Genomic DNA, 62,612 nt, shown 5'->3' on the forward strand with positions numbered 1-62,612 from the left:
GAACAGACAGCAGATATTTATATCACAGCCACGGGAATACATTTAGAGCATGAGCCTGGCTTGTCGACTCCCTAGAGGGGCTAGACGTGTGAGCTGTAAGCTCTTGAGCAGTGCACAGCAAAATAGTTCTTGAGAACAACCTAAAAGAATGAAACAGTGTAGACAGCTGACTGAGCATGCCCGTGCAAGTTAATATAGATTATAAAAGTATTCCGATAATTATCCTAATTTCTAAAGTGTAGTCTTGCCCACAATGATCAAAAATAAGCCACTTCCCACCATCAATGTTGAGACTATCAGTAAACCACAGCTATAAACCCTATAGACCTATATTGCTATTCATATAAAGTCAATTAATTGGACATGATTTGGAAAGGCACACACCTGTCTATATAAAGGTCTCACAGTTGACAGTGCATGTCAGAGCAAAATCCAAGCCATGAGGTCGAAGGAATTGTCCGTAGAGCTCAGAGATTTGTTTCGAGGCACAGATCTGAGTACAAAAACATGTATGCAGCATTGAAGTTCCCCAAGAACACAGTGGCCTCCATCATCCTTAAATGGAAGAAGTTTGGAACCACCAAGACTCTTCCTAGAGCTGGAGGTGACCAAGAACCCAATGGTCACTCTGACAGAGCTCTAGAGTTCCTCTGGGGAGATGGGAGAACCTTCTAGAAGGACAACCATCTCTGCAGCACTCCACCAATCAGGAATTTATGGTAGAGTGGCCAGACAGAAGCCACTCCTCAGTAAAAGGCACATGACAGCCCACTTTGAGTTTTCCAAAAGGCACCGAAAGACTCTCAGACCATGAGAAACGAGATTCTCTGGTCTGATGAAACCAAGATTGAAGTCTTTGGCCTGAATGCCAAGTGTCACGTCTGAAGCATGGTGGTAGCAGCATTATGCCGTAGTGATGTTGTTCAGCGGCAAGGACTGGGAGACTAGTCAGGTTCGAGGGAAAGATGAGCAGAGCAAAGTACAGAGAGATCCTTGATGAAAACTTGCTCCAGAGCGCTCAGGAGCTCAGAATGGGGCGAAGGTTCACCTTCCAACAGGACAACGACCCTAAGCACACAGCCAAGACAATGCAGGAGTGGCTTCGGGACAAGTCTCTAAATGTCCTTGAGTGGGCCAGCCAGAGCCCGGATTTGAACCCGATCGAACATCTCTAGAGAGACCTGAAAAAAACTTTGCAGCGACGCTCCCCATCCAACCTGACAGAGCTTGAGAGGATCTGCAGTGAAGAATGGGAGAAACGGCCTCCCGGGTGGCGCAGTGGTTAAGGGCGCTGTACTGCAGCGCCAGCTGTGCCATCAGAGTCCCTGGGTTTGCGCCCAGGCTCTGTCGTAACCGGCCGCGACCGGGAGGTCCGTGGGGCGACGCACAATTGGCCTAGCGTCGCCCGGGTTAGGGAGGGCTTGGTCGGTAGCGGTGTCCTTGTCTCATCGCGCACCAGCGACTCCTGTGGCGGGCTGGGCGCAGTGTGGGCCCAAGGTGGCCAGGTGCACGGTGTTTCCTCCGGCGCATTGGTGCGGCTGGCTTCCGGGTTGGATGCGCGCTGTGTTAAGAAGCAGTGCGGCTTGGTTGGGTTGTGTATCGGAGGACGCACGACTTTCAACCTTCGTCTCTCCCGAGCCCGTACGGGAGTTGTAGCGATGAGACAAGATAGTAGCTACTACAACAATTGGATACCACGAAATTGGGGAGAAAAAGGGGTAAAAAAATTGTTTTTAAATAAATAAAAAAGAATGGGAGAAACTCCCCAAATACAGATGTGCCAAGCTTGTAGCGTCATACACAAGGCTTGATGATGTAATCGCTGCTAAAGGTGTTTCAACAAAGTACTCAACAAAGTACTCAACAAAGTACTGAGTAAAGGTTTGACTACTTATCTAAATGTGATACTTCAGTTTTTTTTAATAAATTAGCAAACATTTATAAAAACCTGTTTTTGCTTTGTCAATATGGGGAATTGTGTGTAACGTAACAAAATGTGGAAAAAGTCAAGGGGTCTGAATACTTTCCGAAGGCACTGTACATGTACGTAAGGGTAAAAGTGTCTAGGTAATCAGGATATATAATAACCAGAGTAGCAGCAGCATGTGTAAAGAGTGTGAAAGTGTGTCAATATGCATGTGTGTGTGTCTGTATTGCTGTGTCAGTATGGTATGTGTGTGTGAGTAGAGTCCAGTGAGTGTGCATTCAGCCAGTGCAAGAGAGTCCATGCAACAACAAAAAAAGCGGGTCAAATGGAAACAGTCCGGAAAGCCATTTGATTAATTGTTCAGCAGTCTTATGGCTTGGGGGTAGAAGCTGTTCAGGAGCCTTTTGGTCCCCGACTTGGCACTCCAGTACCACTTGCCTGCGGTAGCAGAGAGAACAGTCTATTTGTATTTGCATTTATTATGGATCCCCATTAGCTGCTGCCAAAGCAGAGGGTAGTGCGGGCCGTACGTAGCTCCTTGTGGTTGGCCAAGCAGTTGCCATACCATGCGGTGATGCAGCCAGTCAAGAGGCTCTCAATGGTGCAGGTGTATAACTTTTTGAAGATTTGAGGGCCCATGCCAAATCTTTTCAGTCTCCTGAGGGGGAAGAGGCGTTGTCGTGCCCTCTTCACGACTGTGTTGGTGTGTTTGGGCCATGATGTGTCCTTAGTGATGTGGACACCGAGGAACTTCAACCTCTCGACCGGCTCCACTACAGCCCAGTCGATGTGAATGGGGGTGTGCTCAGCCCTCCATTTCCTGTAGTCCATAATCAGCTCTTTTGTCTTGCTGACATTGAGGGAGAGGTTGTTGCACTGGCATCACACACGCCAGGTCTCTGACCTCCTCCCTGTAGGCTGTCTCATCATCGTCGGTGATCAGGCCTACCACAGTTGTGTCATCGGCAAACGTAATGATTGTTGTTGGAGTCATGCACGGCAATGCAGTCGTGGGTGTACAGGGAGTACAGGAGGGGACAAAGCATGCACTCCTGAGGGGGCCCCCGTGTTGGCAGATGTGTTGTTCCCTACCCTCACCACTTACGGTCGGCCCATCAGGAAGTCCAGGATCCAGGTGGAGAGGGAAGTGTTTAATCCCAGGGTGCTTAGCTTAGTGATGAGGGCACTGTGGTGTTGAACGCTGAGCTGTAGTCAAGCTGTAGACAGCATTCTCAGGTTCCTTTTGTCCAGGTGGGAAAGGGCAGTGTGGAGTAGATGTCTTCACGGATCCACCTGTACCCGAATACACGAGACCCGTTCCGGGACCCGAGCGTGTCCGGATCCAGAATCCTAAACAACGTCACGGGTCTGGGTTGGGGATGATATGATTGTCACAGATCTCAGGTATGTGTCATTTTAACTGACTTGTCCGAAAGGGCCGTACACATTCAAAGGCAACTGCTGCAGTTGAGAATATATAGATATATATTTGAACATTTATGCTGGTGCTAATGCTTTTCACAAGAATGAGAGTAGCTTGTTGTTGGCCAATCATAAGTCATCAAAGCGGCAATACGCTACAGTCATAGAGACTCCATGTGTGGCAAAAGTTAGAATACCAGCAGCATACCACCCTGCATCCCACTGCTGGCTTGCTACTGATGCTTAGCAGGGTAAGCCCTGGTTGGTCCTGGGATGGGAGACCAGATGCTGCTGGAAGTAGTGTTGGAGGGCCAGTAGGAGGCACTCTTTCCTTTAGTCTAAAAAAGATCGCAATGCCCCAGGACAGTGATTGGGGACATTGCCCTGTGGGGCTGTCTTTCAGCTGGGACGTTAAACGGGTGTCCTGACTCTCTTTGGTAACTAAATGATCCCAAGGCATTTATTGTAGGGGTGTTAACCTTGGTGTCCTGGCTAAATTCCCAGTCTGGCCCTCATACCATCATGGCCACCTAATCATCCCCAGCTTCCAATTGGTTTACTCACCTCCTCTCCCCTGTAACTATTCCCCAGGTTGTTGATGTAAATGAGAATGTGTTCTCAGTCAACGTACATGTTAAAATAAAAAAGGAGATATCTAATAGATGGAATGAGAAGGGTAGGCTAAAACGACCAAGAGCTAATAGGTAGGCTGTTACTTAATACTCTGAATGGAGTTGTTATCTGTAACTGTAGAATGAGGAAGTGCATGCACTGTGGCCTAACTAGCTTCTCCCGGTTTGATGCAGTCAAGACAGGTACTACCTAATCATATTTGATGATGAATAACCTAGATATTGCAGCTATTAGTCCACTCTAGTGTGAGTTGGCTTGGTTGGTTGCTGTCCCTGCTCACAGTATGGCCCCTCCCCCACCTGCTAGAGCTGCACCTCTCTCCTCAACCTGGTCTCAGAGCATTTTGTATTATTCTTTCCTTAATTCATGACACTGCATTTAGCATGATATCTTACATTTTGTATGGTATGTATTAATTTGTGTATCTCTAGCACCCATTTTGTATGATATGTTACAAATTACAATTCATATTATATGTTACTAATTTTCAAAAAGTACAAAATTAGTAAGTAGTTGAAAAGTTACTAGTGAGCTAAAATGATAAAGTTGTCCATGATGAGATTCGAACTTGCAACCTTTAGGTGGCTAGACGTTCGCATTATACGCCCACCAATCACCCTTCTTTCGTTTTTGCCTTAAGTAACCATCTGTCTCATGTAACCACACCAGACGTAACATAGCACACTAATTTGAGTGTCCCGGATTTACATGTACTATGTTATGTCTGCTCTCCCTCATCTTGCGCTTTATCAGCTCCAGTTAATAAAGTAGCTTACTTTAACCCTCCAGTTAATAAAGTAACTTACTTTAACCCTTCAGTTAATAAAGTAGCTTACTTTAACCCTCCAGTTAATTAACCCTCCAGTTTATTAACCCTCCAGTTAATAAAGTAGCTTACTTTAACCCTTCAGTTAATAAAGTAGCTTACTTTAACCCTCCAGTTAATAAAGTAGCTTACTTTAACCCTCCAGTTAATTAACCCTCCAGTTTATTAACCCTCCAGTTAATTAACCCTCCAGTTAATAAAGTAGCTTACTTTAACCCTCCAGTTTAGTAACCCTCCAGTTAAGTAACACTCCAGTTAATAAAGTAGCTTACTTTAACCCTCCAGTTAATAAAGTGGCTTACTTTAACCCTCAAGTTAATAAAGTAGCTTACTTTAACCCTCCAGTTAATAAAGTAGCTTACTTTAACCCTCCAGTTAATTAACCCTCCAGTTTATTAACCCTCCAGTTAATTAACCCTCCAGTTAATAAAGTAGCTTACTTTAACCCTCCAGTTAATAAAGTAGCTTACTTTAACCCTCCAGTTAATAAAGTAGCTTACTTTAACCCTCCAGTTAATAAAGTAGCTTAGTTTAACCCTCCAGTTAATAAAGTAGCTTACTTTAACCCTCCAGTTAATAAAGTAGCTTACTTTAACCCTCCAGTTAATAAAGTAGCTTAGTTTAACCCTCCAGTTAATAAAGTAGCTTACTTTAACCCTCCAGTTAATTAACCCTCCAGTTTATTAACCCTCCAGTTAATAAAGTAGCTTACTTTAACCCTACAGTTAATTAAGCCTCCAGTTTATTAACCCTCCAGTTAATAAAGTAGCTTACTTTAACCCTCCAGTTAATTAACCCTCCAGTTAATAAAGTAGCTTACTTTAACCCTCCAGTTAATAAAGTAGCTTACTTTAACCCTCCAGTTAATTAACCCTCCAGTTTATTAACCCTCCAGTTAATAAAGTAGCTTACTTTAACCCTACAGGTAAATAAGCCTCCAGTTTATTAACCCTCCAGTTAATAAAGTAGCTTACTTTAACCCTCCAGTTAATTAACCCTCCAGTTAATAAAGTAGCTTACTTTAACCCTCCAGTTAATAAAGTAGCTTACTTTAACCCTCCAGTTAATAAAGTAGCTTACTTTAACCCTCCAGTTAATAAAGTAGCTTACTTTAACCCTCCAGTTAATAAAGTAGCTTACTTTAACCCTCCAGTTAATTAACCCTCCAGTTAATTAACCCTCCAGTTAATTAACCCTCCAGTTAATAAAGTAGCTTAGCTAACCCTCCTTTAACCCTCCAGTTAACCCTCCAAAAAGTAGCTTACTTTAACCCTCCAGTTAATTAACCCTCAGTTTATTAACCCTCCAGTTAATAACCCTTCAGTTAATAAAGTAGCTTACTTTAACCCTCCAGTTAATTAACCCTCCAGTTAATTAACCCTCCAGTTAATAAAGTAGCTTACTTTAACCCTCCAGTTAATAAAGTAGCTTACTTTAACCCTCCAGTTAATACAGTAGCTTACTTTAACCCTCCAGTTTATTAACCCTCCAGTTTATTAACCCTCCAGTTAATAAAGTAGCTTACTTGAACCCTCCAGTTAATAAAGTTGCTTACTTTAACCCTCCAGTTAATAACCCTCCAGTTTATTAACCCTCCAGTTAATAAAGTCCAGTTACTTTAACCCTCCAGTTAATTAACCCTCCAGTTTATTAACCCTCCAGTTAATAAAGTAGCTTACTTTAACCCTCCAGTTAATAAAGTAGCTTACTTTAACCCTCCAGTTAATAAAGTAGCTTACTTTAACCCTCCAGTTAAATAACCCTCCAGTTTATTAACCCTCCAGTTAATAAAGTGGCTTACTTTAACCCACCAGTTAATAAAGTAGCTTACTTTAACCCTCCAGTTAATAAAGTAGCTTACTTTAACCCTCCAGTTAAATAACCCTCCAGTTTATTAACCCTCCAGTTAATAAAGTAGCTTACTTTAACTCTCCAGTTAATAAAGTAGCGTACTTTAACCCTCCAGTTAATAAAGTAGCTTACTTTAACCCTTCAGTTAATTAACCCTACAGTTAATTAACCCTCCAGTTAATAAAGTAGCTTACTTTAACCCTTCAGTTAATTAACCCTCCAGTTAATAAAGTAGCTTACTTTAACCCTCCAGTTAATAAAGTAGCTTACTTTAACCCTCCAGTTAATTAACCCTCAAGTTTATTAACCCTCCAGTTAATTAACCCTTCAGTTAATAAAATAGCTTACTATAACCCTCCAGTTAATTAACCCTCCAGGTTATTAACCCTCTAGATAATTAACCCTCCAGTTAATAAAGTTGCTTACTTTAACCCTCCAGTTAAAAAAGTAGCTTACTTTAACCCTCCAGTTAATTAACCCTCCGGTTTATTAACCCTCCAGTTAATTAACCCTTCAGTTAATAAAGTAGCTTACTTTAACCCTCCAGTTAATTAACCCTCTAGTTTATTAACCCTCCAGTTAATTAACCCTTCAGTTAATAAAGTAGCTTACTATAACCCTCCAGTTAATTAACCCTCCAGTTTATTAACCCTCCAGTTAATAAAGTAGCTTACTTTAACCCTTCAGTTAATTAACCCTCCAGTTTATTAACCCTCCAGTTAAATAACCCTCCAGTTAATTAACCCTCCAGTTAATAAAGTAGCTTACTTTAACCCTCCAATTAATTAACCCTCCAGTTAATAAAGTAGCTTACTTTAACCCTCCAGTTAATAAAGTAGCTTACTTTAATCCTCCAGTTAATAAAGTAGCTTACTTTAACCCTCCAGTTAATTAACCCTCCAGTTTATTAACCCTCCAGTTAATAAAGTAGCTTCCTTTAACCCTTCTGTTAATTAACCCTCCAGTTTATTAACCCTCCAGTTTATTAACCCTCCAGTTTATTAACCCTCCAGTTTATTAACCCTCCAGTTAATTAACCCTCCAGTTTATTAACCCTCCAGTTTATTAACCCTCCAGTTTATTAACCCTCCAGTTTATTAACCCTCCAGTTAATTAACCCTCCAGTTAATTAACCCTCCAGTTTATTAACCCTCCAGTTAATAAAGTAGCATAAATCAACATTTATGCATATTGAGTTTGGGTGAGAAAGTCCCAGGTACATTTCGTTCCAACTTTTTGGACCCGTGAAGACCTCTAGTGTGGAGTGCAGTAGAGATTGCGTCATCTGTGGATTTGTTGGGGCACTCGTCCTATTGTTTTATTCAGCTTGGGGCCCAGCAGGGGATAAAGATGGGAGCAGAGGTGAGAACAGGGGTTGTGGAGACAGGGGGGCTTATATTAGCCCCAGCTGAAGGTAAGGCCACTGGCACACGCTACCTGCAACCAATGCATACTGACTGCTGGAGGACAAGAGAAGCCTGACGCGACAGTGGCAGATTAAGATATACTGTATCACCCGCCTCTTCCTCCCATTTACTCTCTCCTTCTCCCTCCCCCTCTTTTCTGGTTCTCCCTTTTTCTCCCCCTCCTAACCCTATCACCTCCCTCCCCGGCTTGGGTTACCAGCAAGGCAGGCATGCCAAACAAGTCCTATTAATACAGTGTGGACGGACAGAGGGGCCAGGTGGCATCTCCATGACCGGCAGTGAGTGGCTGGTTTTGACTAGATGGTATACAGCCTACAATTCTGTATGTCAGAATTGACTTTTCAGGTAAGGAGAGGAGAACGGGTAAGGAGAACTTACACAGCAGGATAGGAAAATTAGGTTAAGGTTAGGAAAAGGGTAAGGGTTAGGTACAATAACAAAAAAACTGACATGAACTGTATGTCATCGAGACATGACCGGAGTGGCTGGGCCAGGGCGTGGCTGGCAGCAGGGCCCACTAAGGGGGCAGATGGTAACAGGGGGGCCAGATATGTGTCACAGAGGACACGCACAGCTCAGGCCAGACGGACTGTCACTGGGATGTGACATTTATGAGAGAGAGTTGTAAATGGGTATAGGCCTAGACTCACATGAAGCGGGGAGACACAAACACAAGTCCACAGCCCAATATCAACTCCATCTCAATGTGTTGTCCAAACTAACAGATTCATTCAAATTAGAAAGCTAAATATCAATCATGTAAAGCTCAGTTCACATTGATTAATTTTCAACTGATAAAATTGTTCAAAATCAAACTCAATCTATCAATTCAAAAACTTTCAGATCATGTGATGAATGTTTTATATTATCTACACATAGAAAGACTGATGGACACACATGCACACACTGTACACACACACACCAATGCACAGAGTACAGTAGAACCAGTGTCTGTTTCCTACCCCTACTACAGTGTTCCTCTCAATGATGTCTTTGACTTGAGCCTCGGCGCCATCACCCCTGCTCTCAGGGTTTTTTCCTTGGAGCTACAGGCTCCAACACACCGCTCCAGGTTCCCAATGTCCTGTCACTCAAAGAGGTATTTCTCTCCCACGTCCTCTCTCTTTTTCGTCCCTTCTTAAACGCTGTCCCTTTTTCTCACCTTCCTTCCTCTGCTGTCCCATTTGTTCCCCCTCTACCAGTGATTTGCATAAACACCAGGCCCTCACTAGCATAAAGTTCTGATCCTTCTCCTCCGTATTGAAAAGAGGGGGTACAATGAGGAAAAAGAAAACATAAACTGTGGCCAAAAGTATGTGGACACTGCTCGTCGAAAATCTCATTCCAAAATCATGGGCATTAATAGTGAGTTGGTCCCCATTGCTGCTATAACATCCTTCACTCTTCTGGGAAGACTTTCCACTAGATGTTGGAACATTGCTATGGGGACTTGCTTCCATTCAGCCACAAGAGCATTAGTGACGTTGGGCGATTAGGGCTGGCTCGCAGTCGGCATTAAAATTCCCCCCAAAGGGGTTTGATGGAGTTGAGGTCAGGACTCTGTGCTGGCCAGTCAAGTTCTTCCACACCGATCTCGACAAAACATTTCTGCATGGACCTCGCTTTGGGCTTCCGAGCCATTGGACTCTGGCACAGTGGAAACACGTTCTCTGGAATGATGGATCACTCTTCACTATCCGGCAGTCCGATGGATGAATCTGGGTTTGACGGATGCCAGGAGAACGCTACCTGCAACCAATGCATAGTGCCAACTGCAAAGTTTGGTGTAGGAGGAATAATGATCTGGGGCTGTTTTTCATGGTTTGGGCTAGGCCCCTTAGTTCCAGTGAAGGGAAATCTTAACGTTACAGCATACAATGACATTCTAGACGATTCTGTGCTTCTAACTTTGTGGCAACAGTTTGTGGAAGGCCCTATCCTGTTTCAGCATGACAATGCCCCCATGCACAAAGCGAGGTCCATACAGAAATGGTTTATCAAGATCGGTGTGGAAGAACTTGACTGGCCTGCACAGAGACCTGACCTCAACCCCATCGAACCCTTTGGGATGAATTGGAATGCTGACTGTGAGCCAGGCCTAATAACCCAACCTCACTAGTGCTCTTGTGGCTAAATGGAAGCAAGTCCCAGCAGCAATGTTCCAACATATAGTGGAAAGCCTTCCCAGAAGAGAGGAGACTGTTATAGCAGCAAAGAGAGAACAACTCCAAATGAATGCCCATGATTTTGGGATTAGATGTTTGATGAGCAGGTGTCCACATACTTTTGGTCATGTAGTGTAACTTAGTTAAAGGAACACGAAGATATTTAGCTAAACAACTTATGGTGCTCTTAGTTATTGTGTATGGTTCAAATCTTACATTTCTGACCAACTATCATTTGTGTGGGGGTTTAAAAACACTGATGCCAAGAAAGGTCATTTAAAAATAAAACCACAGCCTTGCAGGTCACTACAACTGGACATGTGATTGGAACAATTATTTCTCTTTTTATTAAGTGGCCCCTTTTTATAGGTCTATTGAATACAAAGTGTGTATTCAGTTGGAGCCAGCAGAAATGGGGCATTTATGCTGCAGGGGGCATGTAAAATCAGAAACTTGTGTTTCTCTTTTAATTGTTCTAAATACTGGGGACTAGAGTGGGCATTTAAGGGAGAACGGAGGCGCAAACATCGGAAACAGACCTGGGGCTATGTTTCGCCATGCTGTTTGCTACATATCCAATGAGAAAATGTTGCATTTTGATGTCTTCACACAGAGGCTTTAGCTGCATCAAGTGGTCTCAGAGGGCCAAGGGAAGCTATGCGGGGTAGCTTTGGCATGTGGGAAAATGACCTCTCTGTAGGCCAATCAAAGGTTGATTGAGATGAGGACCATATACAATATTTTTCCTGCCTTGAAGGGTACATTCAACCCCCCTGATTCATTGTTTTACTTAAAATCAACCTCTTAGCCTTAGGACAAATTTAAATTCAAATGCAGCATATTGTATCATTATTCGCAATTTCTCAACAACAAAACAATTAAACTAATATTGGTGATATTAAAATTGACAGTAGGATTTCAAAATCGACCCAGCAATAACCTTTATTTGTTTTATCCTTTCTGCCCATCTCATCCATCAACCTTCTCCTCCTTCTGTATCACTCCATCCATCCACAGGCTGGCAAGGGACTGTGCCTGTGCCATTTAACCCTGCTCTGCAAGACCAAATAGATCACCACACCAGAGAAAGCAGGAAGCATAATATTTACATCAACAATGACCCTCTGTGCCCAACAAGGTAACCATGTCGGCATTAGACTACCCAAAAACCAATCACCCATTTGAAAAATAATGTTCAAGATGAAAAGGTTGTAGTCTTTGGAAGAACTCGCTTCAGCTCCATTTGAAATCCTTCAAGAAAAACATTGGGGGAAAAGCTGAGCTGTCAAGTCTGCAAGTAATTATACAGAGGGTCCGAGAGAAAAAAAGGCCCCTCCGCTTTATATGCAAGGAAAGAGGCCTGAACAAAAACACCACTGTTTTTATGACGTCCCCTTGTAGGTTTCTCCGCCCCTCGACATATAAGCCTACATATACTTGACCCCCAACAGAGAGAGGAGCTCTCGTACCCTGAGGAGGAGCCCTCATACCCTGCTTATGGTGGCAGGAACCGAATCTCCAAGATATGGTGATAAGCAATCAGGTCCTTGACAAAGCCACTTCTGTATTGGTGGGGAAAAGAAAGGAAACATCCTCCTTCTCTCTATCTTCAGAGCGCTGCAATTCCAAACAGCAGGGAGTGTGTTTAATCAGAGGGAGAGCAGCGAGAGGAAAAGAAAACACAACCTTTCCTAAACCTGAAAAAAATGGGGGGATGGCGGCACCACTTTAGATGTTATGAATAGGACATTGATCCACCAAATGGGGCTGAGAGGAGGGGATCGAATGTACACAAACGGCCTAGGAGTGTTTTCATAAATTATTACTCTACAAATCATAATAATGCCAGGCAGAGTTGATTTAAGAGTAGGGTGTGTTTCTTCTTTCTCCTCAGCATGTTCCCTATGTGCCTGGTTAGACATGTTTCAGAGGCTTCTGTATAGCGTGGCTTTCGTCTTGGCCCTGATGCTGGCTGGGGCTGAATTGGCTAGCTGACTTGGCTGGTTCTCTCACCCAGTGTGTGCCGCAGCCATAATGCTCTCTATGGCTCATTGACTCCTGGGGAGTGAGGGCTGACACACACACACACACACACACGCCAGTGAGCGCTTGCGCATCTCAAAGGCCATGTTTCTGTCAGCACCACTGGTATATTAAAGTAGACCCAGCAGAACAGGCATGGTAGTGAGACCGTGCCCCTCTGGTCATCCAACTCCCAGGACACAACTAATCTTAGATGTTTCTTGGAGCTCCGTTTGATGTGCCATCATCACCTGAGTGATTTTGACCGTACCTCCACCTACCCCAAGAGAGCATTGGCACCCATGGGCTGTGTAACTAAAAGCATAGGCCAACAATTACTTCTGATGTTGCTGTAGGTTTGGGAGTGTTTTTAACCCACTGCATCCTCTTCATCTTTAAGTACATACAAACTGTCAAGTGTGTCAAGCCCCTAACGTCATCGTCTCAGCTCGGTGTGGTCTACCTCACCCAGAGAGTAAATGGTATCACAGTTTCTGATAATATCTTCGTTGTTGCTGGGTGGCTCCATTGGTCCTGCCTCTCTGCAGACTCCATGGCAGCGCTATCTTATCTGGCTGGCCTTCCTCTATGGATCCTCATTGAGTTCCATCGTCTCCTCCTCAGGAACAAACTAGAGCTCAGGCATAGAGCTGATCCCTTTGTGTAGACCTTATCGGCTTGTTCCATCTGAAGGCGCTATCTGCTCAGAGTTTGCACGAAGGCCTGTGTACACAAACATAACTGCAATGGGCTTGTACTGTCTAGACATGCAATGGGCTTGCATTGTGGTAGGTCGAAAACTTAAGTAGGCATTTGAGCATCTTCATTCTTAAAACCTTTTTACACTGCTCTGTGTAGGGTGCTGTCTTTCGGATGGGACGTTAAACGGGTGTCCTGACTCTCTGAGGTCATTAAAGATCCCATGGCACTTATCGTAAGAGTAGGGGTGTTAACCCCGGTGTCCTGGCTAAATTCCCAAGCTGTCCCTCATACCATCATGGCCACCTAATCATCCCCAGCTTACAATTAGCTCATTCATCCCCCTCCTCTCCCCTGTAACTATTCCCCAGGTCGTTGCTGTAAATGAGAATGTGTTCTCAGTCAACTTACCTGATAAAAAAAATATATATAAATAAATAACTTGAATGTAAGCACAATGAGTGGATAAAACATGCTTGATAGACTGACCGACCCTTTGACAGGGTGTCAGCCTGGAGAGAACTACTGTATCAAGACAAAAACACACTGCTCTTTGCTGCCAACCGTTGGCACGAAAAAAGAAGACAAAAAGAGGACAAAACTTTGGGACCGAGTTATATGGATGTGGTGAGAGTTCAGACGCACTCTCCAGCGGGCTTAACATACAAACCCTCAGTGTATCTAACTCATATGATTGGCAGTCTGCTTCTCAACTTAAAGGGGAACTTATTAGGGGACTAATTGACTTTGACAAATCTTGGATGATAGGTTGATAGGTTAGATGGAGCGTCTCACAAGTTTGAAAAGGAACGTAGCCAGCGGTTGGGTATACATAGGCACTGAGCCTTTTGCACAGGAGGAAGTCTTCAGAGAAAAGGGGGGTGACAGGTGAAAACTGCCTTTGTACAACATTACATTAGGTTATTTTATCATCTTAAACTAGAATGTGTATTTACAGGAAAATATATCAAAATATGGAGAATATCAGAAGTTAAATCATCTGAAAAGGAGCACATTCTGAATGTTGCTGATACTGATATTGTGGGTGTGCAGTTATGCCTTTAATGTGGACAGGGTGAGAGGGTATGCATTTTACCTTCGTAGGATGCCAACAAAGAAAACTAAACCGCTCCATTCATTCAGCAAGCCTAAAATATCCAGTATTTATTTTGAATTAATTGCAATTATGACCCCAAGGAAAACAGGGTTAAGTTTACCTCAGCTTCAAAACCTTGGGTAGGATAAGCATTTTCTTCAGCCCTCTGCAAAACAGCCTCAGGGAACCCCAAGGAACTGAAGAGGGGCTTGTCTGACTGGGTTTACAATGATGACCTCCAATGCTGTGCTTTGCGTGAGTGAGTGTCCAGTTTATAAAGGCAGCATTATATGGTCTGACCTTTGCTGAATGTGTCAGAAAGGACATCGTCACACACCATACATGACTGTAGAGCAACCTAAATGAGAGGTTTCACACCCGCACTGGCTAATGTAATGGATGCAAATATATTCACACCAGACTAAAAACTCTCCACGCACAAAAAGTCCCAAAGACAAGAGTACAAAGCCTAGTGTTCCGTCTTTATCACTCAAAGACAAGCACTTCAGATACTTTAGAGGAAATGTTAATGGTTAGACTTCCCAAATCCTAACTAATTCCCCAAACCCTACCTCAACAACACTCCTCAGCCATTCATTACTCAATATATATTCTCAATAAATATAATGTAGTCATCAACCCCAAATAATTACTCTAAACCCATTACTCGGAAGTGATATTTCAGATTCCATCCTGTATCTTCATAAATGAACAATAAGTCCAAATATTGCACTTTCAATACAAGGTAAATGGATACTCTTAGCAAAAAGGGTTCCAAAAGGGTTCTTTGGCTGTCCCCGTAGGAGAACCCTTTTTGGTTCCAGGTAGAATCCTTTTGGGTTCCATGTAGAACCAAAAATAGTTATTCAGAAGGTTCTCCTATGGGGACAGCTGAAGTTTCCTTTTAGGTTCTAAATTGATTTTTTTTTTTCAAGGGGGTAGATTCAGTGCAATCCACAGCACTTTAGATGCTGACTGAATCACGCTCAAAACATGTTTTATTTTATTACAGACTATACTGTAAACATAATTACTCAACAGCATTCATGGATTCTAAACAAATGTGGTTGCTCACCCTCTAGCATAAACAAATCTTAAAATAACATAACTTTGCAATTGGACAAACTTTTGAAAGTCATAGTAAAAGGAATTTGGATGTCCTGATTCAAATATAAGCCTGCACTCATTAATTTAAAGTCAAGAGGACAGGATCACAGAGGGAATGACAACTAAAACGAGAGGCAGAGTACATCCCTGTGGACCAGAGCAGGAGTCTCGGTCTTGCATCTGTGTATGATGGAAATACATAAATACCCACACCCATTCCACATTTAGCCAGAAGTGCACAATTTACACAGCAACAACCACGTTTAAATTATTGCTACTGATTTTCGTACTGGGGCTCAAAAGGAACCGGGCATGCCCTGCAAACACAAACTTCCAAATTAACACCTAAAATTACAAATGCTCAAGCTGCTGCCTTTGATTACGTGTTAGACGAGTAGCTGTCTTTTCTACTTGCAATATGAAGATGGCCGTTTTGTGTCTACTGAACATGACCAGAATAGTTGAAATATGAAGCATAATAGCCAGCGATAGCATTAGCACCAGACACTTAGTCTGCAAAGCCTCAAACAGCCAGAGCATGGAATGGCGACATCAGCAAAACGGCATCAACCAAAGCCACTCAACCCATCTGTCACGTTCTGACCTTAGTTCTTTTATTATGTCTTTGTTTTAGTATGGTCAGGGCGTGAGTTGGGTGGGTTGTCTATGTTCCTTTTTCTATGTTTGGGGATTTCTGTGTTTGGCCTGGTATGGTTCTCAATCAGAGGCAGCTGTTTATCGTTGTCCCTGATTGAGAACCATATTTAGGTAGCCTGGTTTCACTTTTGAGTGGTGTGTGATTATTTCCCGTGTTAGTGTTTGTTACCACACGGGACTGTTTCGTTTGTTGTCTTGTATTTTTGTAGTGTTCAGTTTATCTTATTAAAATGGACACTTACAATGCTGCAAAATGGTCCGACCTCTCTTACTCCTCATCAGAGGAAGACGACGAACGTTACATCATCTTAACTTAGTTTTTTTTTTATCTCACAAAGCTAACTCTGACTGATGCTTCTCAATTGCACAACATTGAACGAAACCACTATTTCTAAAGGGCATCTGGTTTGGATTAATTGTATTTGACCATAAAATGTCAGTTATTGTGGGTTGAAAACTAAATCAAAACACATGCCAATACAGAAAGGATGAAACGTTCAACATGGATAGATAATGTAGGAACCACCAAATTATTTGGAACAATTGCATATTTGTTCCCCTTTATTAAAGCATTTTGCACCAGAGAAAAATCATTTATCTGACAATTAAATCCATTTGAAACCCATTAACACAATGTGAAGAAATCAAAGGGGGTGAATACTTATGATAGGCTCTGTCATTAATATTGACAATGTACGAAATATAAACATGCTCGATTGAATACTATGGAAAGACAAATTTATTGTGCCCTGTAAATGGAAATGTTAGAAAAGGAAGGAAGCAAATGTTAGAAAAAGGAGGCAACCTCCTTCCTTTTCTAACATTTCCATTTACAGGGCACAATACATTTGTCTTTCCATAGTATTCAATCGAGCATATTTATATTTCGTACATTGTCAATATCACGATCTTGTCACAATCTTGGAAATGAGCGGACCAAGGCACAGCGTGAGTGTAGTTCCACATATTTAAGTCAAAATAACAAAACATACAAAGGTCATATAGTACCCAAACACACTAACAACCAATCCATATCCCACAAAACACAGGTGGGGAAATAGCTACCTAAATATGATCCCCAATCAGAGGCAACGATAAACAGCTGCCTCTAATTGGGAACCACATTAGCACCAACATAGAAATAGATATACTAGATCACCCCCTAGTCACGCCCTGACCTACTACACCATAGAGAACCAAGGGCTCTCTATGGTCAGGGCGTGACAGCAACTGCACTGGGTGTGGGCCACACCATTGAAAAGGCCTGAAAACCTACAGAAAGGTAAACTGTAGTACGTAGTAATGACAGAAAATGAACCAAGTTAAGACCTAGATGTGATAAAGCCTGAAAATGATTTGCAAAGCATGATCTTTTAGCCATATACAATCCCATCAAAACATGTTTTAAAACGTTTTGCAACAGAAAACAAAAATAAGCCTTTCTTATTGAACAGATAGGCATACACAACTTCCCGGCTTGTTTTTCTGTCAGGTCAGGTGTTCTCTGCTGGGAATGATCTAATTGTAGTTAGTGTTGTTGTGGATGTAACAGTCAGAGAGGAGAGTTGCTGCTCTCCACACGATCTTCCCACCCTATTTCAAACACCTGATTGCATGGGCCTTTTCTCAATTAGACTTGCTCAACTCCTGTGTCCTCTCTCTTCCTCATCCTCTCTGGCCTCTTTTTGAAAAAGGTCAAAGGTAATTGAGGAGAGGCGGCAAGGAGTGTGAAAGTAGACAAAAATGCGCTTGTATGAAATGACTACTCCAATCACGTGTTACAGGGTGGAATCCCAAAATAATTCTAAAGTGATTAAAAACTAAATGTGCAAGACATTTTATAGAGAAAGGGATAAGTAACATAGTTTTTAGCCAATGTTTGCAATGATGATGAAAAAAATAACATTAAATTGCTAATTAGATTGCGAGGCTGTCTTGCTTGTGTTTGAAATGCTGCCTAGATAGCTGCATGTAACTCCCCACTTGAGTATTGCACTGGGGCAAAAAACTATCTGCGAGTTTGTACAAACATGATGACCATGTCTTTTGTGTACAACATGAAGTTTATAGGCTGCACCAGACAAAGTGTTCATTGCTGATCAAGGAGGGGGAAGCTGCAGTGTAACACTGAGCAGCAGGTACGTAGGCAGCAGCTACGTGAAAAAAACCCTGCAAATGTCTTTAGCCATGGCAAATCGGGTTTACAGAAAATCCGGAACCACAGCCAATCCGTACATAATAATGGGTTGCCTCCAACCTGCACCAATGACTATAGACCTAGACATTGAAAAATGAGTGCCTCTAGCCTATTAGACTAAATTGACTAACTCCTTTAGCAGTAAAAACATGGTTTCCCTTCCAATCATAATACAGAGTAATTGGAATGGCTCTGCGTCCGCTATAATGAGCGAGCTATCTCGTGATCATCTACCACTTTAAACAAACACCGGGTGGGAGAGTTTCTCTGCCTCACTTGTGGTTAAAAGCCAAACACTGTTTAGCTGAGGGTCTCCGACAAAGATCTTTGGTGAGGCACACTCGCTAAACACACATGGAAGGCTCACTCCTGGACAATGATGGTAGGCGGAAACCACATTGCCTGCAGAGTACCCGGCAAGCATGCCCCACGGTCAGCTAAGCAGAACAGGTGAACATTTAGGATAGATCTCGGGTGTAATTTGGCTTCTTCCCCTTCTTTCCTACTCCATCTACACACATCTGAAAACACAGGTAAAAGCAATATGGCAGACACCCTACAGGAATTTACGTTCACTTGTCCAGTTCTTTCACACCAGTCTAAATAAAGGAAACAAGATGAAGGGATGAAGGTAGGGAGCCACTTAGACTATTCAGATGCACCTGTTAAGTTCCTCCATTGAATTCCTCAGTGCTTGGGGAGCGGGCACCGCCAAGGCAAAACTGTGTGGCAGGAAGCGGAGGCAGTAAAAGCAGTCCTTGTGAAAGAACTAGCCCTAGGCTATAGGATTTGGTAAGGTGAAGGGCTAAATAACCGTAGACATGGCTTCCACTCTACACTGCACGCACAGCTTACCTCGAAGAACCACCTAGGCTCTTTAGATTGGTCAGTGTTAAAAGAAAATATCCACCGGACCACCGTCAAATCAAGCTCACAGCTCTTTCCAAAACCTGATATGATCTTAGAAATAGGCCCACAAGTAAATTATAGTCAGCTTGAAGCAATTCCTCGATTATGGCTTCTGAAACCATAATGCTAGGCATAGAATCCAAATATGGTCATAAGCAAAGAGATTGATTTAATATTGCTGTCTGCATAATGAAACAGAAAATCTATCATTTTAACATTCATTTACTGAACAACTCCTAAAAGCTACTCCTGGTGCAGCTGAAACTGCAACGCCCATGCCCCTCCCATCTGAGGATCTGTCTTTTTCAGCCATCTATTTCCTGTGTTTGAGGGGTGGAAAATCCACTTGTCACTTAAATCTCACTGGATTGACTGCTTCAATTTGACTCTTTTATACTCTTGCTTTTGCCTGTCGTTTTTTCCAGTTAACGTTACGACCACGGAAATGTTTGCAATGAACTGTCATGAACCCGGTAATTGCTGAATTGGCTCAATGGAATACATCGTCTTTCCTGTTGCATTTCTAAGAACGGTAAAGCTTCATAAGGGATAATAAGAGGGATACTCTTGACATTTATATCACAAGAAAGAGAAGAAATATAACTTCATTTGGATGTTCAAATGTGTTGATTTTTAAATCGAGGGTATCTGCTATTGACACACTTGTTGAATTATGCAAGAGAAACGTGACAACAGTAAAAAATGAAGCAGTATAGACAGAGCAGGTGAGTGCTGGTAGAGTAGACCGAGCAGGTGAGTGCAGGTAGGGTAGACCGAGCAGGTGAGTGCAGGTAGGGTAGACCGAGCAGGTGAGTGCAGGTAGGGTAGACCGAGCAGGTGAGTGCAGGTAGGGTAGACCGAGCAGGTGAGTGCAGGTAGGGTAGACCGAGCAGGTGAGTGCAGGTAGGGTAGACCGAGCAGGTGAGTGCAGGTAGGGTAGACAGAGCAGGTGAGTGCAGGTAGGGTAGACCGAGCAGGTGAGTGCAGGTAGGGTAGACCGAGCAGGTGAGTGCAGGTAGGGTAGACCGAGCAGGTGAGTGCAGGTAGGGTAGACAGAGCAGGTGAGTGCAGGTAGGGTAGACCGTGCAGGTAGGGTAGACCGAGCAGGTGAGTGCTGGTAGGGTAGACAGAGCAGGTGAGTGCTGGTAGGGTAGACAGAGCAGGTGAGTGCTGGTAGGGTAGACAGAGCAGGTGAGTGCTGGCAGGGTAGACAGAGCAGGTGAGTGCAGGCAGGGTAGACAGAGCAGGTGAATTCTGGTAGGGTAGACAGAGCAGGTGAGTTCTGGTAGGGTAGACAGAGCAGGTCAGTGCTGGCAGGGTAGACAGAGCAAGTGAGTGCTGGTAGGGTAGACAGAACAGGTGTTTGGTGGTTGCAGCCCTGTTCCACCCTTTTATGTTAATGTGTTAATATATGCAAATACACCCGGTGTAATTTTGTACAATAGCTCAGTCAATATCTGATGAATTACAACATTCTAAAAGTTTGGAGTATCTACGTCCAGTTTCTAACTGCTGCATTTATTTTAGTTGTTTTTAAAGCCTTAACAATTTCAATGTCCGTTGCTAGTTAGTTTGTCAATGGTATCAAGAGATTTAAACAAAGAGAAGTATATCAACTCTGCCTTGTAAAACCAGCATGTTATGGTATTCCAACTGGCTTCCATGAAATGTCCTTCAATACAGGTTTCCACAGGAATGCTTTATCTGAAACTTGCTTGAATCACTGGAAAATATGTTTATTCAGACAAGACAATGGTATGTTTTGGAGAGGCTTTACCTCTTGAATATATCTCAATAAACAACAATGGCCCAGGAAAATATGTAACAAGATGAACACAAACACATGTTTTATTATTAAGACATTTCACTGTGTCCCAACTGCAGTTGGATTTAGTGTACAGAATAGCTTTGTAACTGTTGGTACATAATGAACAAAAAGTCTTGAAATCAAAGTGAACATATTTACATAATGTAGTAAGGCTTGTGTGAGTCTTCAGTGTTGACTTTAAGTTCTCCTTACACCATCACCTGCAACAGAATGTGAGTCCAAAATTTAGCTTCAGACATTGCTCCTCTCTCTCTCACTCTCTCTCCTGGCAGGCAAACAGGGCAGATCCCACCTTGTGATACAGGGAGGATACCTCAGCAGAACTGGAGTGTCCTAAAGCTCTGTAGAACACCCAGAGCATGCAGGCAACATGATTCCCAAATTACACTCAGAAGCCTTTGATCTTGAGAGAGCGCTGCCATTTGAAGATGAGTCTGGAGTTTGGATCCTTGCATAGGCAAATATTTATGTACCTCTGAAAAAAAACAGGTTCTGACAAATCACACTCAAGTTTTGGTTGGTCATCCATTTGGGAACAGATGACTGCAATATCTCTGTGAGCTGCCTGTGGATATAATATTGCATCTTCCAATTCCACATGAAAACATGACTATACAAATATGCTAGATGATTGCATTGTCTTAGATGGGCACTGATGGCACTGCCTATCTTATTAAAACAAAGTGAAAAGGGCAACTATCTGAACTGGATACAGATAGTTAGCAATGTATGTGGCAAACATCAATCATTGCTTTGAATCTGTTCATACGGCGCCCTCCTGTGGCTAGCACAGAAATACAAGGTTACCATCCGGCCTTTTTATGTGAGTAAAGTACATGTTGGATTAAAAAAAAGTCACGACAGGCCTGATGGAAACAGAAAATGTGTCCGTAAACGTTTCAAATGTCGACAAAACAAAATACACGAGACAAGGTGGGCTCCCCGTGTTGGTAAAATTAATTATGTGAGAATTTTTCAAATGGTGGTGGAAATGCCTTTATGCGCAATGGACTTCTGTGGGCAAATGTTCACCTTTGACGGCCACTGGCACGCTGGATAAGTGTGCTCTTCACAGATTAATCCCAGTTTCAACTGTACCGGACAGATGGCAGACAGTGTAGTGTGTATGGCGTCATGTGGGCAAGCGGTTTGCTGATGTTAACGTTGTGAACAGAGTGCCCCATGGTGGCGGTGGGGTTATGGTATGGGCAGACATAAGCTATGGACAATGAAACCAATTGCATTTTATCGATGGCAATTTGAATACACAGAGATACCATGACGAGATCCTGAGGCCCATTGTCATGCCACTCATCTGTTGCCATCACCTCATGTTTCAGCATGATAATGCACGCAAAGATCTGTACACAATTCCTGGAAATTGAAAATGTCCCAGCTCTTCCATGGCCTGCATACTCAGACATGTCACCCATTGAGCATGTTTGGGATGCTCTGGATCAACGTGTACGACAGCGCGTTCCAGTTCCAGCCAATATCCATCAACTTCACACGGCCATTGAAGACGAGTGGGACAACATTACACAGGCCACAATCAACATCCTGATCACCTCTATGTGAAGGAAATGTGTTGCGCTGCATGAGGCATATCGTGCTCACACCAGATACTGACTGGTTTTCTGATCCAAGCCCCTACCCTTTTAAGGTATCTGTGACCAACAGACGCATATCTGTATTCCCAGTCATGTGAAATCCATAGATTAGGGCCTAATGAATTTATTTCAATTGACGGACTTCCATATATGAACTGTAAACGCAGTAAAATATTTGAAATTGTTGCTTGTTGCGTTGAGTGTATTTGGGATTTGATTAAATCATGGTGAATCAAATCATGTAAATCAAAATAATCTTTTGTGAAACACAAACAGTAATTTTCATAGACTTCCTTTGGGATTATGTGGCTGCAAAACTTGTTTTGTAGATACTTCAAATTGATTTGGACATTTCATTTATGGGACATTGAAACTCAATAGATGCTAGTCAGCCTGCAAAGTAACTTCTAAGGTAAGATAAATATGACTAAACTAGAAAAGGTACATTTCCCAAAGAAAATCTGTGTGCTTGCCTGTCTAAAAATATTTGTTAAAATGTAGAATTCAAGCTAAATAGAAAGTGAAATGGTTCGTCATAGTAAGAATAGGTCTGATTACTTAAGTATATACACTCGGTGGCCAGTTTATTAGGTACAACAGACTAGTACTAAGTTGTACCCCCCTTTGCCTCCAGAACAGTCGGAAATTCTTTGGGGCATGGAAACCTACACCATTACACCACCGCCACCAGCCTGTACCGCTGAACCAGGCAGGACGGGGCCATGGACTCATGCTGCTTCTGCCAAATCCTGACTCTGCCATCAGCATGACATAAGCCTGTAATGCTGGAACCGGGACGCAACAGGAACCGGGATTCGTCGGACCAGGTACATTTTTCCACTCCAAAATTGTCCAATGTTGGTGATCGCGTGCCAACTGAAGCTGCTTCTTGTTTTTAGATGAGGAGTAGAACCCGGTGTGGTCGTCTGCTGCAATAGCCATCCGTGACAAGGACTGGCGAGTTGTGTGTTCCAAAATGCCGTTCTGCACACCACTGTTGTACTGTGCCGTTATTTGCCTGTTTGTGGTCCGCCTGTAGGCTTGCACGATTCTTGCCATTCTCCTTCGACCTCTCATCAATGAGCTGTTTTTGCCCACCACACTCAAAGTTGCATAGGTCACTAATTCTTCCAATTCTAACATTCAATCGAAGAGTAACAGAATGCCTCATGATGCCGGTCTGCCTGCTTTATATAGCAAGCCACGGCCACGTGACACAGTCTGTAGGGGCGAACCATTTTTGTGAACGGGGTGGTGTACCTAATAAACAGCCACTGAGTGTATTTCAGGAGCAAAGTTTTAGGCAATTAACTGTGCCTAAAACTCTGCTGAGACAGGCTTTCAAACTGTGGTCCCTGTGTCTGTTATTCTAAAACCATTATAACATCTCTTGGCACTGGTGGGCCTTCTCCAGGTTGGACCACTTCCTTCTTGATCCCGCCATCACCCAAGAGGTCCTGCATCTGCTGGCCCAGGCGGTGGAAAGGGCTCTGACAAGGATATAGAAAAGTTAACATTGATAACACTTACCTAATTTTTTTCAAACCTTTTTAAATGTGTTTGCAGTCTTGCCAAAACACCGTTTTATATCTTAGTTAGATAGCTAGTAAGTTGAAACGAAATTCTGCAAGGTGGGACGCGAAGCAAAAATACTTTTGCGTGACAGGATCAAACTCGCGAGGCCTGAAGCAGTGTCTTGGCTAGTTAGCTAGCTATCTAGCAAATGAGCAAATTATGCACAAAAATGTGTATACATTGTAACCAGTGAGCAATACATTTTGGTTTATGAAACAACCCTATTAATATGGTATAAAGTTGAGCAAATAATAGTTGTGTTAAAATGTTGACATCACATGTAACGTTAGGATAACTAGGGAACGTTAACTCGCTGCTGGCAATAGACAGCCTCCCATCCACCTCTTTACCTGAGTACCTGCCATTAGCCGCTCGTGGGGATCCAAAAACTGCTGAATTCTGGTCGACAGTCCGTTTCCTGACATAATGTTGTCGAAAGATGATTGCAAATTTCATCTCCACAAATTTCGACCTCGCCGCACGAGCATGCTTTTGCGGCACAGTCGATAGCGCGCCGGACCTCGGGCTCGAAGGTCGAGGGTTCGAGACCTGCTCCCTGCTGTTTCATTACACTGGTCTCAGAAGTGATCGGACCTTGCATCCACGACAGTGCGTGTGCTTGACCGGTAAGCGCGTTCCTGTTGTAAGACGTAGAGTCGCAAGCTGCTCTTTGAAAGGAGGGAGTAGTGTAACCTGCTCCCTGCTCTTTCATTACAATAATAAAAAATTCTATGAATAATGTGTGTTGCTAGTTAGCTTGCGTTATAACAGATTTCCCGCGGCGAACGTAGCCAAGGGTGCGTTCAGTTCAATCGAACGTTTGCTACTTTGCGTTACGACTTTTACACGTTTCCCCAAAACGTGCAGGTCGTTACAATACTTTGAGGTACGTCCTCTACGTTTGGCGGGTGTGTCCTTTTAGCAATGAGTGACGTTTTAAAGGGAAGCGGAGCATTTTAGAACCCACAACCCAACCAAAGTGGTCCTTCAGAACAGCACCGTTTGTACTATTTCCCCTTTTGCACAATTCTTATTTTTCATGTTTGTCATTGGCATAACAGTCTATGGACATAGATACGCCTACTGTACACATTTACTTTGTAAGTCTGTTGGAGTACTTTGACATTTTTATATTGATACAAATATAAACAAAACATGTGCACAAGAACATCAATAGCATAATACATTTTCAAAAATATGTTTTTCTGAAAAATAAATGCTATTAGCTTCCGTTGTAGTTTTAAGAACTGATCCAGCATTTAGCCAATACCACTGAACACATTTTTTAAATGTTTAAACTACAAAAGGCAATAGTCCATGCTTGTAATTTGACAAATGTACAACACACTCAAACATATTTAAAATTATACTGTGGCATGGGACTATTTTATACAATTTCACAGTTTAAGATAAAGTTAAATCCTCAGCGTATACCAAACACAAACCAAGAATTTCACACATACATGTCACGGTCGTTCGTATAATTAACGGACCAAGGCGCAGCGTGCATAGAGTTCCACATGTTTAATTAAAGAAACTCACCAAAACAATTTAGAACCAAAACAAAACGTGAAGTCAAATGCAGTGCACACTGGCAACTACACACAAACAAGATCCCACAAAAGCCCAGTGGAAAAAGGCTGCCTAAATATGATCCCCAATCAGAGACAATGATAAACAGCTGCCTCTGATTGGGAACCATACCCGGCCAACATAGATATATAATAACCTAGATAACCCACTCTAGTTATACCCTGACCTAACCAACATAGAGAATAAAAGGCTATCTATGGTCAGGGCGTGATAGTACCCCTCCCCAAAGGACCCTCCCCAAACCTGACTCAATAGGGGAGGGTCCGGGTGGGCATCTAACGTCAGGGGCGGCTCCGGTGCAGGGCGAAGTACCCACTCCGCTCGCGGAAACGTCCGCTTCGGTGGCAGCTCTGGTGTGGGGATCGTCGCCAGAGGAACCGGACCGTAGGTCGTCGCCGGAGGAACCGGACCGTGGGTCGTCGCCGGGGTCTCCGGACCGTGGATCATCATTGGAGGCTCCGGACCGGGAACCCTCGCTGGAGGCTCCAGACCGGGAAACCTCGCAGGAGGCTCCGTACTGGGAACCCTCGCTGGAGGCTCTGGACCGGGAACCCTTGCAGGAGGCTCCGGACCGCGAACCCTTGCTGGAGGCTCCGGACCGGGAACCCTCACTGGAGGCTCCGGACTGGGAACCCTCACTGGAGGCTTCTGCCTTGGCACGGGACTGGACACTGTGCCTTGACTGGATATCGGCTCAGAGGAAGGCTCCAGCCTTGGAAATGGAGGTTCCGGACCGTGGACTGTCTCAGGAGGTTCCGGACCGTGGACTGTCTCAGGAGGTTCCGGACCGTGGACTGTCTCAGGAGGTTCTGGACCGTGGACCATCTCAGGAGGTTCTGGACCGTGGACTGTCGCCGGAAGCTCTGGACTGGGGAGGTGCACTGGAGGCTTGATGCGTGGGGCCGGCACAGGTGGCACCGGACTGGGGACACGCACTTCAGGGTGAGTGCAGGGAGCAGGCACAGGACGTACCTGACTGGGAAGGCGCACTTGAGGGAGACTGTGAGGAGCAGGCACAGGACGTACTGGGCTGTGGAGGCGCACTGGAGACCTGGTGTGTAGAGCTGGCACAAATAGTGCCGGAACGATGACACACTCCACACGGTGAGTGCGGGGAGCTAGCACAGGACGTACAGGGCTGTGGAGGCACACTGGAGACCTGGTGCATTTGTCCGGCCCGCATGGTACCGGACAAATGACACGCTCCTCAGGACGAGTAAGAGGAGCTGGCACAGGTGGCATCGGACGGCTAACACGCTCCTCAGGGTGAATGCCGTGCATACTACACCAAACCAACAGCTCTCTCGCTTCACTCTCCTCCAATTTGTCCAATAACTCCTCTACAGTCTCTGACTCACACCTCAACTTCGCCGACCACCCCGTGTTCCCCCCCAAAAAACATTTTTTGAGGCTGTTTCTTGGGCTTGCGTTGTGCCCGCGAACTCCGGCGTTGTCGCTGTCCCTCCTTCACCACTTGCGTCTGCTTCCATGGAAGGCTTTCGTCTCCTGCCATTGTCTTCTCCCAAGTCCAGGATGTCTTTACCTCCTGGATATCTTCCCAGACCCAGGATACCCTCTCCTCCTGTGCACGCTGCTTGGTCCGTGAGTGGTGGGCTCTTCTGTCACGATTGTTTGTATAGAATTAACGGACCAAGGCGTAGCGTGCATAGAGTTCCACATGTTTAATTAAAGAAACTCACCAAAACAATACAGAACCAAACGAATGCTTAGTGGCATTGTAGACTCTGGGGCATTTCAGAACAGGTGTATATATACTGAGATCAGGTGACAGATCATGTGACAGATCATGTGACACTTAGATTGCACATGGGTGGACTTTATTTATCTAATTATGTGACTTCTGAAGGGAATTGGTTGCACCAGATCTTATTTAGGGGCTTCATAGCAAAGGGGGTGAATACATACAGTTGAAGTCGGAAGCTTACATACAACTTAGCCAAATACATTTAAACTCAGTTTTTCACAATTCCTGACATTTAATCCTAGTAAAAATGCTTAGGTCAGTTAGGACCACCACTTTATTTTAAGAATGTGAAATGTCAGAATAATAGTAGAGAGAATTATTTATTTCAGCTTTTATTTTTTTCAACACATTCCCAGTGGGTCAGAAGTTTACATAAACTCAATTAGTATTTGGTAGCATTGTCTTTAACTTGTTTAACTCGTGTCAAACGTTTTGGGTAACCTTCCACAAGCTTCCCACAATAAGGTGGGTGAATTTTGGCCCATTCCTCCTGACAGAGCTGGTGTAACTGAGTCAGGTTTGTAGGCCTCCTTGCTCGCACACGCCTTTTCAGTTCTGCCCACACATTTTCTATAGGATTGAGGTCAGTGCTTTGTGATGGCCACTCCAATACCTTGAATTTCTTGTCCTTAAGCCATTTTGCCACAACTTTGGAAGTATGCTTGGTGTCATTGTCCATTTGGAAGACCCATTTGCGACCAAGCTTTAACTTCCTGGTGGCGTGAGATGTTGCTTCAATATATCCTTCCATAGGATGCCATCTATTTTGTGAAGTGTTCTTTGGCTTGCAAGCCTCCCCCTTTTCCCTCCATACATAATAACGGTCATTATGGCTAAACAGTTCTATTTTTTCCCCCCATCAGACTAGAGGACATTTCTCCAAAAGTACGATCTTCGTCCCCATGTGCAGTTACAAACCGTAGTCTGGCTTTTTTATGGCGGTTTTGGAGCAGTGGCTCCTTTCTTGCTGAGTGGCCTTTCAGGTTATGTCGATATAAGACTCGTTTTACTGTGGATATAGATACTTTTGTACCTGTTTCCTCCAGCATCTTCACAAGGTCCTTTGCTATTGTTATTATTCTGGGAATGATTTGCACTTTTCGCACCAAAGTACATTCATCTCTAGGAGACAGAACACGTCTCCTTCCTGAGCGGTATGGCGGTTGCATGGTCCCATGGTGTTAATACTTGCGTACTATTGTTTGTACAGATGAACGTGGTACCTTCAGGCATTTGGAAATTGCTCCCAAGGATGAACCAGACTTGTGGAGGTATACAATTTTATTTCTGAGGTCTTGGCTGATTTCTTTTGATTTTCCCATGATGTCAAGCAGAGGTACTGAGTTTGAAGGTAGGCCTTGAAATACATTCACAGGTACACCTCCAATTGACTCAAATGATGTAAATTAGCCTATCAGAAGCCATGATGTCCTTTTCAGGAATTTTCCAAGCTGTTTAAAGGCACTTCTGACCCACTCGAATTGTGATACTGTGAATTATAAGTGAATGAATCTGTCTGTAAACAATTGTTGGAAAAAATTGTGTCATGCACAAAGTAGATGTCCTAACTGACTTGCCAAAACTATAGTTTAACAAAACATTTGTGGAGTGGTTGAAAAACGAGTTGTGACTCCAACATCATACATAGGTGTATGTAAACTTCAGACTTCAACTGCACGCACCACTTTCCTGTTTTTAATCAGTTTTATTTTTCAAACAAGTTCTTTTTTTCCATTTCACTTGACCAATTTGGACTATTTTGTGTATGTCCATTACATGAAATCAAAATCAAAATTCCATTTCAATTCCAGGTTGTAATGCAACAAAATAGGAAAACGCCAAGGAGGATGAATACTTTTGCAAGGCACTGTATGTTATCATTTGTGCAGAAAACACTCCTCAGAAAGAAGGAGTGACTTGACTGACAACCTGGCTTGTATAAACTGATATCCAGGATAAAAACGAGAAGTTTGTAAAAAAAAAAAAAAAGATAAAGTTGTCTCATGACACTGACATATCTTATTTCACCTGCTCTCTGCAAATTACACGTGAGATTGTTAATATTGTTGCATGATATTATAATAGTTATTGACAACAGGCATATCAAACAGACTGGTGTAAAAATCTATTTGCGATATTGGCAGTCACAGTAAGAAATGGTTTTGTTATTGTAGCTAAACAACTTAAAACCAAGTACATTCATTTCAGACAGACTGGGTATCTGGGATGAACAGAGTCTATCCCAGCGGATTTGAATTCACTAAAACAGACATTAATTAGTTTAAGTGCATTTTCCTTATATGAGCAGGTTTATGGTACATTCATTACCTATAAAACAAGATGTACAGTAGAAAGACCATTTAAAAGTGAACCGTAATGTTTCTCTATGATTTTAAAACAACATGTTCCATAAATGGTTTGCCAGCCCTCTCTGCAACTAACATTTCAATTACAGGAAATTGGACAAATGCATTCCAATTAACATTACCGAAAATTGCCCCTAATTAAAAAAATTCAATCTCAATAAATGTACTGAATTGTCTAGTTGGAATAGAATGAACCCCTCCTAAAAAACACTCAACACAAACAAAAGTACATTTTCAGAAAACATATGTTTTGATAAACTAGAAGTTAACATAATACATCAACTTGTCATTAGGAAACGAGTGCATTCAGTCCACTGCGTAGTCAATGAGCATTCCATTCTGGGGCACTTGCTGATAAGAGGGGGATGGTGAGAGCCTTAGAATGTAGACATGCTGCCAAATGAGGTCAGCTCTATTTATTTACCTCAAATCTAATTTGGGGTAAGGTCACAGAACCAACCTCAAACAGCAGCAAACAATTGACAACATCCAGAGAATTTGTATAAATGCATATCTACCGTACTATGCATGGTTTACATTTCAGAAAATGTTCCCATTGTGGCTCATTTACAGAACTGTATATTAACTGTCAAGTCAATGTGTGTTCTTTTCCAGTTTTGATAAAATATCTACAAGTTAAAGGGTATTTTGACCATAAAAGGGCAAATGAACCCAAGCTGTATGCCTCCTTGACCCTCAAGTACTTTCGGTGAGCTACATGCAGACAATTGCATTTAAAGGGCTGTTTCCACTCCTAGGATGCTATGTTCAACCACCACATTGTCTGAAGGATCGCCAATAAGACAAATAAGGCCTGGGTTCTATGCTTAGCAAGTGCACTGCAACCTAAAGATAGCTCTGGACCACAAAACCAATTAACAGATCAGCTGGGTTGCAGGTACTGAAGTCAGAGTGTGTCATTTGGAGGACGCAAAACAGACCTTAGCACTTCATATATTCTGTGCGCCACTTATTGCACCAATTACACAACTACTGCATTGCCTGCATTAAATATCCACACCGTCATATCCAAGCCTTGCTTGAGGCGATAAGGTTGGAAATAAACTGTTTTGAGGTTTTCCAAATTTTGGTCTCTTACATTACTGCCGCTTATTCGCATTGTCAAAATGGGGCCCTGAGTGTTGTTCACCATTGGTCAAATAGCACCATTCTGGCCACTCTCTCTGTTTGGCTATTGATATGAACAACAGAGTAAAACTAGTTGAATAACAAAGTTATTGTACTGAAATCTTGAGTTCTTGTAAGACGCTGAAAGATCAGAAACAATCGGTTCAGGTGGAGTAGAAAAATTGAGAACCCAGAAAAGTGGTGTCAGGTTATTTCTCTGGAACACCAGTATGAAGAAGACTGTTTGAGTGAGTGTGCACATTTATATAGTGTATTCTTGTACGCTATGCTATCACTGAGCAGTGGTGGCAGCAGTGCCATTTTGTCCATTGTGTCCCTCCCTGTGGCAATGCATCAGGACCTGAAGACATGCACCGCCCGTACCACGTACTGCCTACAGATGGGGCACTCGCTCATGCGTTTGCCGCACTTGCTGCAGGTGACCATGTGGCCGCACTCCAGCAGAACACAGTCAATGGGAGAGTCCATGCAGATCCGACAGAGGTTCTCCTCCTGGCTCTTGGGAGCCGCAGGGTCTATGGTACAACGACAGGGGAAAGAGGAGAGAAGAGAGGTCTCTAATTAAGTGTATTCTAAAAAACTACTTGGGTCATCTTTCATTGTTTCATATTTGTCAGGTTGCCCATAAAAGGATACATTTAAGCAGTGGGAACAAATATTTCCATTTGGATTAGTGGATCTTCAAGTACTTCTCAAAATGCTTTTGATCATGCTTCTCTTGTCTTTAGAACTTGACACAATACCCTTACCTTTACTTGTATTTGAAACTGGAAAAATGAAAAAAATAATTGAACTAATATATATGTTTTTTTTACGGGCTAAAATTCCACACCAGTCATCCCCAGATATAATATATGCCATTTAGCAGACATTTGGAGTAGTCTACAGTGAGTGCGTACATTTTCAAATGTGACCCCAGCGGAAAACGCACTCACTTCCCTGGGATTGCTAGCGCCACGCTATTACCAACGTAGCCTAACAGGACCACACACTGGAAATGCTCACCTTGGTTCTGGAGGTCCTTCTGGTTGTTGTAGAGGCGGGTGACCCTCTCCATCAGCTCCCACTTCTCGCAGCAGCCCTTGTAGTTGACAAAGTTGCGGGCCAAGATCTCCTTCAGCTGGCGCACGCTCAGGCCCTCGATGTCCTCAACGCAGCTCAGGTCAGACAGAGAGGCCCTTCGGCCGGGGATCAGGGTCTCCTCGTTGTCTGACTGCAGCAACAGGACAATCATGGAGGTGGGTAAAAATAATAATGTATATTTTGTCTGGTCTGTTTTTTTGGTTTGGCCAGTATGTATTTTGTCTTGTCTTTGTCAACAAGTGGTTTGCTAAACAAAAAACAACAACCTTTATGAATTTTATTTTGTCTGGTCTACGTGTATTTTGTCTGGTCTTTGAGTCCGTCTCTGCTGCTGTCTGACATTGATTATCCCCTTGGTGGTGATAGGTATCCATTTATCTAACAGCTACTGATTAATCAATCCCAAAACCTTGAACTTAGCAGTTACCTCTTCACCTTCGTCCTCCTCTTCTTCATCATCCTCCTCCTCATCATCAGATATCTGCTCTGACTCTGGCTCTGCCTCAGGGGCTGATTGTTCTGGCCTCAATGTGTCGGGGCTGGTAGGGCCCTGTGTCTGGGGAGGGGATGGTGTGCCTGGGGAAGGGACGTTGTTGTGAGCCCTGGGCTGGGAGGACACGGTCTCACTGCTGGTGCTGGGGGTCTGCTGGCCCAAGACCAGCTCAACCAGCTCCTCCTTTTCCCGGCACGTCTGGGTGGGCACCTCATGCAGGTGGAGGTAGTCGCGCAGCTCCCGCACCTAGTTTTTGGGGTTATTGTTGAATTCCATCTAACACTATTTAGATATTCCCTATTCGTCTGTGTAATTACAAAAAAAACTAAAACTCCATTACTATGCACCTATAATGCAGTTACTAAAACATCATGTCATCTTGACATCTTAATACAATGTCTAATGTAATTAGTGTTATTACACAGATATACAAATAACAGAATGAAAAGTGTTATTGCTTTAGCTTTCACTTGACTTAGCTACAATATACACTACTCAAAAAAAATAAAGGGAACACTAAAATAACACATCCTAGATCTGAATGAATGAAATATTCTTATTAAATATTTTTTTCTTTACATAGTTGAATGTGCTGACAACAAAAATCACACAAATTATCAATGGAAATCTAATTTATCAACCCATGGAGGTCTGGATTTGGAGTCACACTCAAAATTAAAGTGGAAAACCACACTACAGGCTGATCCAACTTTGATGTAATGTCCTTAAAACAAGTCAAAATGAGGCTCAGTAGTGTGTGTGGCCTCCACGTGCCTGTATAACCTCCCTACAACGCCTGGGCATGCTCCTGATGAGGTGGCGGATGGTCTCCTGAGGGATCTCCTCCCAGACCTGGACTAAAGCATCTGCCAACTCCTGGACAGTCTGGCTTAACGTGGCGTTGTTGGATGGAGCGAGACATGATGTCCCAAATGTGCTCAATTGGATTCAGGTCTGGGGAACGGGCGGGCCAGTCCATAGCATCAATGCCTTCCTCTTGCAGGAACTGCTGACACACTCCAGCCACATGAGGTCTAGCATTGTCTTGCATTAGGAGGAACCCAGGGCCAACCGCGCCAGCATATGGTCTCACAAGGGATCTGAGGATCTCATCTCAGTACCTAATGGCAGTCAGGCTACCTCTGGCGAGCACATGGAGGGCTGTGCGGCCCCCCCAAAGAAATGCCACCCCACACCATGACTGACCCACCGCCAAACCGGTCATGCTGGAGGATGTTGCAGGCAGCAGAACGTTCTCCACGGCGTTTCCAGACTCTGTCACATGCTCAGTGTGAACCTGCTTTCATCTGTGAAGAGCACAGGGCGCCAGTGGCGAATTTGCCAATCTTGGTGTTCTCTGGCAAATGCCAAACGTCCTGCACGGTGTGGGGCTGTAAGCACAACCCCCACCTGTGGAAGTCGGGCCCTCATACCACCCTCATGGAGTCTGTTTCTGACCGTTTGAGCAGACACATGCACATTTGTGGCCTGCTGGAGGTCATTTTGCAGGGCTCTGGCAGTGCTCCTCCTGCTCCTCCTTGCACAAAGGCGGAGGCAGCGGTCCTGCTGCTGGGTTGTTGCCCTCCTACGGCCTCCTCCACGTCTCCTGATGTACTGGCCTGTCTCCTGGTAGCGCCTCCATGCTCTGGACACTACACTGACAGACACAGCAAGACCTTCTTGGCACAGCTCGCAATGATGTGCCATCCTGGATGAGCTGCACTACCTGAGCCACTTGTGTGGGTTGTAGACTCCGTCTCATGCTACCACTAGAGTGAAAGCACCACCATCATTCAAAAGTGACCAAAACATCAGCCAGGAAGCATAGAAACTGAGAAGTGGTCTGTGGTCACCACCTGCAGACCCACTCCTTTATTGGGGGTGTCTTGCTAATTGCCTATAATTTCCACCTGTTGCCTATTCCATTTGCACAACAGCATGTGAAATGTATTGTCAATCAGTGTTGCTTCCTAAGTGGACAGTTTGATTTCACAGAAGTGTGATTGACTTGGAGTTACATTGTGTTGTTTAAGTGTTCCCTTGATTTGTTTGAGCAGTGTATATAGTTAGACATGTAACTTAACCGAATGCATTTGTCCTTGTTTATTTGCCATCAACTGTTTAAAAAAAAAGAGCAGTGGGCCTCCCGGGTGGCGCAGTGGTTAAGGGCGCTGTACTGCAGCGCCAGCAGAGATTCTGGGGTCACGCCCAGGCTCTGTCGTAACCGGGAGGTCCGTGGGGCGACGCACAATTGGCCTAGTGTCGTCCGGGTTAGGGAGGGCTTGGCCGGTAGGGAAATCCTTGTCTCATCGCGCACCAGCGACTCCTGTGGCGGGCCGGGCGCAGTGCGCGCTAACCAAGGTTGCCAGTTGCAAGGTGTTTCCTCCGACACATTGGTGCGGCTGGCTTCCGGGAGACAAGATAGTAGCCAGTAAACAATTGGATACCATGAAATTGGGGAGAAAAAGGGGTAAAATTTAAATTAAAATAAATTTAAAAAGAGCAGCGGCACACCTTGAGTCGCATCAACTGGGCGCGGTCGAATAGGGTTCCGTGAAAGTGCTGACATGTGTGGCAGAGGCGCGGGCGCGGCGGCTCCAGCTGCACAGAGCAGTGGCCGCAGAAGTTCTTCTTGCAGTCCACGCAGACATGCTGGGTTAATGAGAGAGGACAGGACACAGTGAGGGTGAAACTCTTACCAAGGAATGAACAGTCACAGTAAGGGGTGTGAAAGAATAACAGTGCGTGTGGAATGTGCAGGCTACCTGAGCTCTAGACTAGAACCTTATTGATGGGTAGTGGAGTAGTTGAATCAAGTATGATAGCCATACTGTACAAAAACTTCAACTTTTCTCACAGAAATAACTAACCTCTGGCCAACAGCTGTTGGCACATTTATAGAAAAGATGATAAGATCTTACTTCCATGCACGTTCAGTAATAACTAATATAAAATGCAATTTGCTGTTTACTTTGCAGGTGAGATTGTGTGTGGCAACTGGCAGGCAAACATGTCAGGAGGGCAAGGCCTGTTGGAGAAATAACTGACCTACATTTGCAAGTGATTTAAACAGCCTTCTAAAAAATAGTCACTATTCTAGAGGTGTAGCCTACTGTTTAGGATTTTCCAGAACATGAGCATCTCTGTGTTGTAAGACTGACTAGTACAGGGTCAGTTACTGTCAGCTACTAATGAATTACTTACCGACATAGTGAATCTAAGAATTGTAGTGAATCACAGAAGTCTAAATTCTAGTAACTCTGTTGACAATCAAATCTGTTACTTTGGAGTCTGTAGCAGCTCATCTGTATCAAATCCTCTTGGATCTATGCTGTTCCAGACTTTCAAGTCACACTCTGTTACCCAAATTTCAGATGAGAGTTGACCAGCCAGCCCTCCTTTACAATATTTATCAAGGTATTATATTACCAAGTGCCTCTTACCTTCCTCGCGATGGTGTCGAATTGGCCTCCGCAGGCCTTGCACATATGTTCGGGAGAGGTCAGGGATTGGCTGTAGCCCGAGTTTGTGTAGGCCTGGCGCCAGGAGCTGACGTTTTCTTCCACTGTGGCGGTGGGTTCTAAACAAAACCAGCTACAACAGGATGTCCACATGCTCCTGCCTGTTCACACAAAATACATAGGAAATTACATCACTTTCTCATGGAAAGACTTGCACATGGAATTAGAATCTTAATTCTAGTTCTATGGACTTACATCACAAAGGTGCATAGAAAAACAGAGTTGCCTAGTAAGGAAATGTAATTGCAGAATAGTGAAGCATGGCTTTCAGATTAATTGTATAGATATTAGTGATGGGTGGGGGTGGGGGGGGGAATCGAAACAGTTACATATCGGGATATTATTTGACAATATATTGTATCGTATTGACAATATCGCAATATTATTTTGTTCACTAGTACCGGACTAGTACCGGACCCAAAACTTTTCCTTCATAGCTTGTTCTCTGTTTTCAGCACCTTTATTTCCCTGAACTGATCAAAGCTAATTTTCTCATAGCTCTCCCTCGTCCCTCGGCAGCAGACATATGGTGACATATGGTGAGCAATATGTTTGGATCATCGAAAAACAACAAAATCACAGTATCGAATCATAATACATATAGAATAGCGAGAATCGCAAAACATATCGTATCGGCACCTAAGTATTGTGATAATATAGTATTGCGAGTTCCCTGGCAATTCCAAGCCCTTGTACATACAGTTGAAGTCGGAAGTTTACATACACCTTAGCCAAGTAAATTTAAACTCAGTTTTTCACAATTCTTGACATTTAATCCATGTAAAAATTCCCTGTTTTAGGTCAGTTAGGATCACCACTTTATTTTAAGAATGTGAAATGTCAGAATAATAGCAGTGATTTATTACAGCTTTTATTTCTTTCATCACATTCCCAGAGGCTCAGAAGTTAACATACACTCAATTAGTATTTGGTAGCATTGCCTTTAAATTGTTTAACTTGGGTCAAACGTTTTGGGTAGCCTTCCACAATAAGTTGGGTGAATTTTGGCCCATTCCTCCTAACAGAGCTGGTGTAATTGAGTCAGGTTTGTAGGACTCCTTGCTCACACACGCTTTTTCAGTACTGCCCAAAACTTTTCTATAAGATTGAGGTCAGGGCTTTGTGATGGCTACTCCAATACCTTGACTTTGTTGTCCTTGAGCCATTTTGCCACAACTTTGCTTGCAAGTAAGATTGGGGTCATTGTCCATTTGGAAGACCCATTTGCGACCGAGCTTTAACTTCCAGACTGATGTCTTGAGATGTTGCTTCAATATATTCACATAATTTTCCTTCCTCATGTAACCATCTATTTTGTGAAGTGCACCAGTCCCTCCTGCAGCAAAGCACCCCCACAACATGATGCTGCCACCCCCGTGCTTCACGGTTGGGATGGTGTTCTTCAGCTTGCAAGCATCACCCTTTTCCTCCAAACATAACAATGGTCATTATGGCCAAACAGTTCTATTTTTGTGTCACCAGACAACAAACCAGAGGACAAAAGTACAATCTTTGTCCCCATGTGCAGTTGCAAACCGTAGTCTGGCTTTTTTTATGGCGGTTTTGGAGCAGTGGCTTCTTCCTTGCTGAGCGGCCTTTCAGGTTATGTCGATATAGGACTCGTTTTACTGTGGATATACAGTGGGGTAAAAAAGTATTTAGTCAGCCACCAATTGTGCAAGTTCTCCCACTTAAAAAGATGAGAGGCCTGTAATTTATCATAGGTACACTTAGACAAAATGAGAAGTTAAAAAATTCCAGAAAATCACATTGTAGGATTTTTAATGAATTTATTTGCAAATTATGGTGGAAAATAAGTATTTGGTCACCTACAAACAAGCACGATTTCAGGCTCTCACAGACCTGTAACTTCTTCTTTAAGAGGCTCCTCTATCCTCCACTCGTTACCTGTATTAATGGCACCGGTTTGAACTTGTTATCAGTATAAAAGACACCTGTCCACAACCTCAAACAGTCACACTCCAAACTCCACTATGGCCAAGACCAAAGAGCTGTCAAAGGACACCAGAAACAAAATTGTAGACCTGCACCAGGCTGGGAAGACCTGAATCTGCAATAGGTAAGCAGCTTGGTTTGAAGAAATCGACTGTGGGAGCAATTATTAGGAAATGGAAGACATACAAGACCACTGATAATCTCCCTCGATCTGGGGCTTCACGCAAGATCTCACCCCGTGGGGTAAAAATGATAACAAGAACAGTGAGCAAAAATCCCAGAATCACACGGGGGGACCTAGTGAATGACCTGCAGAGAGCTGGGACCAAAGTAACAAAGCCTACCATCAGTAACACATTATGCCGCCAGGGACTCAAATCCTGCAGTGCCAGACGTGTCCCCCTGCTTAAGCCAGTACATGTCCAGGCCCGTCTGAAGTTTGCTAAATCAAATCAAATCAATTTTATTTGTCACATACACATGGTTAGCAGATGTTAATGTGAGTGTAGCGAAATGCTTGTGCTTCTAGTTCCGACAATGCAGTAATAACGAGCAAGTAATCTAACTAACAATTCCAAAAAAACTACTGTCTTATACACAGTGTAAGGGGATAAAGAATATGTACATAAGGATATATGAATGAGTGATGGTACAGAGCAGCATAGGCAAGATACAGTAGATGATATCGAGTACAGTATATACATATGAGATAAGTATGTAAACCAAGTGGCATAGTTAAAGTGGCTAGTGATACATGTATTACATAAGGATGCAGTCGATGATATAGAGTACAGTATCAACGTATGCATATGAGATGAACAATGTAGGGTAAGTAACATTATATAAGGTAGCATTGTTTAAAGTGGCTAGTGATATATTTACATCATTTCCCATCAATTCCCATGATTAAAGTGGCTGGAGTAGAGTCAGTGTCATTGACTGTGTGTTGGCAGTAGCCACTCAATGTTAGTGGTGGCTGTTTAACAGTCTGATGGCCTTGAGATAGAAGCTGTTTTTCAGTCTCTCGGTCCCAGCTTTGATGCACCTGTACTGACCTCGCCTTCTGGATGACAGCGGGGTGAACAGGCAGTGGCTCGGGTGGTTGATGTCCTTGATCTTTATGGCCTTCCTGTAGCATCGGGTGGTGTAGGTGTCCTGGAGGGCAGGTAGTTTGCCCCCGGTGATGCGTTGTGCAGACCTCACTACCCTCTGGAGAGCCTTACGGTTGAGGGCGGTGCAGTTGCCATACCAGGCGGTGATACAGCCCGCCAGGATGCTCTCGATTGTGCATCTGTAGAAGTTTGTGAGTGCTTTTGGTGACAAGCCGAATTTCTTCAGCCTCCTGAGGTTGAAGAGGCGCTGCTGCGCCTTCCTCACGATGCTGTCTGTGTGAGTGGACCAATTCAGTTTGTCTGTGATGTGTATGCCGAGGAACTTAAAACTTGCTACCCTCTCCACTACTGTTCCATCGATGTGGATGGGGGTGTTCCCTCTGCTGTTTCCTGAAGTCCACAATCATCTCCTTAGTTTTGTTGACGTTGAGTGTGAGGTTATTTTCCTGACACCACACTCCGAGGGCCCTCACCTCCTCCCTGTAGGCCGTCTCGTCGTTGTTGGTAATCAAGCCTACCACTGTTGTGTCGTCCGCAAACTTGATGATTGAGTTGGAGGCGTGCATGGCCACGCAGTCGTGGGTGAACAGGGAGTACAGGAGAGGGCTCAGAACGCACCCTTGTGGGGCCCCAGTGTTGAGGATCAGCGGGGAGGAGATGTTGTTGCCTACCCTCACCACCTGGGGCGGCCCGTCAGGAAGTCCAGTACCCAGTTGCACAGGGTGGGGTCGAGACCCAGGGTCTCGAGCTTGATGACGAGCTTGGAGGGTACTATGGTGTTGAATGCCGAGCTGTAGTCGATGAACAGCATTCTCACATAGGTATTCCTCTTGTCCAGATGGGTTAGGGCAGTGTGCAGTGTGGTTGAGATTGCATTGTCTGTGGACCTATTTGGGCGGTAAGCAAATTGGAGTGGGTCAAGGGTGTCAGGTAGGGTGGAGGTGATATGGTCCTTGACTAGTCTCTCAAAGCACTTCATGATGACGGATGTGAGTGCTACGGGGCGGTAGTCGTTTAGCTCAGTTACCTTAGCTTTCTTGGGAACAGGAACAATGGTGGCCCTCTTGAAGCATGTGGGAACAGCAGACTGGTATAGGGATTGATTGAATATGTCCGTAAACACACCGGCCAGCTGGTCTGCGCATGCTCTGAGGGCGCGGCTGGGGATGCCGTCTGGGCCTGCAGCCTTGCGAGGGTTAACACGTTTAAATGTCTTACTCACTTCGGCTGCAGTGAAGGAGAGACCGCATGTTTCCGTTGCAGGCCGTGTCAGTGGCACTGTATTGTCCTCAAAGCGGGCAAAAAGTTATTTAGTCTGCCTGGGAGCAAGACATCCTGGTCCGTGACTGGGCTGGGTTTCTTCCTGTAGTCCGTGATTGACTGTAGACCCTGCCACATGCCTCTTGTGTCTGAGCCGTTGAATTGAGATTCTACTTTGTCTCTGTACTGGCGCTTAGCTTGTTTGATAGCCTTGCGGAGGGAATAGCTGCACTGTTTGTATTCAGTCATGTTACCAGACACCTTGCCCTGATTAAAAGCAGTGGTTCGTGCCTTCAGTTTCACACGAATGCTGCCATCAATCCACGGTTTCTGGTTAGGGAATGTTTTAATCGTTGCTATGGGAACGACATCTTCAACGCACGTTCTAATGAACTCGCACACCGAATCAGCGTATTCGTCAATGTTGTTGTCTGACGCAATACGAAACATCTCCCAGTCCACGTGATGGAAGCAGTCTTGGAGTGTGGAGTCAGCTTGGTCGGACCAGCGTTGGACAGACCTCAGCGTGGGAGCTTCTTGTTTTAGTTTCTGTCTGTAGGCAGGGATCAACAAAATGGAGTCGTGGTCAGCTTTTCCGAAAGGGGGCGGGGCAGGGCCTTATATGCGTCGCGGAAGTTAGAGTAACAATGATCCAGGGTCTTTCCACCCCTGGTTGCGCAATCGATATGCTGATAAAATTTAGGGAGTCTTGTTTTCAGATTAGCCTTGTTAAAATCCCCAGCTACAATGAATGCAGCCTCCGGATAAATCGTTTCCAGTTTGCAGAGAGTTAAATAAAGTTCGTTCAGAGCCATCGATGTGTCTGCTTGGGGGATATATACGGCTGTGATTATAATCGAAGAGAATTCTCTTGGTAGATAATGCGGTCTACATTTGATTGTGAGGAATTCTAAATCAGGTGAACAGAAGGATTTGAGTTCCTGTATGTTTCTTTCATCACACCATGTCACGTTGGCCATAAGGCATACGCCCCCGCCCGTCTTCTTACCAGAAAGATGTTTGTTTCTGTCGGCGCGATGCGTGGAGAAACCCGCTGGCTGCACCGCTTCGGATTGCGTCTCTCCAGTTAGCCATGTTTCCGTGAAGCAGAGAACGTTACAGTCTCTGATGTCCCTCTGGAATGCTACCCTTGCTCGGATTTCATCAACCTTGTTGTCAAGAGACTGGACATTGGCAAGAAGAATGCTAGGGAGTGGTGCACGATGTGCCCGTCTCCGGAGTCTGACCAGAAGACCGCTTCGTTTCCCTCTTTTTCTGAGTCGTTTTTTTTTTGGTCGCTGCATGTGATCCACTCGGTTACACTGGTTGTAAGGCAGAACACAGGATCCGCATCGCGAAAAACATATTCTTGGTCGTACTGATGGTGAGTTGACGCTGATCTTATATTCAGTAGTTCTTCTCGGCTGTATGTAATGAAACCTAAGATGACCTGGGGTACTAGTGTAAGAAATAACACGTAAAAAAACAAAAAACTGCATAGTTTCCTAGGAACGCGAAGCGAGGCGGCTAGAGAGCATTTGGATGATCCAGAAGAAGATTGGGAGAATGTCATATGGTCAGATGAAACCAAAATATAACTTTTTGGTAAAAACTCAACTCGTCGTGTTTGGAGGACAAAGAATGCTGAGTTGCATCCAGAGAACACCATACCTACTGTGAAGCATGGGGGTGGAAACATCATGCTTTGGGGCTGTTTTTCTGCAAAGGGACCAGGACGACTGATCCATGTAAAGGAAAGAATGAATGGGGCCATGTATCGTGAGATTTTGAGTGAAAACCTCCTTCCATCAGCAAGGGCATTGAAGATGAAACGTGGCTGGGTCTTTCAGCATGACAATGATCCCAAACACACCGCCCGAGCAACGAAGGAGTGGCTTCGTAAGAAGCATTTCAAGGTCCTGGAGTAGCCTAGCCAGTCTCCAGACCTCAACCCCATAGAACATCTTGGAGGGAGTTGAAAGTCCATGTTGCCCAGCAACAGCCCCAAAACATCACTGCTCTAGAGGAGATCTGCATGGAGGAATGGGCCAAAATACCAGCAACAGTGTGTGAAAACCTTGTGAAGACTTACAGAAAACATTTGACCTCTGTCATTGCCAAACAAAGGGTATATAACAAAGTATTGAGATAACTTTTGTTATTGACCAAATACTTATTTTTCCACCATAATTTGCAAATAAATTCATTAAATCCTACAATGTGATTTTCTGGATTTTTTTCTCTCATTTTGTCTGTCATAGTTGAAGTGTACCTATGATGAAAATTACAGGCCTCATCTTTTTAAGGGGGAGAACTTGCACAATTGGTGGCTGACTAAATACTTTTTTACCCCACTGTAGATACTTTTGTACCCTTGTTTCCTCCAGCATCTTCACAAGGTCCTTTGCTGTTGTTCTGGGATTGATTTGCACTTTTTGCACCAAAGTACGTTCCTCTCTAGGAGACAGAACGCATCTCCTTCCTGAGCGGTATGATGGCTGCGTGATCCCATGGTGTTTATACTTGCGTACTGTTGTTTGTACAGATGAACGTTGTACCTTCAGGCATTTGGAAATTGCTCCCAAGGATGAACCAGACTTGTGGAGGTCATTTTTTTTTATTTGAGGTCTTGGCTGATTTTCTTTTGATTTTCCTATGATGTCAAGCAAAGAGGCACTGAGTTTGAAGGTAGGCCTTGAAATACATTCACAGGTACACCCTCCAATTGACTCAAATGATGTCAATTCACCTATAAGAAGCTTCTAAAGCCATGACATTATTGTCTGGAATTTTCCAAGCTGTTTAAAGGCACAGTCAACTTAATGAATGTAAACTTCTGACCCATTGGAATTGTGATACAGTGAAATAATCTGTCTATAAACAATTGTTGGAAAAATTGCTTGTGTCATGCACAAAGTAGATGTCCTAACCGACTTGCCAAAACAATAGTTAACAAGAAATGTGTGGAGTGGTTGAAAAACTAGTTTTAATGACTCCAACCTAAGTGTATGGAAACTTCCGACTTCAACTGTATGCATGTTATGAAATCCTGAATCACCTGAAAATGTTGGGGGTGAACAAGCAACATTGAAGGGTCAATATTCCATTCTCTAAAGAAGTAATACACTGAGTATATAAAACGTAAGGAACACCTTCCTAATACAGTGGGTCATTCTGACTGTTTTCTATACAGGTGCCTACCGGTGTCTGGTGCACACGGCATCTTATTGAGAGAAGCTCAAATTAAATATTATAAAAACACAGCAATGAATGACTATGTCTTGTCTAGGCCAACAGCGGGTGCTAGGTGTAATACAATCGATACTAATTGCTGTTTTAATTAGCCCACAACGTGCCTCTGGTGGTCACGCCTAGAATAACTTGGACATTGCATAAGAGGGGCACCTTGCAAAATGCAAATCAAACAATCATCAGTTGATTTTTGGATTCCAAAAGAATGGATAAATAAGTCAAGGCATGCACAATACAGAGATATTTAGCCTACATTAAACTATCACTGTGATTGACGCAAGGGCGTGTGATCGAATGGCCTTGATGCTGCATGATGTTTCATTCCACCCAGCCATTTCGAATGGGATATCCCAGATCCTTGCCAAGAGGACAGGAAAAAATTAAGGATGGCATCTTCGAACAATAAAGGGGATAAGCCTCCATTTTGAAATTATTTGACATCATGCAACTACTAACTGAGATTTGGACATAAGCTACCTCACTCTAATTTCTTAGACCCGCCGGCTTGTCTGATCACACTGATGCGCAAGCGACCTTACCTGGGTGACCCGGAGCAAATCCTCTTTGTAACGGCCATCTCGGATTGCTGAAACAATCACACACATGCAAGGTCTCAAAGCCAGGATTTTGTCGTAAGCATAAACTTGGTCCACTGTGTTGTTCAATGTCTGGCCATACAACCAACTGGCTGGTATGAAAATCTACTGTTGGAAGACTGTTCGCATCTTCAAGGAAATGACGTCAGTTTAGCGCCAGCTGTTTGGTTCCTGTCTTGGCGGGAATTTTGTGCACCCGAAAACATGGACGTGGCGATGAATGAGGTAGATTCTGAGCAAATTCAAACAGAAGTTCAACTGAAGAAAGATGAGGCCCCTGCGAAGTTGTCTAGTAGTAGATATGAGCTGCCATGGTAAGGTTTACTAGCTAGACTAGTTGGCTAATTGCAGTATTTCTGTATTTCTTAGCGGACTGAAATCGCTCAGCACAGCTAGTAGTGCTAATGGCTAATTAGCTAGCTAACATTAGCTAGCCAGCACAAGCATGAGTACAGATGCTAGCATTGTACTTAACTACGCAAGGCATACTATTAGCTACGAAAACAAACCCATTCTGCATGCCTCTCAAAAAGTAAGTAGATAGCTTGCTATGTAATGTTATGTCAAATATACTGGTAACTAGCTATCTTTTAAGCATCTCATAGAGCAACAGCTAGCTAGTGCAAGTTATAGCAATAATAATTTGATGGGTGCTAATTTGTCCTGTTTTGCACATGTACACGTGTTTTATACACATACGTGAATTGGAAATGTGTGTTTTTATTGCATATCCCAACTCTGCCTGACACCCTCGCGGAGAGTACGGTCACAGCCCGGCCCTGCTAAAGGGCACAATGACAGATTGTCACCATGTCGTCTCGGGGATTTGAAATGGCAATCTTTCAGTACTGGCCCAACGATCCAACCACTAGGCTACCTGCCGCCCATATCTACCCTCCATATATATCGTGTGAATCACTATGAATTGCTTGTTGCTGATAGCTATGCGTGTTCTGAATATCTCACAGGGTTGAAAAATACAGACCCTTGAAGTTGAATGAAATAGTAGGCAACGAGGAGACTGTTAGCAGATTGGAGGTAAAGTATCCTCAATATTTTATTACAGTAGTTTGACAGTTTCAATACATTTGATACTAAATAATAGCTACTTGTCTGAATTATTGTTCCATTCTTTCTTACAGGTGTTTGCCAGAGAGGGAAATGTGCCGAACATCATTATTGCAGTGAGTGACTGAAATGATTAATTCTTAAATCATAACTATATGATATTACATACTGAGATGTTGGCGCAGCAGAGTAATAGTATGCAAGTTATGCCATCTCTTTTTAAACTCAATTATCAATATTATAGGGTCCCCCCGGTACAGGAAAGACCACCAGTATTCTGTGTTTGGCGCGAGCTCTTCTGGGCCCAGCCATGAAAGATGCTGTCCTGGAACTGAACGCCTCTAATGACAGGTGAGTAAGTGAAGTCTACCATGAAAAATGTTACACTGGAATACTTAAGTGCACAACATGTGAGTCCAGGAGCTGCATTTTGAGTTAAAATCACGTTGTGTTTCTTTAGAAAGTGAAGCTTACACTAACAAATTGTCATCCACCTTCCTCAGAGGCATCGATGTAGTTCGAAACAAGATCAAGATGTTTGCCCAGCAGAAAGTCACCCTCCCTAAAGGGAGACACAAGATCATCATCCTGGATGAGGCTGACAGGTAAGTCAACTGAGGGTCACGACATCTAAGCTGAAAGCTGATCTAGTGTACCTGTACCTATGACGGCTGTGCTTGTGCCATCAGTATGACAGACGGAGCCCAGCAGGCCTTGAGGAGGACCATGGAGATATACTCTAAAACCACACGCTTCGCTCTGGCATGCAACGCCTCTGACAAGATCATTGGTGACTGTCCGTTTTAATTTATTTTGAGAAAATATTTAACATTTCTGCATTGTTGGTTAAGGACTTGTAAGTAAGCATTTCATGGTAAGGTCTACTCCGGTTGTATTCGGTGCATGTAACATAACATTTGATTTAACAGTTTAACACCGGTACTGTCGTATTGAATAGAGACCCTAGTGTAAGCGACAGTTGCATTACAAAACCAACCTGGCTTTTTCACTGTTGTGATGGTCTTCCATGTTGCTGTGCCCCCTCCTCCACAGAGCCCATCCAGTCACGTTGTGCAGTCCTGCGCTACACCAAGCTGAGGGACGAGCAGATCATGATGCGTCTGCTGGAGGTGGTGGAGAGGGAGAACCTGGTCACCAGCAACGACGGCCTGGAGGCCATCATCTTCACCGCCCAGGGAGACATGAGACAGGTGGGGAAAAGGGCCAACTGTCCTCAACCTCCATGTTGGCACTAAGGGTTCCATGAGAATAGCATTCTTGTTACCATTGACTAGATTGGGAATGTCTTAGGCGGTTTGGGTGTAAACATGGCACCCTTTAAAACTCTGAAGTATGTTGAACAATATATATCCATGGCTCCTCATAGTGCCTTGTACTTTTGGGCCAAGTCTGGTTGAGACGTGTGAAACTATAACTTAAGCTGTCTTTTTTTGCATCATCAGGCGCTGAATAACCTACAGTCCACAAACTCTGGGTTTGGCTACATTAACAGTGAGAATGTGTTCAAGGTACAGTTCTGTTTCCAAACCTGTCTTTTTCAGTCATTTTAGAACACAAAGTTGACAAATGCCTAGCTCTGTTTCGAATGAAAGAAAAGTAAAGAATTGTTTTTCTCAGGTGTGTGATGAGCCACATCCCCTGTTGGTGAAAAGCATGCTCGAACACTGTGTCAATGCAAACATTGATGAGGCTTACAAGGTATTGCAATCCACATTCAATAACAGTAGACATAAATATAATCATATGGCTCTCAATGAATAACCCTAATTTCTGTAGCCTTTAAGCATGGTTCTTGAAGTGACCAATAACTGATTAGTTAGAATATAGTATGAGCATATAGCTGATATACAGTGGGGCAAAGTATTTAGTCAGCCACCAATTGTGCAAGTTCTCCCACTTAAGATGAGAGGCCTGTAATTTATCATAGGTACACTTAACTATGACAGACAAAATGAGAGAAAAAAATCCAGAAAATCACATTGTAGGATTTTTTATGAATTTATTTGCAAATTATGGTGGAAAATAAGTATTTGGTCACCTACAAACAAGCAAGATTTCTGGCTCACAGACCTGTAACTTACTTCTTCTTTAAGAGGCTCCTCAGTCCTCCACTCGTTACCTGTATTAATGGCACCTGTTTGAACTTGAAATCAGTATAAAAGACACCTGTCCACAACCTCAAACAGTCACACTCCAAACTCCACTATGGCCAAGACCAAAGAGCTGTCAAAGGACACCAGAAACAAAATTGTAGACCTGCACCAGGCTGGGAAGACTGAATCTGCAATAGGTAATCAGCTTGGTTTGAAGAAATCAACTGTGGGAGCAATTATTAGGAAATGGAAGACATACAAGACCACTGATCATCTCCCTCAATCTGGGGCTCCATGCAATATCTCACTCCCGTGGGGTCAAAATGATCACAAGAACGGTGAGCAAAAATCCCAGAACCACACGGGGGGACCTAGTGAATGACCTGCAGAGAGCTGGGACCAAAGTAACAAAGCCTACCATCAGTAACGCACTACGCCGCCAGGGACTCAAATCCTGCAGTGCCAGACGTGTCCCCATGCTTAAGCCAGTACATGTCCAGGCCCGTCTGAAGTTTGCTAGAGAGCACTTGGATGATCCAGAAGAAGATTGGGAGAATGTCATATGGTCAGATGAAACCAAAATATAACTTTTTGGTAAAAACTCAACTCGTTGTGTTTGGAGGACAAAGAATGCTGAGTTGCATCCAAAGAACACCATACCTACTGTGAAGCATGGGGGTGGAAACATCATGCTTTGGGGCTGTTTTTCTGCAAAGGGACCAGGACGACTGATCCGTGTAAAGGAAAGAATTAATGGGGCCATGTATCGTGAGATTGCGTGTGAACCTTCCATCAGCAAGGGCATTGAAGATGAAACGTGGCTAGGTCTTTCAGCATGACAATGATCCCAAACACACCACCTGGGCAACGAAGGAATGGCTTCGTAAGAAGCATTAAGGTCCTGGAGTGGCCTAGCCAGTCTCCAGATCTCAACCCCATAGAAAATCTTTGGAGGGAGTTGAAAGTCCGTGTTGCCCAGCCCCAAAACATCACTGCTCTAGAGGAGATCTGCATGGAGGAATGGGCCAAAATACCTGCAGTGTGTGAAGACTTACAGAAAACATTTGACCTCTGTCATTGCCAACGAAGAGTATATAAAAGTATTGAGAAACTTTTGACCAAATACTTATTTTCCACCATAATTTGCAAATAAATTCATTAAAAATCCTACAATGTGATTTTCTGGATTTTTTTTCTCTCATTTTGTCTGTCATAGTTAAGTGTACCTATGATAAATTACAGGCCTCATCTTAAGTGGGAGAACTTGCACAATTGGTGGCTGACTAAATACTTTTTTGCCACACTGTATAATACACACACACACAGTACCAGTCAAAAGTTGACACCTACTCATTCAAGGGTTTTTCTTTATTTGCACTGTTTTCTACATTGTGGAATAATAGTGAAGACAGAAAAAAACACATGGAATTATGTAACCAAAAGTGTAAAACAAATCTAAATAGATTTAGTCATCAAAGTAGCCACGCTTTTCCTTGACCGCTTTGCATTCTCTCAACCAGCTTCACCTGGAATGCTTTTCCAACAGTCTTGAAGGAGTTCCCACGTATGCGGAGCACTTGTTGGCTGCTTTTCCTTCACTCTGCCGTCCAACTCATCCCAAACCATCTCAATTTGGTTGAGGTTGGGAAATTGTGGAGGCCAGGTCATCTGATGCAGCATTCTATCACTCTCCTTCTTGGTCAAATAGCCCTTACACAGCCTGGAGGTGTGTGTTGCGTCATTGTCCTGTTGAAAAACAAATGATAGTGGGACAAAGTGCAAACCAGATGGGGTGGCGTATTGTTGCAGAATGCTGTGGTAGCCGTGCTGGTTGGGCCTCCACAATCACCCGACCTCAACCCAATTGAGATGGTTTGGGATGAGTTGGACCGAAGAGTGAAGGATAAGCAGCCAAAAAGCGCAAATATATAATGATTTGTTTAACTTTTTTTGGGGGGGGGTTACATGATTCCATGTGTTATTTCATAGTTGATGTCTTAACTATTCTACAATGTAAAAATAAAGAACCCCTTGAATGAGTAGGTGTCCTAACTTGACTGGTACTGTGTATGTATGTACACTACCGTTCAAACGTTTGGGGTCACTTAGAAATGTCCTTGTGCTTTAGTTGTTTTGTCCATTAAAATATCAAATTGATCAGAAATACAGTGTAGATATTGTTAATGTTGTAAATGACTATTGTAGCTGGAAACGGCTGATAAAAAAAACCTACAGAGGCCCATTATCAGCAACCATCACTCCTGTTTTCCAATGGCATGTTGTGCTAGCTAATCCAAGTTTATAATTTAAAAGGCTAATTGATCATTAGAAAACCTTTTTGCATTTGTTAGCACAGCTGAACGCTGCTCTGAATAAAGAAGCAATATAACTGGCCTTCTTTAGACTAGTGGAGTATTTGGAGCATCAGCATTTGTGGGTTCGATTATAGGCTCAAAATGGCCAGAAACAAAGACCTTTCTTCTGAAACTCGTCAGTCTATTCTTGTTCTGAGAAATGAAGGCTATTCCATGCGAGAAATTGCCAAGAAACTGAAGATCTCGTACAACGCTGTGTACTACTCCCATCACAGAACAGCGCAAACTGGGTTTAACCAGAATAGAAAGAGTGGGAGGCCCCAGGGCACATTTCACAAGGGACCGCAGACATGTGTGTGATATATAAATTAGTCACACTTTATTTGGATCGTCACCTATAGATTTACAGATGGTCAAAATAATCTATGCAATTGCTTGTTTAGATTATTGAGCAGCTGTGGGCCCTGGGTTACTCCCCTGAGGACATCATCGGTAACATCTTCAGAGTGTGTAAGACATTCCAGATGCCGGAGTATCTCAAGCTGGAGTTCATAAAGGTAAGAGATAAAAACAAGTCGGCAGTTGTATATTGTTATGTCTCTTATGTAAGATCCTTTCCTGTGTTTTCTTTTCTGAAAGGATTTAGTTGGGTGAAACAGAATGGCTGAAAAGTGCCAAAATGTAAGCCAAATCACCTCTTCATTACTGTCCCTTTTCTCAGGAGATAGGCTACACCCACATGAAGGTGGCAGAGGGCGTGAACTCCCTGCTGCAGATGGCAGGCCTCCTGGGTCGACTGTGCAGCAAGACAGCCACCCCGGATACCAGCTAACACCCCACCCACGCTGCCACCCATCTCAGCACGGTCTCTCCTCTCAGCACGGTCTCTCCTCTCAGCACGGTCTCTCCTCTCAGCACTGTCTGTCTTGCCGGGGTTGTGTTCATTAGGGGAAACAACATTTTCTACGAAATGAAAACTTACATTTTTCCTTATTGTCCTTCCATGTTTGGCTGGTTTCTTCTGTTTCGTTCATAATGTACACGACTTTGCTTCAAAACGCTGACTAAGAGTCCTGGGGAGTTCTGTTTAGACATTTCTGGATGAAATACATTTTGTATTTTATACAAGTTAGTTCATGTAAATACTATTGTAAGTCACTTCTGTAATAAATCAGTGTTGTAATTATGACTTATTGGAATATAAGAGGTTGTAAACTTAAGTTTTGAATTAAGGATTTATTATTACAGACTGACATGTTATCTACATTTTAACTGTTTCTGAGCTCTTTTATTCATTTTGTAACATTCCAACAATCAAAGTACTGTACATGGTTCCCCTACATTTTTAGACTCAAGGGAATTCATTATGAAGTAACACTGTTTGGGTGTTTACCCTTATGGCATTGCTCTGGTATAGCACATTGAAATTTGTATCACTTAGCATTTATCCAAGCATCTCAACAAAGATGGTAAGAACATTCCATTCCCATAGTCATCTACTCGTTGAGCATGTCGGTTCCATATGCTGTTTTGTTCACATAAACTGGTTCATCTGTGACAAATAAAAGTCCATTCCTAGTTAATTACATGTAAGCAATCATTTAGCACAGTGTTTCCCAACTCCAGCCCTTGAGCATCTCCAACAGTACACATTTTGTTGTAGCCCCAGCCAAAAACACTTGATTTAACAAGTAGAATCAGGTGTGCTTGTCTGGGGCCACAACAAATATGTACTTTTGGGGGTACTGGAGGACCGGAGTTTGGAAATGTGGATTTAGCAGACGATCTTACCCAAAGTGACTTACAATTAGTGCATTCATCCTACGTTCATAGCAATTATTATAAAGCACTATGGTGACTTACCATCCCCTGACCCCATTTTCATTTGGTCCAGGAATTCAGTGTTCTGGTAATCTGATCCATCTGTTAGTGGGAAGGTGTGGGGAGAATAATCTTAGTTAAATATCAAATGTAACTCCAAGTTCAAAACTAAACTTTTCCAAAAGCAATCTTCATAAATATGACTTAATTCAAGGGAAGGATAGGCATAGATTTACTCCTTTTAATGTGCATACCAGAGTCATGGCTGATTGTTTTTCCATCTAGTGATACATTCTCATATGAACATTGATCATCATCTAGAAAGAAAGACATTTAATCAAATTACATTGACATCCAAATAAGGCAAGTGACAATCAAATAAATGTGTTAGTCACATGCACAGGGTTGCAGATGTAATTGCAGGGAACAGTGACATTTTTATGCTCTTGAGCTCCAACAGTGCAAGTCAAAGAGCAGTGAGTTGCAATTACTAATTGGATATCACGAAATTGGGCAGAAAACAAAAAAGAAAAGTGAGTGAAACAAAAAGAAAATACTAAGTAAGATCATTTTCTTACTATTGAGTTGCACCCCCTTTTGCCCCCAGAACAACCTAAATTCATCATGGCATGGACTCCACATGAGGTCAAAGGGATTCTGGCCCACGCTGACTCCAATGCTTGCCACAGTTGTGTCAATTGTGCTGGATGTCCTTTGGGTGGTGGACCATTATTTGATACACAAGAAAATGTTGAGTGTGGAAAACCCAGCAGTGTTGCGGTTCTTGACACAAACCAGTGCACCTTGAATGTCCTTGTCTCAATTGTGTCAAGGCTTAAAAATCCTTCTTTAACCAGTCCTCTCCTCTTCATCTACACTGATTGAAGTGGATTTAACAGGTGAAATCAATAAGGGATCATAGCTTTCACCTGGATTCACCTGGTCAGTCTGTCATGGATAAAACAGGTGTCCTTAATGTTTTGTACGCTCAGTGTATATATACATATTTTCAACATGTTTGCTGCAGTTAAGTGGCAAAGTATGTAAACAAGGATACTTGTCCATAGAGTGATGAGTGAGCAACAAGGATAAATATCCTTTGGGGGGCAGGGGGAGGGCTGATAGTCTGGGGGAAGAAGCTATTGGCCAGTCTGCCTATGAGCACATCAGAGCACATGCAAAGAAGTTATCGAGAATGTTTTAGTCCAGTGTAGGTAGACTGCCATGTATTGTTGCCTGTACCTATTGATGTGGTTTTTACTGAAGCTTGACATTACTTTTAACTGCAGCAGACTACATTATCTGCGAGGATATCACCTGACCCACCCACTTGCCTCCCCTCCTTTAGGTGTTGCATGTTCTTTCCATTAGCCTTACAATAAATGGCTCTACTGATCAAAATGCATAAATGGTGGGCCGCCCAACTTTCTTTTCATTATGTTTTGGATTCATAAAAAGGCCCAGGGAGTGGGCGAGAGGAAGGGGGTTGTTTATTTGTTCCTTTTGAGTGTTTTTTCCACCTGGTTCCATCTGATAAAACCGTAGGCATACAAATTGTATTCATGTCATTAGATAAATCATACTTACCACTTTCAGAATGTCTGGTCTCTGCATTTGTACTCTCATCAACATTCTGGTACACTAACACTGGGATTGGATCACTGTAAAAACAATAGGCACGTGTATTATTATTCACAGAAAAAAAATACAGATTAATTGTAAGTATATAACGTTTTACATGGAAATCAAAACATTAGCAGATAGATACTTACACATATATTGCTTCAAAGTTTCCCATCAGAGCTAAAATGACAATTGAAAAGGCAGTTAGTGCTGAGGAATTTGGTAGTGTGAATTAGCCTATTAATAGTGTTACCACACTAACCACGTTTCCATCCACAGTTTTTATGAGATGTAAAGTCATAATGTATATACAAAAAAGTCACAACAGCTGTGATGGAAACAGGAAGTTTCAGTACAATTTTATGAATGCCAACAGATCATTGAGATCTTGTGTTGGTGAAATACATTATGAGAGAAATGGTGGTGGAAACGCTTTTATGCGCAAATATTGATATAACAACCATCATATCGAGGTAAACTTGGAGTCATGCGACAATATTGTGTGTGGTCCTCTTTAATACTGTGGAAAGCTTTACTACCATTTAAAAAAGAATAATTATGGAGTTGGTCCCCCTTTGCTGCTATAACAGCCTCTACTCTTCTGGGAAGGCTTTCCATTAGATGTTGGAACATTGCTGCAGGGACTTGCTTCCAATCAGCCACAAGAGCATTAGGAAGGTCAGGCACTGATGTTGGGCAATTAGACCTGGCTCGCAGTCTGCGTTCTAATTGATCCCAAAGGTGTTCGATGGAGTTGAGGTCAGGGCTCTGTGCAGGCCAGTCAAGCTCTTCCACACCGATCTCGACAAACCATTTCTGTATGGACCTCACTTTGTGCATGGGGGCATTGTCATGCTGAAACAGTAAAGGATCTTCCCCAAACTGTTGCCTCAGAGTTGGAAGCACAGAATCATATAGAATGTCATTGTATGCTGTAGTGTTAAGATGTCCCGTCATTGGAACTAAGGGGCCTAGCCCGAACCATGAAACACAGCCCCAGACCATTATTCCTCCACCAAACTTTACAGTTGACATTATGCATTGAGTCAGGAAATATTCTCCTGGCATCCGCCAAACCCTGACTTGTCAGCTGGACTGCAAGATTGTGAAGCGTGATCCATCACTCCAGAGAACGCGTTTACACTGCTCCAGAGTCCAATGTCGGTGAGCTGAGCTCTTCGGTAAAGCCATTCTACTGCCAATTTTTGTCTATTGAGATTGCATGGCTGTGTGCTCGATTTTATACACCTGTCAGCAACGGGTGTAGCTAAAATAGGTAATCAACTAATTCTATCGGGTGTCCACACACTTTTGTATATATATACAGTACCAGTCAAAAGTTTGGACACCTACTCATGCAAGGGTTTTTCATTATTTTTTACTATTTTCTACATTGTAGAATAATAGTGAAGACATCAAAACTATGAAATAACACATATGGAATCATGTAGTAACCAAAAAACGGTTAAAAAAATCTAAATATATTTTATATTTGAGATTCTACAAAGTCACCACCCTTTGCCTTGATGACAGTTTTGCACACTCTTTGCATTCTCTCAACCAGCTTCATGAAATAGAATGCATTTCAATAAACAGGTGTGCCTTCTTAAAAGTTAATTTGTGGAATTTCTTTCCTTTCCTTCTTAATCCGTTTGAGCCAATCAGTTGTGTTGTGACAAGGTGGGGGAGAAACGACAGTCCATCGTTACTTTAAGACATGAAGGTCAGTCAATCCAGAAAATGTCAAGAACTTTGAACGTTTCTTCAAGTGCAGTCGCAAAAACCATCAAGCGCTATGATGAAACTGGCTCTCATGAGGACTGCCACAGGAAAGGAACACCCAGAGTTACCTCTGTAACTGCACCTCAGATTGTAGCCCAAATAAATGCTTCACAGAGTTCAAGTAACAGACACATCTCAACATCAACTGTTCATAGGAGACTGTATGAATTAGGCCTTCATGGTTGAATTGCTGCAAAGAAAACACTACTAAAGGACACCAATGAGAAGAAGAGACTTGCTTAGATTAAGAAACACGAGTAATGGACATTAGACCAGTGGAAGCATTCCTCATGAAACTGGTTGAGAGAATGCCAAGAGTGCAAAGATATCATCAAGGCAAAGGGTTATATCCTTCCTGTTTGGCCCTGTCCGGGGGTATCATCGGATGGTGCCACAGTGTCTCCTGAAACCTCCTGTCTCAGCCTCCAGTATTTATGCTGCAGTAGTTTATGTGTCGGGGGGCTAGGGTCAGTTTGTTATATCTGGAGTACTTCTCCTGTCTTATCCGGTGTCCTGTGTGAATTTAAGTATGCTCTCTCTAATTCTCTCTTTCTCTCTTTCGCTCGGAGGACCTGAGCCCTAGGACCATGCCTCAGGACTACCTGACATGATAACTCCTTGCTGTCCCCAGTCCACCTGGCCGTGCTGCTGCTCCAGTTTCAACTGTTCTGCCTGCGGCTATGGAATCCTGACCTGTTCACCGGACGTGCTACCTGTCCCAGACCTGCTGTTTTCAACTCTCTAGAGACAACAGGAGTGGAAGAGATACTCTTAATGATTGGCTATGAAAAGCCAACTGACATTTACTCCTGAGGTGCTGACTTGCTGCACCCTCGACAACTACTGTGATTACTATTATTTGACCATGCTGGTCATTTATGAACATTTGAACATCTTGGCCATGTTCTGCTATAATCTCCACCCGGCACAGCCAGAAGAGGACTGGCCACCCCTCATAGCCTGGTTCCTCTCTAGGTTTCTTCCTAGGTTTTGGCCTTTCTAGGGAGATTTTCCTAGCCACCGTGATTCAACACCTGCATTGCTTGCTGTTTGGGGTTTTAGGCTGGGTTTCTGTACAGCACTTTGCGATATCAGCTAATGTACGAAGGGCTATATAAATAAATTTGATTTGATTTTGCTACTTTGAAGAATCAGTAAACTTTACAAAGGTGGGATATTTTTGTGTCATAAAATGATCTATCCAAGACATTTCGGTGGAAACACTTTTATGACGAAATATTGATATAAAAAACAATCATATAGAAGTAAACTTGGAGCCACGCGATGACTCCCACTACGACTCGTCAGGAAAGCATGCAGTTTATTAGTGTCACGCCCTGACCGTAGAAATCCTTTTATTCTCCATGTTTGTTTGGTCGGGTTGTGACTCGGGTGGGAAAGTCTATGCTTTCTGGTTCTTTGTTTTTGGCCGGGTATGATTCTCAATCAGGGACAGCTGTCTATCATTGTCTCTGATTGGAAATCATACTTAGGCAGCCTTTTTTCCTTTTCTCATTTGTGGGTTGTTGTCTCGTTTGATGCATGTATAGCCTTACGGAACATCACGTTTGTTGTTTATTGTTTTGTTGGTGACATTTAAAAAATAAAGAAAAATGTACGCTCACCACGCTGCACCTTGGGTCATTTTCAAGACGACTCAAGTGACAATTAGGCTACAGATGAAATAAATTATGATGAACTTCACAAGGTGTTTAAAATGCAAAGTGATGAGCTTGATGCTTCTTTTCAATAAATATCGAGGGTCTTATTCTGGTGACATAATTATAGATGCTTGACTACTGTTGACTAAGAAAAATAATCTGGCTCTTTTGTCCATAATAATATTGTCATGTTGGCTATACCCGCACTGTATCTGCGAGCTGCTGGCTAGAGCGCATGTGCCAACATCACAGTGGGAGCACTCACTATATAAAGCAAAACGTTTTTTTGTGAGAAACCCATCAGTCGAGTTGAAAATGTCATGGAAGCCCATATAACTTGTATTTTTTTATTTGGTACATAGGAATTTAACAGGAAAAGGTATTGTTATGTGCACTATGTCATCAGGCACAGCCTTTTACGCACAACATATGTTTGTATGTAGAATTTTGAATATTTGCACGAAAATCTGTCTCCAATTAGATGGAAACCTAGCTAGTGTTTCCTAAATTGAAATGTTTGCATTCATATATACCTAATACAACTACTAACAGATAGTGTTTATCATTTACAATGTTTTGATACTTGGGTTGCTCCTCATTCACAGCTGTACATATTACAAGATAGTATTACACACATACCATGTTGAAATATATGTAATGGTAGTAATCTTGAATGACTGTTCATATTCTGGGTCCAGTTGTTTCAGTTTTGTCAACAAGTTTTGTCTACAGACTCTTTAGACACTGACACCATAGAAGTCAATGGAAAGGTCTTCATTGTACATTAACAAATACATACAACGTACCTTGTGGTATTGGTTCCCTGTAAAATAAAATACATTAAAGTATTTATTGTGAGTGTAGAGTATCTGTTGTCTGTTACTAGCATATCTGGTGACAATGATAAAGTGCTGAGAGGCCACCGAAGGTAAAACAGACCATAGCTAATATGTGGTCAGAAGTAAATCTGTGGTCATTACATGTAAGAACCAAAAGGGGTGAGCTGGAATGTGAAAAACTGAACTCCAAACTTTTTTTTAGATTTTCTCCAATTTATTTGAAGCTATTGTTTGCTTGTATTCATATTTGTACAGGTATATATTTTGCCACCCATCCGGTTTTAAGGAACATTTCAATTGTCATGTTGATACAAGACAAAAGCAGGGTGGGCATAAGACCTTCATGTATGAGTAAAGTTACTTACACTGGTGTTGGCGGCAGCTCTCTTTTAATCTGGTTGGATCGTGTGACTACAAAAGACCAAGACATTCAATAGAGAACGATTCAGTAGTGAGAACATGTCATTTGCTGTTGATGAGCACAAAAGCCACATATATGAATTAGATTCATTCAATCATTCAGTATGAGACGAGATATCACAATAATTGAAGACAATTGTGAAATGCATTTTTTTAAATTCTGGATTATTTTAAGTAGAATAAGGCTACTCCTGCAGGTGAAACTGACTCAAAGGTATGATGAATCAAAATGTCAGTTTACCTGTTTGAGATCGCATTACTGCAAATCTGTTACCTTCGCTTTGGCTGTGGAGTGGGTAGAGTTACGGGATGTAAAATCATATTGTAATATATTAGCCAATAATGAGGTTAAATTGTTTTACAACATGTATTTAAACTGTAATGTTAGAATAGAAACAGCTCTTTTATGAATGATAGAAAATTCCTAATTTATGAATTTCACATTAGAAAATACATACACTCATTTTCATGTAATATTGACCATATCCATATCCATAAGATCACAATCGGTCCTACAGTTCATCAATTATTTCATATCTATGTTTATGTTATACTTACAATGTTTGAGGGTCATAAATTTGATTCTCTTCATGTATTATTTCTACAGATGAGGAAAAGCAGGACAATTGTATTTAATGGCACATACACTACACTGACTGATTCTGTACAATTATTTCACAAATCAAAGTGGCAAACTAAGGAATTAAGTATATTGATTTACCTTTAGTGCTACATGACAAATTGATTTCATGACATTGTACAGGTTGATTAGTGTAACATGTAATACATTGTAATACATTTCATAATATTTAATACAGTGCTACTCACTGGTTTTCCTCCTGCACCACAGGCAGAAAGCGGAGAAAACACTGAGCGATGCCACAGACACAACAGTGAGGATAGATCCTTGTAGGCTGAAGATGGCTATCATACTTAAAGGGGAAAAGTAGCACAACAATGCATTTTTCTTTGGGATAATCTAAGGTATTTCCTTCATAGTTTTCATCTGTATAGGTAATTCACCAAGAACAGTTGCTTACTGCTGTTTTTCACTTTACTAAAAAGAACTTAGAATATTTGTTTGGTATCCCTATTAGAATGTATTACTGCTTTCTCTCTTCCATAGGTGTTGGCCAAACTTGTTCCTTATTCAGCTGTAACGGCACAAATCTCCTGCTCACCCAATTTAGTCTTAAAAAGAATGTAGAAAACCCCTCACTTGGTATAAATGGTTGTATTCATGTGTTCCTTGTGTTCCTGTAAACAACCTAAGCCTACAGATAACCACAGCACTATAGCCAAATGCCATTGTGTCAAGTCTTGGCAGTTTTCAAGAACAAATGATGATGGTATTGTATTCAATACATCCCTGTTAGTTCAGTGATACAGTATCTGCATCAGAAGATAAGAACACTTTCAGCTTTAAAACATTTAGCCTTATGTATACAGTTAAACAGAAATAGTTACATTGTTACCATGTTTTAATTGCACTAAACTTTAACATCATACTCTTTTTCACACATTCAGCTGAACATCATCCATGATTGCTGGTTGATCTTTTTGACATTTCAAAACTGAAGTGGTACATTATTGAAAGCTATAATTAAATCAGGATGAAGAGGATGAAAATAACACAACATAATGCGTCTAAAATTGAAGCCCTTCAAATAGTCTATCTTTCTCCAACCAAGTTGCTCCTACACTCTTAAACATGAGACAATAGAAGTACATGTATTGTGTTGTTCTCACCTTCAGTAAAGCCTCTTCAGGCCACCTCCATCTCACTGACAGCTCCACTTACAGACAGGCTGCTGTGACAGAGCTGTTAAGGGGGAGAGTAGAACGAGCTTCCTGTTTCTAACTGAACTCCACACCACATCCGTTCTGATCAGCAGGCTGGACAGAGAGTCTGGTGGACAACCTCTGAAGGATGCCCTACATCACTGTAGTTCAATGAAGGTGCGAGAAATGATACCGTTCAGCGAGGTGCTTTAAGTGACAGTGCCCTGATGCACATAGAACATGGCTTTTAAATGGACTTTGGAATTTGCTTTGTCGTAACTGTAGAAATATTTCAGTGCTCTTCACAACTGGTCCTAGGGGTCCTCACATTGCAGGTGCTGTAGTGTGGCCCTCTGGGACCAGGGATGAAAACCACTATGCAATGCAATACAGCTTGAAGTAAAAAGTATGTTCTTCATGGAAAACAATGCTAATGACTGTGGCAGAAAAACATTTGTCACTGTAGTTTATGAAGAAGTTTGTGGAGGCCTCCCGGGTGGCGCAGTGGTTAAGGGTGCTGTACTGCAGCGCCAGCTGTGGCACCAGAGACCCTGGGTTCGCGACCAGGCTCTGTCGTAACCGGCCACGACCGGGAGGTCCATGGGGCGATGCACAATTGGCCTAGTGTTGTCTGGGTTAGGGAGGGCTTGGCCAGTAGGGATATCCTTGTCTCATCGCGCATCCTGTGGCGGGCTGGGCACAATGCACGCTAACCAAGCGTGCACAGTGTTTCCTCTGTGCAGTGCGGCTTGGTTGGGTTGTGTATTGGAGGACGCATGACTTTCAACTGTCGTCTCTCCTGAGCCCGTACGGGAGTTGTAGCGATGAGACAAGATAGTACAACGAAATTGGGGAGAAAAAGGAGCAAAAAATTAAACAAAAAAAACACACAAAAAAAAAAAGAGAAACCGTCCAGTTATAAAGAGAAATGTTTCCAAACAGATGCCCTTATTATGTGATGTATATAAACCCTGGATTGCTGATTATATGTATTGGCCAATGGCTTTGAAGCCACCAGTTGCCATATTGGTACTACTCAGAAAGGAATTCATGTCATTCTACAGTATTTCAATAAAATGGACAAAATGACATGTAATCAAGTTTTTCTTTGTTGTAGCGGGGACAGTAACATTCAGGGCTAAAGCCCCTGGGCCCTGGCCCATAAGGAACGTCACTTGTTAAATCCATTTCAATCAGTGTAGACGGACGGGAGACAGGTTAAAGAACGATTTTTAAACCTTGAGACAATTGTGGCCTTGTGTGCTATTCAGAGGGTTAATGAAAAATACCAAATATTTAAGTGCCTTTGAACGTGGTATGGTACTAGGTGCCAGACGCAGCAGTTTGTCAAGAACTGCAACACTGCTGGGGTTTTCACACTCAGCAGTCTCCGATGTGTGTTCAAAATAATACAGAGGGGTGAATTATCAATTCATATCATTTATTTTCATAGATTTAATCACCAAATCAATTCACCAAGTAGTGAACGTAAATCATAACTACATAGAATTGCAGGAAATTCGTTTTAAAACAGACATAAAATCAAGCTTGGGTGTGGTGTATTCATGCATCTCAATAAACTATAACCTAAATGCGTTATTACCTTCAACTTGGCCCAATTCACATTTCCAATTGTCCACCCTGACATAGCCCACCAAGATAGCACGGGCAATTGCATCATAAACAATAGCCAATATAGGCTAAATATCCCAAGCAGGGCTACAGCAACTACCAGAGAGGGTCAGGCTCTAGGGCTTTGCCGTGACCACTGGTTTGGGTGTCCTCGGCAGAACAGTGTCGCTGTATCCTGTATTCTGGGTTCCACTGCACAACAGAAGGTCGGTGGAGTTTTATGAATGTCAAAGAAGTTGGCAAGCCTCCAACGGGCCTCCGCAGTGCACACATGTAGCTCACAGTTCTTGATCATTCGCCAGAGATTAGGGAAGAAACCACCATAGGCTACAGCAACCTACCTACCCCTAGGTTGCTGTAGCCTAGATATTTATTTGGTTTGTAATTCTATTGTTTTTCATGGAATTTGTGTGGTGATTAAATATCAACTATTTAGAATTTATCAGAATAAATGTTCTTTGTATTCTCAAATTGAAAAAAGTGAGGTCCCTCAGTACACACCTGCTTACTTGTGAAGTGAAGGCAGCTGCACCGCGCTATTTCATCAATGCATGTTGTTGATGTTTTTTGAAGGGGGGGGGATTATTTGTTGCGCAGCATACAGTTTATTAGGCTACAGGTGAACTTCACAGGGTGGTGGAAGTGAAAGGTGATGAGTTTAATGCTCCTTTCTAATTAATGCTAATTTCTAATTCATATTCTGGTGACATGATAATCGATGCTTGGCTGCGGTATGACAAATAATCTAGATTTTTTTGTCCAAAATAATCTCATAATGTAGTAGGCTATACCCGCACTGTATCTGCGAGCTGTTGGCTAGAGTGGGCACCAGAGTATGAGCCAATACCAGAGTGGGCACGATTGCTATGTAACGCCACATTTTTCGTGAGAAAACCATCAGTATAGTTGACTATGCGATGGAAACCCATTTAACCTTTTATTCGGTTCATGGGAATTTAACCGCAAAATATATGTTTTGCTACCCTTATTCATCACGCACAACCTTTTATCAGCAACAAGTACATTTGATCGAAACATCTCTGGTGGGAAAATGATTGTTTTTATGTGGATTTTAGAAAATGTGCATTAAAATCTGTCAACAATTGGAAGAAACCTAGCTAGTGTTTAATTTTTTTTGAATGTTTGACATTCATATATACCTAATACAACTACTAACAGATCGTGTTTACCTGTTGTAACATTTCGATACCTGGGTTACTCCTCATTCACAGCTGTACATATTACAAGATACATACATACAGTGCATTCGGGAAGCGTCGCCCCATGGACCTCCCGGTCGCGGCTAGCTGCGACAGAGTCTGGGCTCGAACCCAGAGTCTCTAGTGGCACCGTGCCTTGGACCACTGCGCCACCCGGGAGGCCTCTGAGTGCAATTTTGAGTCTCATAGCAAAGGGTCTCAAAGCAAATACTTATGTAAATAAGATATTTCTGTTTTT

The 62,612-nt window shown here is 42.9% G+C and overlaps 2 protein-coding genes across 4 annotated transcripts; one reads left to right on the plus strand and one right to left on the minus strand.

The window, feature by feature from the left end:
* Window positions 1-29,109: 29,109 nt before the first annotated feature.
* Window positions 29,110-44,168, minus strand: LOC112228476 (E3 ubiquitin-protein ligase rififylin-like). Of its 2 annotated transcripts, XM_024393833.2 has the most exons (6): window positions 44,041-44,168; window positions 35,844-36,022; window positions 34,915-35,052; window positions 32,335-32,646; window positions 31,830-32,037; window positions 29,110-31,339 (listed from the first exon to the last, which is right to left on the minus strand). In XM_024393833.2, the coding sequence occupies exons 2-6, from the start codon at window positions 36,012-36,014 to the stop codon at window positions 31,158-31,160; spliced, it is 1,011 nt and encodes a 336-aa protein (XP_024249601.1). In that variant the 5' UTR covers window positions 36,015-36,022; window positions 44,041-44,168; the 3' UTR covers window positions 29,110-31,157. The 2 variants fall into 2 exon arrangements, with proteins under 2 accessions (XP_024249601.1, XP_024249602.1); XM_024393834.2 differs by lacking the exon at window positions 34,915-35,052.
* A 112-nt stretch (window positions 44,169-44,280) lies between these two features.
* rfc2 (replication factor C (activator 1) 2) lies at window positions 44,281-50,863 on the plus strand. 2 transcript variants are annotated; one of them, XM_024393831.2, is made up of 11 exons: window positions 44,281-44,411; window positions 45,066-45,135; window positions 45,240-45,281; window positions 45,410-45,516; window positions 45,669-45,770; window positions 45,855-45,955; window positions 46,219-46,376; window positions 46,629-46,694; window positions 46,804-46,884; window positions 50,038-50,151; window positions 50,316-50,863. In XM_024393831.2, the coding sequence occupies exons 1-11, from the start codon at window positions 44,302-44,304 to the stop codon at window positions 50,424-50,426; spliced, it is 1,062 nt and encodes a 353-aa protein (XP_024249599.1). In that variant the 5' UTR covers window positions 44,281-44,301; the 3' UTR covers window positions 50,427-50,863. The 2 variants fall into 2 exon arrangements, with proteins under 2 accessions (XP_024249599.1, XP_024249600.1); XM_024393832.2 differs by lacking the exon at window positions 44,281-44,411 and adding an exon at window positions 44,464-44,629.
* The last annotated feature ends 11,749 nt before the right edge of the window (window positions 50,864-62,612 follow it).

Source organism: Oncorhynchus tshawytscha, linkage group LG30 (genome assembly GCF_018296145.1).
Source record: "Oncorhynchus tshawytscha isolate Ot180627B linkage group LG30, Otsh_v2.0, whole genome shotgun sequence".
Classification (NCBI taxonomy): Eukaryota; Metazoa; Chordata; class Actinopteri; order Salmoniformes; family Salmonidae; genus Oncorhynchus; species Oncorhynchus tshawytscha.

Bases quoted from the DNA above. Each gene is read 5' to 3' on its own strand.
- LOC112228476 (XM_024393833.2), bottom strand. From the start codon at position 36,014: ATGTGGACATCCTGTTGTAGCTGGTTTTGTTTAGAACCCACCGCCACA. The intron at 32,647-34,914 runs GTGTGCCGCTGC...CCCAAAAACTAG, and splicing joins CCCAGTTGATGCGACTCAAG to GTGCGGGAGCTGCGCGACTA. The intron at 31,340-31,829 runs GTGAGCATTTCC...GTTGTACCATAG, and splicing joins GAAGGACCTCCAGAACCAAG to ACCCTGCGGCTCCCAAGAGC.
- rfc2 (XM_024393831.2), top strand. From the start codon at position 44,302: ATGGACGTGGCGATGAATGAGGTAGATTCTGAGCAAATTCAAACAGAA. The intron at 44,412-45,065 runs GTAAGGTTTACT...AATATCTCACAG, and splicing joins AGTAGATATGAGCTGCCATG to GGTTGAAAAATACAGACCCT. The intron at 50,152-50,315 runs GTAAGAGATAAA...CCCTTTTCTCAG, and splicing joins TCAAGCTGGAGTTCATAAAG to GAGATAGGCTACACCCACAT.